General features: G+C 32.4%; 4 protein-coding genes across 5 annotated transcripts; 1 reads left to right on the top strand and 3 right to left on the bottom strand.

The window, feature by feature from the left end:
* The first annotated feature begins 20,366 nt into the window (after positions 1 to 20,366).
* Positions 20,367 to 24,351, top strand: LOC108329390 (uncharacterized). Its single transcript, XM_017563568.2, has 6 exons — positions 20,367 to 20,724; positions 21,281 to 21,520; positions 22,803 to 22,914; positions 23,030 to 23,204; positions 23,416 to 23,656; positions 23,822 to 24,351. Exons 1-6 carry the CDS (start codon positions 20,541 to 20,543, stop codon positions 24,097 to 24,099), a joined length of 1,230 nt encoding a protein of 409 aa, XP_017419057.1. The 5' UTR covers positions 20,367 to 20,540; the 3' UTR covers positions 24,100 to 24,351.
* Positions 24,352 to 35,934: 11,583 nt separating this feature from the next.
* On the bottom strand, positions 35,935 to 44,511 carry LOC108328360 (transcription factor HY5-like). 2 transcript variants are annotated; one of them, XM_052873869.1, is made up of 4 exons: positions 44,253 to 44,511; positions 43,304 to 43,499; positions 36,288 to 36,369; positions 35,935 to 36,201 (listed from the first exon to the last, which is right to left on the bottom strand). In XM_052873869.1, exons 1-4 carry the CDS (start codon positions 44,398 to 44,400, stop codon positions 36,154 to 36,156), a joined length of 474 nt encoding a protein of 157 aa, XP_052729829.1. In that variant the 5' UTR covers positions 44,401 to 44,511; the 3' UTR covers positions 35,935 to 36,153. The 2 variants fall into 2 exon arrangements, with proteins under 2 accessions (XP_052729829.1, XP_017417708.1); XM_017562219.2 differs by having other exon boundaries at positions 36,288 to 36,444; positions 44,253 to 44,508.
* Positions 44,512 to 50,260: 5,749 nt separating this feature from the next.
* LOC128195535 (transcription factor HY5-like) lies at positions 50,261 to 51,583 on the bottom strand. Its single transcript, XM_052873443.1, has 2 exons — positions 51,323 to 51,583; positions 50,261 to 50,569 (listed from the first exon to the last, which is right to left on the bottom strand). Exons 1-2 carry the CDS (start codon positions 51,468 to 51,470, stop codon positions 50,280 to 50,282), a joined length of 438 nt encoding a protein of 145 aa, XP_052729403.1. The 5' UTR covers positions 51,471 to 51,583; the 3' UTR covers positions 50,261 to 50,279.
* A 5,748-nt stretch (positions 51,584 to 57,331) lies between these two features.
* On the bottom strand, positions 57,332 to 58,653 carry LOC128195534 (transcription factor HY5-like). The gene is made up of 2 exons (XM_052873442.1): positions 58,393 to 58,653; positions 57,332 to 57,639 (listed from the first exon to the last, which is right to left on the bottom strand). The coding sequence occupies exons 1-2, from the start codon at positions 58,538 to 58,540 to the stop codon at positions 57,350 to 57,352; spliced, it is 438 nt and encodes a 145-aa protein (XP_052729402.1). The 5' UTR covers positions 58,541 to 58,653; the 3' UTR covers positions 57,332 to 57,349.
* Positions 58,654 to 60,785: the final 2,132 nt, after the last annotated feature.

The following is a 60,785-nucleotide window of genomic DNA, read 5'->3' as shown; positions in this document are numbered from 1 at the left end:
CCTTATTGCTTCGATTATTTAATGAATTGAGTTAGTAACGTTTAAGTAGGTTAAAAAAATATTACAAAGAGTGAACAATTTCGTCTTCTTTGTGAAACTGTTCAAAACTCTCTGCAAAGCTCTCTTTCGTCGCACCTTGCCTCTCGTTTTCTTTGCATTCCCACTGGTCATCCTTGATTTTTATTGTTGTCGTGGCCTTCGTGATCATTTTGGAAGTATTTGCACCGATCAAAATTAGTTTTGAAGCATTATTGTGTCGTCGTCATCATCGTGGTTTGTTCATTTTTTTTGCGTTTTTGGTTTGTCTAGATACGTTTTTTGATTATTTTGTTGCGTTTTTTATTATTTTGGATTATGAGACGTACGTTTTGTTGTATTTGTGTGTAGGTATTGTGATTTTGTTGCGTTGCAAAACGCAGGTAGTCGTTTCTTCTTCATTGTTGTCTCTTTTTTCACGCTCTCAGGTTCCTATTTTGTTTATTAATTTTTTTTTGTTAATTTTTAAGTTTTTGTATGTTGAATATATGTAATTATGTGTGATTGAATGTTTGAATTGATCATTTGAATGCTTATTAATTGTATGATTGTATGAATGAATTGATTGTATGATTGAATTGATTTAATGTTGAATATGTATAATTGTATGATTGTAATTTTGTAGAAATTTTTTGAATATTTAGGTACGGATCAAAATTGGATTAATTTACCACGCATTAGTGTTGAGTACGAGAGAGGGGTAGCTCTTTTACAATTTGCTTAATGTAATGAGGGTAAAAGTGATGGTGAAGTGAAACTTATATGTCCTTTTGTGAATTGTTGGAATTGGAGAAAGTTGAATGCAACCCAAATTAGGGAACATTTTATCTGTGATAGTTTCCTACAATGCTATACAACATGGATATGGCACGACGAAGAAATACATTTTCCGACTGTCTCCAAAACTGAAAATGTTATTGATTCCACCATGGAAGAAGATCGACTAGATGAAGATAAATTAGAGGACATGATCTACGATGTTAGCGTAGAAAATTTTGCCAAAGCTCATGTGTATGAGACGATGTCGACTGATGCGAAAACATCTTTGTATGTCGGTTCAACTAAGGTCATACAATTGTCACAGAATTGTTGACGTTGTTGAATGAAATGCTGTCAGATGAAAATACAGTACCCACTCGTAATTATGATGCGAAGAAAATTCTTTGTTCGATTGTTATAGAGTATAGAAGGATACATGCTTGTCCCAATGACTGCATTTTAGATAGGAAAGAGTTTGAATTTTTGAAAGTGTCCAAAATGTGGATTATCACGATACAAGTCAAAAAATAATAGTGAAGATAATCGTTAGATAGAAAAAAATGGATCTGCTTTGAAAGTAGTTTAGTACCTTCCAATTGTGCCCAGACTTAACCGTTTGTTTGCGAATCCAAAAGATGTTAAAAAACCTTAGATGGCTGTAGATGAAAGAAAAATTGGCGGGTTGCTTCGTCATCCAACTGATTCAAAGCAATGGAAAAATATTGATCATAAATTTCCCCAATTTGATCAAGAATGTAGAAATCTTAGGCTTGGTTTAGCCATTGATGGAATGAACCCATTTGGTAATTTAAGTACCAATCATAGTTGTTGGCCAGTTATTTTGATAATTTACAACTTATCTCCTGCATTATGCATGAAGAGGAAGTACATGATGTTGTCTATGATGATATCTGGTGCAAAACAGTCTGGAAATGACATAAATGTGTATCTAAGCCCACTAGTTAAAGACATGAAGTTGTTGTGGGTTGATGGGGTTGAAATATTTGATGCCTTCGCTTCTGAAACTTTTCTGATGCATGTAATGTTATTTTGCACCATTAATGACTTTCCAGCTTATGGTAATTTGTCAAGATACAGTGTCAAGGGTCATAAAGCATGTCCTATATGTGAAGAAAACACTGTAGCTCAGCAATTGAAACACGGAAGGAAGACAGTGTATCTGCATCATCAGAGATTTTAAAAATGTAATCATCCATATCGAAGGTTAAAAAAAGCATTCAATGGATATCAAGAAAGGGACGAAGCACCAAATCCACTTAATGGCCTTCAAATCCTTGAAAAAGTTAATAAAATACATCATGTATTTGGGTAAACTTCCAAGAAGCCATCTGTAACCACCCCTTGAAAGAAGAAATCAATATTCTTTGATCTTCCATACTGGTCAAAGATAGATGTAATGCTTGTAGAGAAGAATGTGTGTGATAGCTTGATTGGTACACTACTCAACATTCAGGGAAAGACAAAAGATGGAGTGAATGCTCATTTGGATTTAGTTGACATAAAGATCCGAGAAGATTTGGCACCCAGGGAGATTGGTAAACGTACTTATTTGCCCATTGCATGTTACACAATGTCCAAACAAGAGAAGATAAGTTTTTGCCTTTGTTTAAAGAATATCAAGGTACCACAAAGATACTCTTCAAATATGAAGAGTTTAGTGTCGATGCAGGACTTAAAGCTTGTTGGCATGAAGTCTCACGATTGTCACGTCTTAATACAACAATTGTTATCGGTGGCTATTCGTGGAATTTTGCTCAAAAATATTAGGCAGACCATAAACAGGTTGTGTTCATTTTTCTCGTTAATTTGTAGTAAAGCCATTAATCCTACAAAGTTAGATGAACTTCGAGTCGAAATTGTTATCATCTTGTGTCAACAAGAGATGGTTTTCCCTCCATATTTTTTTGACATCATGGTACATTTACTTGTTCATTTGGTTATAGAAATCAAGTTGTGCGGACTGGTATACTTAAGATTGATGTATCCTATTGAGCGTTATATGAAGATTTTGAAAGGGTATGTTAAAAATCTGTATCGTCCCGAAGGTTCAATGATTGAAAAGTATATTACTGAAGAAAGTATCGAGTTTTTTTTCAGATTACATGACTTCAACAAATCCAATAGGAGTTCCTCGCACATCATGGTTGAATAAATATTCTACAAGTAAAAGCATCTGAGGTGTGAATGTGGTGACGAAAAACTGCGAATAATTGTTGCAAGCACATCTTTATATATTGAACAACACATATGAGGTGATCCCTTTTTTGGAAGCACACAAAGCCATTATGAAGAATAAAAATCTAAGACAATCAAAGAAATGACAATTGATGGAGCATAATAGAACATTTCTGTCATGGTTCAAATCTGAAGTTGACAAAGAGCCACATTCTTCTCAGACTTTGTTGTGGCTTGCAAATGGTTTAAAGTTTGATGTCGTATGTTGTACAGGTTATGAAATCAATAATTTCACATTCTATACAAATACTTTGGATGATAAAAGCACAATACAAAATAGTGGAGCCAGTCTAGAAGCTAAGTCACTCCAATTTTCCACATCAAAAGATCAAAATCCTGTACTTGGATCAATGAGATATTATGGTGTAATAGAAGAGATATGGGAGGTTGATTACACTAAGTTTTTTGTTCCATTGTTCAAATGTAAGTGGTTTGACAATAAAAGTGGTGTGAAAATAGATAAATCGGGTATGACACTAGTTGATTTTCGAAAGGTGGATTATCGAGACAAACCGTTTATCATGGTACATCAAGCGTCTTAGGTTTTTTATGTCAAAGATCCTACGTCTGATCATTGGTATGTCGCTCTTTAAGGCAAAAAACAATTTGAAGTTAATGAAGACAATCTGATTAATATTCATATCGTTGAACACCAATCATTTAAAATAACGACAAATTTGGATGACCAGCCTCTAGTTCACAATGTACATGCAATTCGATCAGATCATAATGAGGGAATATACATATGACCAATCCATATCTTTATGTATGAATTTCAAATTTGTGTATAAGTTTTTTATTAATATTACATAAGTCTTTTATTAATATTTCATATGACCCCTATTACATGTTTTGTTAAATTATATGATATTACATAAGTCTTTTATTAATATTTCATGTTGTTATTTATTTTGACAGATATATGGCTGACCACCCACATTCATCAAGGGATGAGGCTCCCTCATCCAGACCTACTAGACGAGCCACTAAGTTGAGACAACTGATGGTCAGAAGAAATAGTGGTGAAAGGACACCTATGGATGTTAATGTGATCACTGGTGTGGCATCTGGTCCAAATGCAGATGTCTTCAGATCATACCTTGGAGTACTAGCGTATGATAGGATTAATATTCTTACTTCATCTTTTGACCATGTGTCCGAGGTTGATCGGAACATTTTATGGAACGATTTATTGGTAAGTTAATTAATATCATTTGAATTATAGTTTGTTTATATTGATAATTTTGTATTGATACAACTTTATTATGTTTATTGCAGACGACATTTGACATTCCAAATGTCGTAACACTTATGTTGAGTTTGTTGATAGGGTGAGCAAAGGTTTAGCTTAACCCACAATCTCAGTAATATCTGAGTTTTTGATGATGACAACACATAATTAATAACACATGTATATTGTTTGTTACATGTTCTATATTTACATGTTATATGCTTTTGATCACTATGTTAAATCTGTTTAAGCATATATGAGAGCATGTTTGTGTTGTTCATTGCATTTCACTGTGTTGCATATGTGTTTTTATGTGTGAATGCATGACATATGATGTTGAAAGGAAAACCACAAACACTTATGTTGAACTTTAAATATGTGGCAAAACAAAAGTTTTAAGTCGACTTCATTATGGGATGAATCGATTAAAACTCTTGTCTTTCCACAAACTATTTTCAAGTGTGCTGTGAGAGTTTTCAAAGAGAAAGTTTTTCAAAACTATGTGTTAAAATAGAATGGCTCAATTTCTCACACCAAGAGGGGGTGAATTGGTGAAACGTAAAAACAAAGTCTTTTAAAATCTTTTTCGCAAAAGGCGATGCCCTTAAAGCTTTCTTGAAACGCAAGGTGAAAGACTTTCTAATGGAGCGGAAACTTAATCGAATAAGTACAGAGTAAAGTCGATTAAAAGTAAAAGAGTAGGGATCAGAAAATTCAAACACTGCTTTTTATACTGGTTTGGCCAACCTGCCTACATCCAGTGTCCTTCCAACCACGGGAAGCAAATGTTCTATAATGATCAAGGTTTTTACAACAAGGCTTTTATAGATACCTCACGTAAAAAATATAAAACATATCTCTAACCCTCTAATCAAATATAGGCAGTACAATAACTATACCAGCAGCAAGAATCTCTTCTCCTGCTGTCTAAACCCATTGAGACACCTCTCAAAGTCAAGAAAGCTACACGCTCTTCTTCCTGTAGTCACAACAGGGAACCTCAATCCAATCTTCACAAGATTGTAGCCTCTAATCTCATAGTTACACCCAAATATGCATAATTGATCAGTCCTTTGAATACACAACAAACTTGCTCTTCAAGAAATCACACGGAGATGATCACCACAGTCACTTCTTGATTCTTGGAGCTCTTTTCCTCTTTCTGCAAGACAACACTTTCTGAAAAATATCGCAAAAACTGTTAGATTCAAAAGTTCTTAGAGAAATCAAATTCGCGTCAATTTATAGTATAACACATCTCTGACGCATTTTAATCGATTAAGCTACTAATGCAGTCGAATATAACAATTTTGTTATAGCAGTTAGCAGCAGTCAAAATAATTAATTAAATTCGCAATTAATGCAGTCCAATGACATTTAATGCTTGGTCAACATATTTAAAAATATGACCATGAGATTGTTATATCAAGCATTAACAGAATTTCAAAACAGTAACATACTTAGCCGAATGCAACACACATATAATCGACTATGTAACAGTGTAAATCATAGTTTTGAAAAACTTTCTTTTTGAAAAATCTCATAGCACACTTTGAAAAAGGTTTGTGCAAAGACACGAGTTTTAATCGACTCACCCCATAATGAAATCGACTTAAAACTGTTGTTTAGCCACACAATTAAAATTCAACATTAGTGCTTGTGGTTTTTCTCATCCAGAAACATATGTCATGCATTCATGTATAAAATCACATATATAACACAATGAAATGCAATGAACAACACAGCAACAACACAATCATGTTCTCATATACGCATATAACATGTAAGCATAGAACATGTAACACATAATACACATGTGTTATTAATTATGCGTTGTCATCATCAAAAACTCAGATATTACTGAGATTGTGGGTTTAGCTAAACCAGTGCTCCCCCTATCAACAATCTCAACACTATGCTTAACACTGTTGCATAATCGATTGCATGTGTGCTATTTTCGATTAAGTTAGTTATTGTTTTGAAATATTGTTAATGCTTGACATAACTGTCTAATGGTCATATTTTTGATTGTGTTGACCAAGCATTAAATGTTAGTCGACTGCATTAATTGCGCATTCAATTAATTATCGTGATTGTTGCTAACTGTTATAACATAATTGTTATATTCGAATGCATTAGTAGCTAAGTCGATTAAAATGCGTCTAAGATGAGTTATTCTATAAATTGACGCATATTTGATTTCTGTAAGAACTTTTGTTATTCTAACATTTTCATATCTTTTGCATAAAGTTGTGATCTTACAGAAAGTAAAGAAAAGCTCCAAGAAAAAGGAGTGACCGTAGTGATCATCTACTTGTGATTTCTTGAAGAGCAAGATTGTTGTGTTTTTCAAAGGTTGATCAACTTGCACATTTGGGTGTCATTGAGAGATCAGATTCTACAATCTTTTGAAGATTGGTTTGAAGTTCCCTGTTGTGATTACAGGAAGAAGAGCGTGTAGCGTTCTTCACTTTGAGTGTCTCAAAGGGTTTAGACACCAGAAGAGGGGATTCTTGTTGCTGGTCTTGTTGTGCATTGCCTATATTTTGATTAGAGGGTTAGAGAGGTGTTTTATATTTTTGACGTGTGGTCGCTATAAAAGCCTTGTTGTAAAAACCTTGATCATTATAGTGCATTGGCTTCCTGTGGTTGGAAGGACACTGGATGTAGGTTTGGCCGAACCAGTATAAAAACACAGTGTTTGAATTTTCTCATCCCTACTCTCTTTATTCAATCAATTACGTTCTGCACTTATTCGATTAAATTTCCACTACATTGAAAATATTTTACCTTGCGATTCAAGAAAAGTATTAAAGCATCATTTTTGTGAAAAGGATTTTAAAAGATTTTATCTTTTACATCTCACCAATTCACCCCCCTCTTGGTGTGAGAAATTGAGCCATTCTATTTTAACAACTTAGACATAAGTGTTTATCATCTATTGCTGAGAAATTCCGTGGTTTTAAGACTAAGTTGACCTCGAGATATGTATTTGGAGCCCAAAAAAAATGAGTCTCCATGTGCAAAGTATAAGACCATTGATGAGGAGACTTGGCACCTCTTTGTAGAGAGTCAGAAATTAGAGGAATGACAGGTTAATATAGTTGATATTATTCAGGGAGTGAGCTAATTGTTGTTCAAGAGAGGAAAAATTGAGCAGAGGGAGAAATGATGGGAGGATGAGTGTGTGTAGGGGTGGGCAAATCAAACTAAACTGCACTGCACTACTAAAAACTGTATTGAACTAAAAACTAGTTCAGAAAAACTGAACTGCACTAAAAAATAGTTCAAAAAAACTGAACTGAACTGTTTTTTGTTTTATTAAACTGTACTGAACTGAACTATACTAAATTGTACTAAACTACAATATAAACTGAACTAAACTACTAACTATACTATTTTTGAACTGAATTATACTAATTTTAACCAAGAACTACACTAACTATACAACACTAATAACTACAACACTAACTAGTAAAATTGCATTAATAAAACTGCACTTCATCTCGTAAATTAAACATGAGAAGAGCATCATTTTGTACAGAAATCGGGGAACTAATATCCTGAATAGCTTGTAAACGCAAAATTCCTAAAACAACCTTCCAAAGCACTTCATCCTGTGCAATCCCTTTAATTCCATATTTGCTTATGAATTTGTGAACATACAAAATCTCTTGGATGATAGCTAACCAATAATCACGATGTGCATGACCTTTAAGTTCTGGAAACTCTAATATAACAGGTTCTGATCTACAAGAGAAGTACTTTTGAAAGTTAATAACAAGATAAATTTTCAGCAGTTATAATTGTTAAATTACTTACAGGGAATCTTCTCTTCTCTAGAGAATCTTATAGCAGCCAAGAGAGACGACTCATAATTGCTCTTCATTTTTCTTATAGCTCTGTTAAAATAAACATAAAATTTAAATAATTTATCCAAAAAAAAAATAATTGTGGATACCACTAATCACATACTAAATAATGCAAGAAAACAACAGAGTGTTGCATCAGAGACTGATGCAGATAAATACAGAAGTTCCCTCTCTGAAATTAAAAAATATAAAATAAAAAATTAAATTGAAAATGTTATTGAATCATTTTGGCGTTTGATTAGAAGCAATGAACCTGGACTTCAGTCCACAAGCGGAGTCAAAATAACCATCACAATTATGTGCATATACTAGCCTAAATTTTCATTACAAACTTAATAAGGTGCTCATGTGCTAATAGGGGAGAAAGGCTTTCTCAAATAATAAGCATGACTGTCTTGAGTCTTTAAACAACACCATCACCTTTTCCCGATGTTAAAGGATACAATAAAATTGCACTAACCCTTTTCCAATTGTTAAGGAACCTAGAAGTGGCTTCTAAGTTTTCAGAGAAAGAAATATAAAGATGGAAAAACAAACTTTAGTAATCTTTATTGAATTATAAACAAAGAAGCCACGAAAAAATTCTCCTTCTAAGGATTTTCCCTTTCAACAATAGAGCTAAAGCCTAGTTCTCAAATGATGACCAAACAGAATGCCCATGCCTCTATCCCCTCCTTCTATTTATGCATTTAACCTAATTCCACTAAAGACAAAAGATACCAACCACTTGGTTTCATAAAAGGAGAAACATGGTATATATACTATACACAATTGTAGAACATCCAGATTAATGAACTATAAGCTTGGTAAAGAGGTCAAACATAAAGGAACAAAGTGGAGGCATATTTGGTAATACAACTGTTATGCATATTTGGTAATCCCAATCTTTAGAAAAGGCAGGGAACAAGAGGAGAAGCTGCTTTGAGGGAATTCTGTTATGAAAAATAACATCAAGCCAATCAGATACATACATACAATCTTTAGTTTAATTGTCTTCCCATCCTACTCAACAGTGCGAATTTTCTACACAAAGTAAAATGTAATTATCAATTGAGCAACAGTTTGAAATGACAAGTTAAAAAGGTGTTATATTGTCTCACAAAATCAACTCCGATGGTGCTTATGTAGCTTTCAATGTATGAATCATCCTGTAGCAAAGCATTGAAAAACAGTATTGAGCATTTGTGTATTATTTCCAAGAAAAAACAACATGAAAAACAAAGCATTAAGGTTATAGTCTTACGCACATGTACTTTAGATAACTAACAAATTGTGGCAAAACTTCAATCACCCAAATTAATAGCAATACTTGAAGGTCCCACTTCATCTTGAGAGGTTATCTCTACAAAAATAAAATAAAATATTTCATAATTTTTTAACACTTAAAATATAAATTAAAAAGTATATAAATTTGTCATATAATCTCACCTTGCTCAAATTTATCAAGTTCTTTAGGATCCTCATCAAAAAGTATAGAGAAAGGTGTTCCTTTTAACCAATCTTGTGTGCAAACAAGCACTTCCACTATTTTAGGCGTTAGGCAACTACGATAAGGACTAACCACTTTTCCTCCTATACTGAATGCACACTCTGATGCTATGGTAGAGATAGGAATGGCTAACACCTCTCGAGCCATGTTCGCAAGGATAGGAAATCTAGTCGAGTTGACTTTCCACCAATGTAAAATATCAAGCTCAACTGACTTCATATAAGGTTCAGGGATCCTCTCTCAAGTATTTATCAAGCTCTGATATATAATCAAATCTACGTCCTGTAGCTCTTAGGTAGAAACATTTTCAACTTTGTTTTTTCCTCTTCATAGAGTTCCCACATTTCACGCCTCAATGTAGTGCGGGATGGGACTTCAAACCGTGGTTTCAAGGACCATACAAAGTCACAGAAGTCCTCATTTTCCACAAATCGAAAAGGAAGCTTAGACTTCACAAACATCTTCACCAACTTCATTCGAGATGCATTTTGGTCAAATTTAGAAATAGTTGGTGAAGGGCTAACACTGACTTCTACAGTTGATGATGTAAGCTTTTGCCTTTTGAATGCTTCTCTATTAGGATTTTCTTTACATCTCGCCAAATGATTCCTTATCCCACTTGTTCCAGCCAAATATTTAATCAAATCACCACAATAATTGCATTTGGCCTTCTTCTCAAAATATGGTTTTTGTTTAGTAAAATGTCCCCACACATCTGATCAACCCTTACTATTCTGAATTGACGATGAATCGATACAAGCAGGTAAATGATCCATTCTAGAAGTATTTGGTGTGAGGGTTTCTACCGTTTCTGACATTCACGTCACTACATTAATTAAGAGTTCAATCAAACAAAAGGCAAATTTATCTAAATGATCGATGATGATATAGGGTCTGAAAACAAATTCAGAAATCACGTTATTACATTGATGAAAGTGTTGTGATAAACTCTAAAAAAAAATTCAAAAATCATGTCACACTACATTGATGAAAGGTAAGAGGTTACTTAAGAAAAAAGAGAACCTATTTTCACCTATGTCATCCACTTCAATTCAACTCCATTCAAACTTAACAAAAAACACAACCTATTATGCCTCTTCTTTCATGCAATTTCCATTACCAGCTAACAACTTCTTTTCTTTTCTCCTATTTTTTTTAATTTCCAAATCATTTCCAAAAAGAAATCAATGTTATGCTTTACATCAAAAGAGTACATATTCCACCCAGAGTGAAAATATTTTCCTGCTCTTCCTATTCTAGCAGAGCTCCTCTTCTTTGTCCTTTTCCTACCCATTTTTCTAATGCAAGAAATGAGCCATGACACTCAAGTGCCAATCTACACTTACGTCACCTCTATTCTTGCAACCATTTTATTTTTTACATCTTCGCTTCTTCTCTCCTCACTCATTATTACATACTTTATTATATCACTCTCTCTTATCTTATCATTATTTCATCAAAACACAAATCTTCCTCAACAGTTAACCACCCCATGCTTCATCAATTTCTAGTCGTTAACCACTTTAGTTCCAGATGTCCTTAGACAATCAAACACAACACACAAAAATATAAACCTTATTCATGCCATCCAATATAATCAAAATATTAATAAACCTTTTGCTAAAAAAAATGGATTCACTCTGTTTTATAAAATATAAATATGCTATCCATCTACTCACCACATTTCTCTCACCTCGCCTTATCCACTGCCTCCTTTCATATGGCCCTCCAGTACATATCCTGTACACATAATACACACACAAACACACACACACACACACACACACACACACACACACACACACACACATATATATATATATAAGAACCTGGAAATTTAATTTATAATTTTTTTTAATGTATGAACTAAATCAAATTTCAACTATTTAGAATAATTTTATTCAGGCTCTTAATATATTAAACTATAAAAATACTATATTTTGAAGCTAATTAAAATATTTACTAAAATGCAACTACGGTTATAAAAATGCACTACCCCATAAGTAAACTTTTCCAAGATTTATGCTTATTGGTTTTTTTGGACTACAGAGCATAAAGCCACTACCCCATTCACCCACCACACATCCCTTAATTCGAGAACCACTGAACCTAGCAGCAATGGTTAAAGACACAGAGCCTTTAGCCTATGCTGCAAATGGCACCCCAAAGATTTTGACCCGAGTGCTCCTCCACCATTCAAGATTGCTGAAATAACAACAGTCATACCAGAACATTGTTGGGTCAAGAACCCAAAGATATAAGCTGCTGAATTATGGTCTTTACTTTAGGAAATCCAAAGATATATTCCTTCTATAAAATACCACAATCATATACCTAGCAATCAAGCTAAATACAAGTAAGAAGATGTTTGTGAAGAATCCTGCATTCTTTGTAAAATGCAGTTATTTCGCAAATCATTTCAACACAAAAGGACTTTAGAAGTAAGTATCAATAATCAGATGGTAACAATCAACATAGAGAAAAAAATATTGGGAGAGCATGGATTCCATCTGTCAAAAGCTAAACAAGACACAAATATGCCAAGGTAAAAAAATGTTGAAAATCACATCAAACAATGCGACTAGGGTTCACACCAAAAGTCCACAGCAGCCTTGTAAACTCACCTTTGACGAGGGCGAGTCTTCGACAACAGTTCAATGACGGCAGAGTGCGGCAAAGCCTTCGACAGTGGCAAGTCTTCGACGACGGCGAGTCTTTGACTACAACGAGTCATCAACGGCAGCGAACCTTTGAGAACCTTCAATGGCGGCGAGCGAGCCTTTGGCGAACGAGAAGTAACGAGAGGTGCGGAGAAAACTGTGATGGAGAAAGGGAAAAGGAAACCTAATTTTGACTGAGAAATTGTGATTTTGGGAAAATTGAAACCACAGTTAACCACAATCAATTGTACTCAAAATAAAAACAGTTCAGTATTTTTAAACTGAACTACTAATAAGTATAATTAAATTTTAGTAAAATTAGTTTAAGTTTTTTAAGTTTAAAAAAATACAGATAAACTATAGTTTAAGTTTTTTTAGTTGACTGTGCTCAGCCCTGAGTGTGTGTACATGATGGGTATTAGTGGGGATGTCCAAGGGTTTCATAAAGCAGTGGTGAGTGGTGGGTGGTGGGTGGTGGGTGGTGGGGAAGATGGTAGTATGGAGTGATGGTTGTGGATGAGGGAAGTGGTCGTGGATGGTTGTGTGTGTAAGTGTTGTGAGAAAAGAGAAGTGAGGAGGTGAGGGCAGAGGTTGGTCTCGAGTTGGGGTAAGGAGTTTGGAGTGTGAAAGAAAAGAAAAAGAGTGGTATGGGTGGTAAAAAAGGGTGTTGTGAGTGAGGAAGGGTAGGAGTCTTGAACTAGGGAAAAGCATTGCAGGAGAAAGAGAAGAAGAGGGTGAGTATTGTTGGGAGTAACTTGTTGAATTGAGATGGAGAGGGAGTAGTGTAAGTGGGAAGAGAGTGTTAGGATAATATAAAGGTGTTACAGGTTGTTAAGCTGTGAGAGAATATGAGAATGTGTGTGCTAGATCTTTAAACCGAGGTTACGGGCTAATAGTGTTGCATAGATAAAGGTTGAAATTGGTCGTGCTTAGGGAAGTGGAGGGGAGAAGTGGTTATGAGTTGAAACCTTATTTGTATTAGGAGTTTTTGGGTCTAGGTGATAGCGAAGGGGAGGGAAGCGTAAGTCTGCATGAGGTTTACGTCCCTAACCTAGGGGCAAGAGAGAAGTAGGTGCTCTTGTAGGCTAGGATGTGTGGGTCCCATGACCTTTACCTCAAAGTTTTAGCTCTTGATTCAACGGGGAATGGCACACAAAGGCACTACTCTTTTTGGTTGGAAGTCTTCACTAGTACAAAATGTGCTTTTAAACTCGCACAATAGACCTCGGTTTACACCAAACCGCTGTCTATTCAGACACTGTGGCAGTTTTGTAATTAACGAGACCTTATAGGCCTCGGTTCAGACTAGACAGGTGCCAAAAAGGGCTACCACTTCGGTTGTGAAAGCAACCGGTGCCTAATTAGTGGTTTCTGACACGGTTTCTGATGCGATTAAGAGAAACCCGAGGTGAAAGAGGTATACTGCATCGATTGGTAGAAAGGACCGAGGCGTATAAGCCTCTACTACCTCAGGCCCAAGAAGGACCGAGGCATATAAGCCTCTTATTTCCCCAAATATTTTCCCCAAATTCAACGAAAACCTAGCCGCATCCCTCACTCTCGCCTCCCTCACTCTCGCCTCCCTCCCCTCACTCTCGCCTCCCTCGCTCTCGCCTCCCTCGGTCTCGCCTCCCTTGGTCTCGCCTCCCTCGCTCTCGCCTCCCTACCCTCGGTCTCGCCTCCCTCACTGTCGCCTCCCCTCGCTCTCGCCTCCCTACCCTCGGTCTCGCCTCCGTCACTCTCTCGCTCCGTCGCTCTCGCCTCCCTCCCCTCGGTCTCGATGGCTCGCTCCGTCGCTCTCTCGGTCTCCAAAATCTCCTGCGAGTGCGTCGCCTCTGGAGGGAAGAACAAGCAGTGGTGGTGCGTCAATGGTGGCGGCGGTGATAGTGGTGGTGATGGTGGTCAGATTAGGGTTTTTCTAATGTTGATGGTGGTGGTGCAAATCTGAGATTAGGGTCAGATTGGGGTCAAATTAGGGTCAGGGGTTTTTCGAATCTGTGTTAATTTGCCTGTTGTGTTAATTTGCCTGTGTTAATTTGCCTGTGTTAATTTGCCCGAGGCACCAAAATTAAATTCCTGTGTTAATTTGCCATCATTTTCAAAGTAGGCTAATGTTCTCAGATCTGCAACCAGTTCATAACGAAAATCATAACGAAAAAAAAAGACCCTACTGCCTCGGTTCAGCCTCCAACCGAGGCAGTAGAAGGAGAAGAACAATCTCGGTTCTGATAACCGAGGCCGAATCGTACCATTTTTTGTCTCGTTCCAAAACCGAGGCATAAAGTTTACCACTTTTTACCTCGTCTGAATATGCCTCGGTTCAGGAACCGGTGCCTATCAGCGAAAATAACCGGTGCCATTTCCTTTAATTGTACTAGTGCTTGTTTTAGAAGAATTGGTGTTTCTTAAGTTTAGAATGTGAATGGGTCCCACAATGAGGGATGAAGAGAAGAATTTTAATTCTTGGGAATGGTGGTACAATAATCCTATTTTGCATGGTAGAAGTCTCTCTTCAGTACTCTAGAGCATGGCGTAATTATCAGAGTCCAGGTGGTGCCCTCTTCTCGCGGAAGTTGGAGTCTACGTTTTAAAGAAATGGGCAGGGGTGTTAGGTGGTGACAGGGAATAACATGTTTAGAAAGAAATAATTCTAAGACAAGACAAAGAAACAATGGAATTAAAAAGATTTAAAATGGAAAAGAGAAAGGACAGGAAAACTTAGGATTTTAAAGACACACCACTTGAAATGATCCAAGATAAGTGTCAAGGTTAGATCGTCACTTGCTCTCACAAGTTAAGACCCAAAATACAACTAGAAGATAAAATTCTATCTCAAAGAAGATAAGCAAATCAATGCAAATCACTCTTGTTTCATTCAATCAAAGGTATCTTACAAAGAGACCATTAGGTTGCTTAGGCTTGCGTGAGGTGAGTAGTGATCGCTATTCTATGTTTCTTTTCACTAGAAAGTGAGGGTTACTCTCTCCACCACCACATGTTGCTTCATGCACCTCCTCATTCCCATTTTGCCATGCAGATCAATAGATATGGGAGATTTGTTTGGCCTTCAACGAATCTTAACATCCGTTGACGGAAATCAAGATCTGTTGCAGGCCCAACACATCTCCTATATCCATTTGGTCTTTCAACGATTTTTTATACAGAACAAATTTTAAACAAATTAAATAATTATAATTAAATTAATAAATAACCCAAAATCGCAAGTTATATACTACAAATAAAAATTTATACAAAAAAAATATAATTAATAAACTAAAACAAAAAAAAATAATAAAAGAAGCCAAACGCGAAGGCCTGAACGGATATGTGAGATCCGTTTGGCCTTCAACGGATCTTGACATCTGTTGACGGAAATCAAAATTCGTTGAAGGCCCAACGAATCTCCCATATCTGTTCAGGCCTTCGCGTTTGACTTCTTCTACGTTAAACAAACAGCAACGCGTAGATAATAACATTTCTAGGGATGAAATCAACCATGAACCACACTCTTCTTCACGAGCCAACCACCTCTAGAGCCAACTTAGTGACAATGGAAGCATAGGAAATGGAGGAGGAAACGAAAATCACAAATAAGAGAAGTAATAGGAGGAGAGGAAAGGAAGAAGAGAAGTTTCTATAGTGTGGAGGTGTGAGGTTGCGACAGTGAAAAGTGAAAGGAAGTAGGATCAGATTAGGGTTTTAGATTAAAATAGGTAAAAGGAAAAAATAAATATTTAAATAAGGTCAATTTTGGAAATAAGAAAAGTTGGGGAGATGTAGGGAACAACATGTGGTGGTGGAGGAGTAACTGTCCTAGAAAGTTATATATAAGATGGTTTATCTATGTGGCAATTTGTATGTTGGTTGAGTATTAGTGGGCCACATGGGGTCCACTTGAGTTTTCTTGCCTTCTTGATATTAAGTAATGGAGATGGATTTTGTGCTTGGTTGGTTGACACATGTAATGGGGCTATGTTTTGACTTGTGATGTAAATATGAAACTATGTTATTCCTTGTATTGATGTTGGTCGTGTGAGCTTTTCTTACCGTGCTTTGTTAAGGATGTTGGAGTCTCGTGTAGAGACATAGATTTCAGTGTCACCGTTCCTCTTGCGTGAGGACTCGAGAGAGTTAGATGTCTCGTCCAATGACTTCGGCTCGTGCTGAGTATAATGCATTGGTGCACGTAGTATAAGTGTTTTTACTTGTTAGTCCTTGAGAAGTCATGGAGATTGGTTTGAAATTATGATGGAAGACGACTCAAATCGACCTGTTATTGAGAACATGTTGTACCGACAAAATGCAAGGAAACGACGTTGGTTATGAACGGTTTGACTATGATGTTAAGGCTGTGATGGGATATGAGTATATAGTTTATCTTTTTTTGTATTTAAAATGAATATATATTATGTTATATGTTATGAAATTTCTGGTTGCTCACCCTTGCATGTTTATGATTATGGTTTTCACTTACGATGATCGTACTTGTTCGAAAATAGATGATGTTACAGATACGACCAGTTCAAAGTAGCTGACGAGAGTTGGGACATTTAAGTTCGAGGTTAATTATTTAATTTTCATAGTTTAAAAGTTTTCAGACTTAGTATTTTAATGTAAAAGTGATATTATGATTTTTTTTATTTTGTATAGACGATGTTTATAATTATGATTTCGCTCCCGCATTATAATTGAATAAAGTTTTGATTATTTGAATTTTTTTTTTTGAAAATATTTTGAGAAAAAATTTTATACTCGTCACATTCCTTTAAAAGTATTAGAATATATGTATATATAACCCGGTATATAAGAACTCTTAGGAACTATTAGGGTAAACATACATATTTAATATCTACAATATATAGTATATTAATAAATGATGATGATATTATAATTTGAATAAATTAATATATGAAATAAAATTAAATTTATCATTAACAAGTATAATATTTATTGAAAAAAATATTAAACTATATACTTATAATTATTCATCAATTAATTTTTTAATGGAAGACGAACTAACTAAATATATTTAAAATTATTTGAGTTTTTTTAATGAATACAAATATTTTTATTTTTTTTTTGTAAGGAAGAAACTAATGTTTGGGTAAATGATAATTGTGAGAAAATGAGATCAAATGAAAAAAATACTTAAATTTTAAAAAATAATCATTTAAAAATAAAATTGATAACATAATTATTTTAAATTATAAAAATTACTTATTAAAAATTTAAATTAAAAGATATATATACAAAAGAAAACATAAATTCCTTTTATATAATTATATAATTATATAAATTATTATTAAATAAGAAATATGAGGCTAAAAAAAATACACATAAGATGATTTAAATTAAATCAAATTTATACATTTTTACTATGGTAAGGAAAATAATAAAGGCAAAACAAATACAATCATTTTAAAACAGGAAAATCAGAATATTTATAAACCATAGATAAAACCTGCATGTTTTTTCAAGTCATTTTGGGTATGAAAATAGCGTTGTTTAATCTCATTAAAAACATGTAGAGTAACTAAACTATCGGATCCTGCATGATGACTTTTTCTAGCACTATTGTCCAAACCTAATGACTCACTAACTCTATCTAAACCGCCGTAAAGGTTTGGACAAAATCTGATGAGGTGTTTAACATCGTATACTTCTTTTCCAAAGAAGAATTTAACGAGTTGTAGAAAGTCACTCAAGTTAGGAGGTAGAAGAGGTTGCATGTGTAGAAAACGGTGGCTCAATACCTTTATCATGTAGGAAAAATCATAAGCACCATGAAAAGTAATCCAATGAGTATAATTGTTGCAAACAAGTCCTGAAAGCATCATGAGCTCAGTAAATCGCATAATGCTAACTCCAATAACTCGATTCTTGTGAAAATTCATGCCGTGACGTTGGAGGAAGGCAATGGAGTGGGGAGCATGGGGATGACACGTGACGTCGAACTCACAAAAGTTGAATTCCCAAATGAAGCGATTGGAGGTTCCAAAGGTTGGTAGGTTGCCATGACAGTCTGAAAGGGTTAGGCCGACTTGAAGGAGATGCATATTGTCCACATTAGCCTTCATCACAGTGTAATTATTTTGTGGTTGTCGAAGTATGGAATCCGACTGGAAGATGACACCAGGAAACTCGGTGTCCATAGAGATGAAAGAGAAGAATCTAATCATCTTATGAATCAACTCAAACTCCGTTTCAAGATTATACGACCACACTGATCGTGTCATCACAGGACTAGAAAGGATGACCATCTTAATATCTCTATTCTTATCTCTCTCCAAAAATAAAAATAATAATGCAAAGCTACAACTATATACTTTTATAGTGATGGATTATAAAAACAAAAATCATATTCTAATTAAAAAAAGATAAAAAGATAAGATAAAAATAATTTGTATAAATAAATTTATGATAAACTTGTTTTATCTTCTCTAAAAGATATTCTTTATATAATATAAAATATATTTAATATTTTTATTAAATACAATAAAAATGAGATTATATTTTATATTTTAGAGTTGGTGATATTTTAAAACAGATTAGACTTGTTCGGTTGAATTTTATATGATAAACTATAATTTTATTTGACATGTATTTACAAAAAAATTATCTTTTCAAAATATATATATATATATATATATATATATATATATATAATATTGTTATTTATTTTAAAGCATATTCGAGTTAAAAATGATATAATTATTTTTCTAGATAGATATATTTAAAATCTAAACACTTGTTTATATCGTTATGATTAAAAGTAGATAACTTATCTATTTTGTGATATTATTATATTTAAATTGCAGGTATTTTATCATCTACAATTAAGATCTAGATGAAGTTAAATTAACTTTTGATTGTTAAAATATATCATTTTTAACATAATGTAGGTAGGAAGTGTGTTTAATATTTTTATAGTTGAATACTTAAAAAACAGTTTTTGTTTTTTCCTTCATAACACATTAGTCAAATAGGAAATCTATTTAGGTGAAAATAACCTTTTTGCAAAATGTTCTAACGCGTGTTTGGTTTATCTATTTTTTTTTTCAATTTGATTATTTTTTCTAAAATTTAAATTTTTTAAAAGGTGAAATAAATATCTATTATTATCAACGTTTGTATAAATTGTCCTGGATGCAAAAATTCTCAAACTCTTATAATTTTTTATTCTCCCCTTAAAAAATAAAAGTAATAGATTGAAAAATTAAGTCATCAAAATATCCAAGTTTATTATAAGACAAAGATTATGTTCGATTGTATTCATTAATTTTTTAATAAATAAAATAATTTATTGTTATTATTATTCTATTTTTTGTTTTAAATAAATATAACTTTTATTTATATCTTCACAAAAAAGAAATAAAAAATTTATATACTATATTAATTTGTGACATAGTTCGACATCAAACTTATTTGCCTATATACTTCTAACGAAGTTATTGATTATTTTTGTTGATTAAAAATTTGAGAGGTGGATAATAATAAATATTTTGTCAATGGTTTGCATAAAGTCTTTTTTGATTTAATTACATCTTCAATCTTACATTTTTTAAATAAATATTTTCTTTAAAGTTGCAAATCGAATATTTTTTAAATAAATAATTTTTTGAAATTAAATACATAATGTATGTCTAATTATACTGGCCAAACCTAATAATAGGTTGAAGTCGTTTTTGATGGGGTCTTCTTTTTGGACTAGTTGCTCAATTAAATGAACTGTGAATTAAATTTAAAAATATATTGTAAGAAAAAAAAAGAAAAAAAGTAAAACTAAATGCTTATCATAAAGTGAAATACTCCTGTAAAAATCATGAAAAAATAACTAAAAATATAAAATTAAGATCAAAGAAGATAAAAAGTTATAAGAATATCACTAAATATATTTCTGTTAAACAGTCCTCTTCAAAAATAACATTTAAAATGTTAAAAATAATAATTATTTTAATATATTAAATAAAGAGATATATTGTTATCATGCCCCTAAAGATATATGATATGACACAACGCGTCATAAAAGGGGTGAAAAGGTCAAGTCACGCGTAATTACCAAATTTTCTTCATAGTTTTTTCTTTTTCTTTCTGTTCGTTCTCTTCACTCGTTTTCGTGTGCCCCCTAACCAAATTCGATTCCTAACACCTCTCACCAAAGCTCGTACTTGAACCAATTCTCGCTCGTGAAACCCTAATTCGATTTCCGAAGAAGAAGAAGAAGAGGATCGATATCGATGTGGGCAGCTTCTTGCCTTGCGTCATGCTGCGCGGCGTGCGCATGCGACGCGTGCAGGACCGTCGTTTCGGGAATCAGCCGTCGTTCCGCGCGGATCGCTTACTGCGGCCTCTTCGCCTTCTCCCTCATCGTGGCTTGGATCCTCCGCGAGGTCGCGGCTCCTCTCATGGAGTCTCTTCCATGTAACCATCCCTTCCCCCCTTTTATTTACCCTATAATCATTGATTTCATCTTCTTTCTCAGTCGTTAATTTTCTCTGCGATTTTTTAGTTTTCTGTATGCAATCCATGTCCCATTGTGTTTTTAACTATTTTGAGGTTCGAAACAAAATTAATTTGGTCTTGAAAGTAACAAGCTGTTGATTGAAAGGATGCCCCTGGGGTCTTATTTATCTAGCATATAGGCCTGGCTATTGTGTTTATTTTTTTTCAGTAAAAAATTGGTTTGTTACGTAATTCCGGATATCCTATGTAGTACAAGTGCATAATTTTCTTTTCTGAACTGAAGTGTTGTTGCATATTAAGCCATAATTAGGGCCTTGCAATCTAGTGGGGCCTCGAATTAGTTTTGAACCTAATTTTTGGTTGGGGGCTAAGTCACGCTGAATTATCATATTTTTTCTCCAAGGATGTGTATGTTAATTTTGGTTTTGATAATGAGAGTATATTGATGGATGACTGAAGTTTATGAGATGTGTAGGTGACATCGTTGTTATTAATGCTGTTTTTAATACCGCAGGGATTAATCACTTCAGCCACACTCCTAGCAGAGAATGGTTTGAAACGGATGCAGTTTTGCGGGTTAGCTTGGGGAATTTTCTGTTTTTCACTATTCTAGCGGTTTTGATGATTGGTGTAAAAACCCAGAGGGATCCTCGGGATAGTATGCACCATGGAGGTTGGATGATGAAAATTATCTGCTGGTTCATTCTGGTAATCTTTATGTTTTTCGTTCCAAACGAGATCATCAGCTTCTATGGTAAGAATTTCTTCTAATGTGAATTCCATTGATCCATGATAGTTGATTATGATACATGTTGAACTCTTTGTACTTGTACGTTGCTTTAGTCTTATATTTGGGCCTGCATAATATGATTACAATTTTACAATAAACAGTATCAGGATGACCTCAGGACATACAACTTGTTAATAGAAAATGTAGCTATACTTCTGGTTCATGCCTGATGTCTCTAGTCTTCAATAAGTCGTCTTCTTTGTGCTTCTAGACATAGGGTGTGCTTGAGACAACTGCAAAAACTAGATTATTTCAATAATTGATTATAATTAGAATCAGTTTTGTCTGGGTAAGTTGGCTCAAAATAATGTTAAAATATTTGTTTGGATACAACAATAAATTTAGTTTTACATAGTAAATTACAAAAGTGGTTATGTATGTGTCTATAGAAAGGGGAACAAAGCTATTTGGAAATTTGGGGGTAATTTGGAAATTTGGGGGTAATTTGGAGAAAGAAAAGCTGTTGGTAAATAATCATAAGCTTCAAATTTTCAAAATATGAAAAGAACTTGTATTTGAGACAAGAAAAGGAATTTTACAAATTTCATTTATTGTCCGCAACACACTGTTAGAAGACTTGAATCATGGGTGTAGTTTGACTGCCTTAGACTAACATTTCATAAGTATGAGTTTACTCATAATTTGATAATGGGTTGGAAGTGAAAGGTGTATTTGGTTAACAACCCAATATTGATAATCTTTTTTCATCATTTGAAATATGTTAGTGCTTTTTTAAGAAGAAACTACCTGAGTAGCTCCATGTTTTTGAGCATTAAGTTTGAATGTTTACAGATCATACTAAAATAAAAAAATATTTATGTAACTGTCTACATGAAATGCTCACTACATGGACTTTTGGAGCGCCCAATATCATTGGATGATGGAAGTTCAGCTGGAATGAAAAGATTTTTCTAATATTCTTGAAATAATATATCATTGTGCCTTATTTATTTGAGCTATTGCTTTGAATTTGGAATTACTTCTCATGATCAAAATATTGTTTTAAATATCATTTTATCACTTTATTGTTTTCTATATATGCCCAGTGTAGTCAATTTGTTTGAAATCATAAAGAAAACAGCGTCCGGTCTTAATAAAAGCCGTAAATTTTAAAGACACCAAAGATTACCGTGCTTAAATTTATTGAATTGAAAGAGGATATGTATAGTTCGCATACACTTCATATGCACTTGATGTGTAAATTATTTCGTTGTTTGTGATAATGATGAGGTATGACAATATGCAGAAACAATATCGAAGTTTGGCTCAGGCATGTTTCTTCTTGTTCAAGTCATGCTCTTGTTAGATTTTGTTCATGGATGGAATGACAAATGGGTTGGATTTGATGAACAATTCTGGTTAGTTTTGGGGTTTGATTTTTATATCATTCCTGTAATGTCATTTTCTTTATTTGATAAGTTGTCATTATATTTTTGAATGATTTTTTCAGTATTTACCTGTGTATTTATACAGGTACGTTGCTCTATTTGTTGTTTCACTAGTTTGTTATGTGGCAACATTTGCATTTTCGGGTGTTCTCTATCACCTCTTCACACCATCTGGACAAGACTGTGGCCTCAACGTCTTTTTCATTACCATGACCCTGATTCTCGCATTTGTTTTTGCCATAGTGGCTTTGCATCCTGCAGTAAGTTTATTTTTTTCTTTTTTATTTCATTGTAGTTAACTACTAATTTATTTCCCTGGTTTTTCATATGCGTATGTTAATTTTCCTAGTTTTTGGCTTGAAGCATAAACTACTGAAGTTTTATTGTTTAGATGGGAATAGGTTTTACCTATCTGTAGATCATTCATTACTTTAGTTGGATTTGAGGTTTCTGAACTATATTCATATTCAGGTAAACGGAAGTGTTTTGCCTGCTTCAGTAATATCGTTGTACTGCACTTATCTTTGCTATAGTGCACTGGCTAGTGAGCCAAGAGATTACGAGTGCAATGGTCTTCACAAACACTCCAAAGCTGTTTCCACTGGCACCCTTACATTGGGTTTACTCACAACTGTTCTATCTGTTGTTTATTCTGCTGTGCGTGCTGGATCTTCTGCTGCAGTACTTTCCCCCCCTAGCTCCCCTCGAGCTGGTAATATTATTTAAATCCAATGTTTCGAATAATGGTTTTATTGATCTCGAAGCTGAATTTGGTGCCATGAAGAAAAATAATGTCTTATTTTATTTGATTGGCATTAAATTACAAAAAATTGCAGATGCAAATATCGACAATCTTTCATTTCTGGTGTTTCTGCAGGAAAGCCTCTGCTTCCACTAGATGCAAGGGAGGAAGAAGAGGAGAAAGCAAAGCCAGTTTCATATTCATATGCCTTCTTCCACTTGATCTTCTCTCTTGCAAGCATGTATTCTGCAATGCTTCTGACAGGTTGGTCAACATCTGTGGGAGAGAGTGGGAAGTTGGTTGACGTGGGATGGCCTTCTGTGTGGGTTCGGATTGTCACTTCCTGGGCAACTGCTCTGCTGTACATATGGTCTCTCTTAGCTCGTATCATGTTCCCAGAGAGGGAGTTCTGAGCATCATGTTCCTCAGTTTCAAGATTGAGGAAAAATTTGTCCCCTAATTAAGTAACTTCTCTACGGTCGACTGCTGTTGCCTTATTCAGGAAATACGGTGTGCATCTATATCAACAGACATTGGAATAAAGTGTTATCAATACTCCTGTGCTTTTAACTGTATAGGGAAAGATTTGTGCCTTGTACAAATCTTTATTTGTCCATATGGTATGACTCTCTGCATCTAAAATTATGCAATTTCGTTGCCTTTTACGTGTGTTGTGACTGATCTTTAAAATTGAAAGAATGAATAAGATCATTCTTGATTATGAAAATGATAATAGTTGAAACAATGGGGTATTTTAGTGCGTTTACAAGGAAAGTAATTACTTTATGCATGTTTACTTTATGGTTATAACTACAAAACCAAAAGTCCAATCAAGTTTATTGTGTTTCAAAAGAACTTCCTCACGACATTGACTAAAATAGAAAGTTATTTTTTTAAAAGCGAAGGTTTGAAAAATATGAATTATAGAGTGCGATGTATAGATCCTTGAGGGAGATGCAAAATTATAGTGTTAATCAACGATAAGCAAATGTTAAATGTTAAAAAGAATAATTGGTACATAGTAATCACTGTTTACCATATTGCATTTACTTCAACGTCTATATTTATCGTCATATCCGCACTCTAAAGTTCACCATTGCATCATTCTTCTTCTCTTGACGTTGTCTGTATGCTTCATCATTGTTCTTGTTTTGTTGTTCTCGTACTTATAGTATTCATTGCTATGGGTAGACTCATCAATTAGGTCTCTCTGTTTTGGTCCTGATCCATGTGGTTTAGGGTAAGAAAAATCTACATGATCAAAAAATCTTCCATAAAAAAAGTCTACAGGATCAAAAGATTTACAAAAATCCTGTGGACTAGAGCCAATTCATGGGTCTTTTTTTAGTAGTGATAACTTGTTAAATAAATAATAACCACTAGTTTAATTTTCTTTTATTAATATACACTTTTAAATCTTGTTAACAAAGTTCAATTTCATTATTTTTTTTTCAAATGCAATTATTTTTTATAAACCAAAATTGTTAAGCAAAACATTTTCTAAAAGTTTAAATAGTTGACTGTTAAAAACCATTACGCTTATTATTAATTTTAAAACAATAATAAAATTTCAATTGAAAAAAAAAAAACTTAATTACAGGTAATGTAATATTCCTATTTATACAAATTTAATTTTAAATATTGCATGCTGAAGTTGATGGGAAATATGAAGGGATTATTGCTATTGTTTAAGTTGATGGAAAATACTGGTAAAGTTTTCTTATTGTTTTAGTATGAGATATCTAGGCCGTTTTGTCCTGATCTTTCTTGATCTGTGGTAAGGATAGACTTGCGAGTTAATTTATATATATTTTTTTAAATTTTTTAGAATTATTTATATATATTAAAAACATATTTAACTATATAAATATTTTTTAAGATTTTAATTGAATAATTAAAAATTTTATTGGGATAAATTAAAATAATTATTATATTTACATGCTAAGTTATTATATTATAATTAAAAATTAAAATTTAATTTGCTAGTGTTTATTATTTAAATTATAATATTAATGTATATTTATATATTTAAAAATATAATATAAAAAAATTACTTTTTTAAATTATTTTTATTTTAACTTTTAAATTAAAAAAGAAAAAGACTAATAGGTTAAGATGGACTCACGTGTCTTTAACTTAAACGAATAAGATCAAAATGGATTGATAAATTAAATTTTTTAACTCAATATCCTTAATGGACTGTATAATAGACGTTTGGACCTCTAAATATATCTATAAAGATCTTTTTAATTATATTTATTGTTGATTCTAGAGTGAAATAAGATATACATATTATATTTCTTCATGTATTATCTTAAAAACACAAAAACACATTTATCTTTAAGATGTTCTTTGCTTAGTCTTAGATACAAGTCAATTAAAAATACATACATTCAAATAAGGTAGTGGTTTGACATTATTTAAAACTTTATTCTAATTTAGATACTATTACAACTAATTTAGATATATTATTTTTTAATAAAGACTATATTTTGTTAGATTTTTTATTTTTATTTTTATAAAAGTTAATAATTAATAAAATCAGTAAATATTTGACTGACAATATATAAGAAATATATATGAAATGTTATTTCATAAAAGTTGTTATATATAAGTATAATATAAAAATATAAAATTATATATTTTATTTAATATATGAAAACTCAAAAATTATAAAATGTTATTATATATTTTATTTAATAAGATAATAATAAATATGATATAAAAGTAATGATTTAAATATAATAAAATTACAACATATTAAACTATCTAATAAAATATATAATTTTATATGTATATAAATGATATTGTTTCTAAAAATTAATTAAAGTTTTGTAGTATGGTTAAACTCACCTTAATCTTAACCTACTTGAGAAGATGCTTTGAGGGTTGGAGCTTTCTTTTGACTCCCATTTGAAGAAATTCTTAAAAAGGAAATTTTCAAGAATGTGTTAAGGTTGGTCTATAAACATGAGTCAAGTTGACAATTCTATATGTGGTGGTAAGTTTTGTTTTGTTTTTTATTATTATTATTATTATTGAAGTTCATCTTATTGTTCATTTCATTTCATCCAAGTTTAAGCTTCTAGTTTGAATTTTTTTTTTCATTTGATATAGTTATATTTAACATGCATCGGATTTCGAATCTGTATGAACACAACTCGGATTTGAAAATCAAGTTTAAAAAATTATTAAATTTTAAAATTTAGTTTAGTAAATCAATAAATTTTTAAGTTCGGTTAAGAAATTTATCGAATTTTAAAACTGGACGGATTTCAAAATCAGTGTTGAAATCTAGTTTGTAACGTCACCAATTTTGAAATCTAACTTAAAAAGGGACTGAATTTCAAAATTAAATTTATATCATCATCAAATCTCAAAATTTAGTTAAAGTATTCATTAAAATTCGAAATTTGGTTAAGATATCATTGAAATTCAAAATTCAATTAAGTAACTGATATGGAAATTGAGTTAAAAACTTATTCGAATTTTGAAATCTTGTGTCAAAATTCAAAAGAAGTGCAGCGTCAAGTTAATTATATAGGAAAGAGAAAAAAGTGATTGTTTTTTACCCTGTCAGAAGGGTAATTTGGTCATTAACTGAAAATTTGACGGTGCAGGATGAGGGTTTGATTGAGTCGTTGTTCCATAATAGAATTGGATGGGTAGATATTCCGTCGTTCGGTTTCTTCTTATCTCATATTTCTAAAACAAACGTTATAAAGGAAATCTTCTGTCATTTGAAGGGTAGTTTCCAACATAATATGGTTAGCTTTTTGTTTGAGTTTATTATTTCAATCCAATCAAGTGTTTAAATCTTTACTTAAATTATATATTAATATTGTGTTTAAGTGAAAAAATATGACACTTTACCTTTTATTACATCATTTGACCAAGAGTACTAAATATTTTAAGAGTAATTTATGAAACAAGGTTAATTTACTTAAATAAGTTGATTTTTTTATTTTACTTTATGAAATAGGGTGAAATCGTATAAGGGCCAACAACTTTAAAAGGTATAGTCGTCTTAATTAATACTACTTCTGCTGAGTTAGGATGAAGTTCTATGATGCATGATGACTTATTTTTTTCTTTTTATTTTTTAAATTGAAGTTTTCATATCTACGAAGACTTTAATTTAAAACTTTTTTTTTCTTTTTGTTATAATTGAAGTTGTATGAAGTTTGAAGACTTATATTTTTTCCTTTAAAATTGAAATCACCATACCTGTGAAGATTTCAGTTTAAAAAATATATATTTTATTTCAAATTGGCTTTTAATTTTATTTAAAGCATTTTTTTCTAATTTTTATTCATAATAAATTTATTTATTTATTTAATATGATGTCTGAAATTAATGTAATTAATTAAATATATAACCTAATTAAAAGTAAGAAAAAGTTGCAGTGACATTAGTAAGAACATGAGCAAAATTAAAAATAATTATAAAAAAATAACCAAAATGAAAGCACATAAATATTATGTGTGAATAAGTGCCACAAGTGACCTTCTTAGTTGTATTTTAGGTCTTTTTTTCCTCCATGTTTAGTAGATGGTTGAGATGATGGTATAATTGGCACGATAAATTGTTGCTCAATTTTTTCATTATTTTGACCATCGCCATCTTCATCATCCTCACTCTCATTATCATATCGATGTGAAGATATTATATGTCGATAACAATCCATAGGTGGAGTTGGATTGTAAGTAGATAATGATATGGTTGTAGAGGTTCCAAATATATTGTGAGATGGACTTAAAAAGAAGTTAGGTTGAGATGAAAAGATAATGTATGTGGAAGGAACACGATGTACAAATGAATATGGAGCAACCATGTTGGGAATATTGCCCATGAACATTTGAGGTGATTGAACATGGCAAATTGAGCACCATACTACGGTTGAAATGATTAGAATACCCAAAAGAAGATATAATATGATCATATTGTGGAGGAAGTTGTGGATTTTGAGGCTCCCATGTGTCATATTGTTGGAAATATAATTGTTAATTTAATTTGAAAATTAGATATGAGCATTTAAAATGTATTAGAAAATGAACTTAAATTGTTGTTTGACAATAATGTTTGTTGCAATGTTATGTACAAAATGATATGTTGTATGTACAATTGCATATATTCAGTAATATCACACAAATGACCATTCTTGTGGAATTCCTCTCCTTCAATTAGACAATTGTATCGATCATTCCACATTCTTATTATTTTTTATAATATTGGGGTTAATTTCTTTTTGCTCTTCCTCTCATATCTATAGTATGAATGTTATCCAAGTTTAATGGCTAAAGAGGAATAAATTAGCGAAGTCTAAATTGGTGGATTACTCAATCTACCTCATGGAACTCCATTATAGAAAAAACAAATTAGAGGAACAATTGCACGACTCATCGTGGAGACTTCAACGGTTATCAAAGGCCTTATGTTATTTTTGTTGTAGAAAAGCTGCAACATCATAAAAAAAATTTCCTGAGGCGTGTAGATCACTGTCCTTAAGGACTTATCCGCGGTGTATTACGCAAGTAAAATTTTTTTGTCACAATAATGAATAATAAAAACCTAATCGTTGGCACTTAAGAACTTTAATGAGAGAAAAAAAACTATGCACTTATGAATGTTAATGAGAAAATAAAAACTATTGGCCAACGTTTAAAACTAACGTTTCTTTTTCAATTATTATTATTATATAACAATCCTCCACATATTGCAAAAGAAAGATAAAAACTGTTGTTATCTTGGGTTTCATAGGTTGTAATGCATTAGAGCTGGTATAACAAGTTATATGAACCAATCTTAGATCAAGTAACTTAACACATAGTGATATAAGAAGCTATGTGTTAGTATAAAACTGAAGAGCAGAAGTTTTGATGATATCTCAAAGTCAAGTCTCAAGTGATCTTATTGCAAGAAGATCCTCATGAAGACTTGTTTTTATATTAAAGCTTTTGTAATTTAGTAGATTGATTATAGGGTGTGGTTTATATTTGATTATGTGTATTGTTTGCCTCAGGTAGCGTTTAAATTAGTGCCGTCAAAATGGGTTGAAACCCGTGAGCCAACCCGGCTCACCACGAGTTTAAGCCGGGTTGGGTTGGAAAAAAATGTGAAAATTTTGATGCGAGCTAATTTTGACTCGGCTTGCTAAGAACCCGGCTCACCTGGGTTGAACCCGTGGTGAGCCGGTTTGGCTCACTAACCCACCTTTTTTTTTTATTGAAATCAAATTAATTATTCAAATCCTATTTTTTTTATTGAAATCAAATTAATTAAATTAATTATTCAAAACACACAAAATTTACTTCGCAGTAGAGCTTTTCGTGTTGTGTTGTGCTGTTGTCTATCCAAAAGTTTCCCTACTATATATTTTTGTTAATGACTATATGTAGTTTCTTGGTCAAACGATTGTGTATGTCTCATTAAGCTAAATTGACAAAATTTTATGCTTGATAGCTTAGAATATATAACAATAGAGTTCTTTTGTTTCATTTTCTTTTATATTAATTGGTCCAATTATTGTTGTTTCAATTTGATCGATCAAAGTAACATGTTATAAGAATCTCAGAAGAAGAGGGTGAAAAAAAGTTAATCGAGTCAATGAGTCAACCCGTTTAACCCACCAACCCGTGGTGGGTCGGGTCGGGTTCAAATTTTTTCGGCTCGCTAATAAATGAACCGGGTTGGGTTGACTCATTAAGTGGCCAACCCGTGGTGGGTCGGGTTGGGTTACCCGTTTTGAAAGCTCTAGTTTAAATGCGTTTTTAATTAGAAAATCTCATTTTATACTCAAGATAACCGATTACCACTTATGATAATCGATTATCAACAATTGATTATGACTTGCCATAATTGATTATCACGAGAAATTATGAGATTTTTCAAGCAAATTTTTTACTGTTGTGCATTCATTGATGTATAATCGATTACCATAACTGATAATCGATTATTACATGCTAAATAGATGACAACGAATTTTTGGAGGTATCCTTGAGTTGAATCTCTATAAATTAGATTGAGACTCTCATTATAATATACAACATACAAAATAAGTGTATTTCGAAATTCTTATCTGCTGCGTGCGGTGATAAGTGTTCTAGGGTTTGTGTAACCCTTGTGCTGTGACTTTGAGAACTTGACGAGTTGGCATAGAGCGAGAACTTTCACTGGAAGCATGATTGAGTGTTGTTGATATCGCTGAGTTGAAAGCCTGCCATCCTTTGTGAAGATTCAAAGGAGGTGTTCATCCTATGTGATCAAAGGAGGTGGTCATCCTTCGTGAAGCATTTGGAGGAAGTGTTCATCCCTTGTGGGTTGTAGGGGAAATGAGTTTCATCTCTTGGGGTAGCAAGAGAGGTGTTCTAACATTCAACTTGTTTATTTTCTTTGTGATTGTAATAGTTTGTTGGTTTGTGCTAGTGAAACATTAATTCTCGGTTGAGATTAACAATTAGATGTAGGATTTGTGTGATCCGAACCAGTATAAAATTACCTGTGCAAATTTCTCTCTTCCTTACTCTTTTAATTTGTTTAAATTGTTTTAAGGAATTTATATTTATGTGAGAAAATTATTAAAAGAACGATTTGCGATAAGAAACCAATTCACCTCCCTCTTGGTTTATTGAACGCGTTAACAATTTCGTTGCACCGCTCTTATAATTGGTATTAGAGCTTGCTTTGATAGTAATTCAAAATGATGGGGCAACATCAAACCTTTGCTGAGGGTGCCTCTATCAATAGACCTCCATTGTTTACTAGAGAAAACTATGCTTTTTGGAAAGTAAGAATGCAAATTTTCATGGAATCTATTGATAGTGAGATTTGGGAAACTGTCACAAATGGTCCTTTTGTTCCTACTGTATTTATTAACAATTTGTAGGAACCCAAACCACGAGAACAATGGAACGCTGAAGATAGAAGAAGATCCCAAGATGATGTAAAGGCCCGTACCATTATATCATCTACGCTAACTATTGATGAGTTTTACAGAATCTCAACATGTAAAAATGCTCAAGGTGGGAGATGTTGAGAGTCACCCATGAAGGAACTCAGTGTGGTTTTTCATTTTAATCGGTGCCTTCCAGTTGTTTGAGTCATTTTCTTTTTGAATCAAATTTCTAATGTAGTTTTAGTTTGTCTTTAATTTCCGAGTTTAAATATGTTTCTGGTGTTAATTCTTGGTTTAATATTGAAGAATGGTGTGGTGTAAGTTTTGTCTACTCTAAAAGAAGCTAGCTTTGGAGATAGATTACCCACACACGTTCTATTGAGATCGTTGTTGTTCTTTTTAATTTTTTGATGCATTTTGAATCTTTTAAATTGGTTAAAGTGTTGTTTTTATGCATCTATACTTGTCCAAGTCTAAGCACACCATATGAGTAGTGAATTTCCTAGCAAAGCTTGGGTGTTTATGACAAACAGGAACAAAATTATGTTTAATGCAATTTCACTGAGACTGATGTGACAAGAGAGTCCAATTTGGAGTGCCATACATACTTAGACTTAGACCATTTAGTTCTCCTTTGTTTAATCATTCTAGAGTCAGTTGCATTGTTGTGTTATCATTCTAATCAAGCAAACACAAAATGAGTGGTCTAGTTGAGTGAATTTTATGCACATTTTGCTAATTATGCATGATATTTCAGTTTCCATGTTAATTGTTGTTTTTGTGCATTCTTTTAGTCCAAACAAAAGTTTATTGGTCATAATAAATGTGCTGGAATGGTCATAAGTGATCAATTGTAGCTAAAATGAAATCTCACCTTCTAAAACCACTAAGTTGTGACTGATTTTGTGCAAAGTTGAACCAATGTGTTATTAATGCGTTTTTTGTGAAGTTATGGTGTATGTTGAATTGTAGCAAGAGCTTAAGGTCTAAAAATATTATCAAAACAAGTTGTTAAAGAAATTATATCAATTTAAAAGGCAAATTAGGATCTCTGCAGTTCAACATAGAAACTGTGATTCCAAATTTGAAATTATGCAGTTTTGCCTAGTTCATTGAGGCATTTCGTCGAACACTTTAGTTTTTTAGTTTTAGAATCTTTAATTGAGTAATCTGGTTCAACTTAACATATTTTATTTCTTTATTTGTCTATTCTAGAGCTATTATTAGGTTTTTTTTAGTGCCTCCTTTCTTAATCAATCTTAATTGCTTGCTTCTCCTTATTGGAAGTTGTGTCAAAATACAAAGTTGTTTCAACCTTGTGCACTATTCATTTGGTCATTTTTTTTACTTGAATTTGTGATGTTATCAAACTATTTGTGGTGCAAAATTTCTACTTGAACGTATGCTCATGCTAAAATTAAACAATTATAAATGTATTATTTAAAAAAAATTAAATAATTAAAAATAATAAATTAAATTCAAAACGACAGAATAAGATTTCGAAAACTGATTCTGCCTTCATCGGACTTCGAAATTCGATGAAAGCATAATCGATTTTTGAATTCCGTTTTTGACAATATAGAATTCCAAATCAACTATTGATGGAGGTTGCTTTGAGGATGCTTCTTCAACAAGAGATACTCTCCAAGGTGCGTTGATGAAGCTCTTCAAAGGATGGACTCCATGTGAGATGATGAATGTTGCGGAAGCTTTTCAAGATGAAGAGATGTGGTTGATGGTGTTGGATGGTCTAGGTAGAAGTTCTTCTAGGAGGTGAGGCCAACCTTGAAGTAGAAGGTAAGAAGAAGTCTAGAGAAAGACATTTCTTAGAGTGAGAACTAAAGTGAAGGACTTGCAAATTTGGCAAAGAAACTCTAACATTCAAAATAGTTCTAAAAAATTATACAAGGTTGCCTCTCCTTTTATAGGTGAAGGAGTAGGCTAGCATTTAATGCACTAGAAAGGAACTAGAAGCTTCCTATGGCAAGGGGGATGAATGAGAGTCTTCCCCCCTAACTACCATCCAAGTTCAATGTCTAGGAGCCTTCCCCCTAACTACCGCCCAAGTTCAATGTATAGGAGCCTTCCTTGATGTTGACATGTTCCAAAGGCTTCCAAAGGCTTCCTATGACCCATTTTAAGCACATATTCACCTACATCAAGGTTTATGATGCGCTACTTTACTCTAAAAGCTAATAAGCTTCTAAAACAAAGCTAAACAAAATTTTTACATATTTACAAAGATAAAAGAAGAAGACTAGTAAGTGATTCTGGACAAGAGTAAAATCCTTCAAGCTCCACCTTCTTCTTCCATCTTCTTTTATCATTGCTCTTTATGAGAGGTTCACTGTCTCCTAGCCTTAGCTTAAGTTGATGCTCCCTTCATAGATTTCCATTTGGTTCCCAAAACGGATTCCATCAACTATTCTCTTCGGCCACACTCTTTTCTAACCCATTCCCTCACACATTTGCTTCAACATACAACAATACATTCAAAGACATTTAAACAAATTCAATCAAACTAGAAAGGAAACAAAGAGCAATAAGGACCATTCGACATACAATAATACATTCAATCATTGAATAAAACGAGAAAGGAAATGAGGACCAACCTTTCAAATGAAAGAAGAACACAAGTTGAACCTTGCAGTGGAGGATGTAGATGGAGAGGAAGAGGAAATACAAATGGTGGGGAAAAAAAGAACGAAAAAGACGAAGGGGGAAGGAGGTGGGAGATGCAGCTTTGGAAAGAGTAAGTGAATGAGAGTGAGTGAGTGCAGAGAGAGTGGGTTAGGGTTTTTTTTCAAGAGTCAAAGAGAATCTGGGTCACCGTGGGCTATAGACATATTTTAGCTTTCTGAAGAAAATTGGAGGTGTATAAAGAAAGTTTTGGAGGTGTAGGGGGAAACTCCCGCAAGGCTATGGTCCAAATTGAAAATTGGGCCATTTGAACCTCACTTGAACCAAATTAAGGAATTGGAGAAAATTCTTGGAGAGTTTCTCCCTCCACCACCCTAAGAGCTCCCTGCACCTCCCCAATATTTTTTTTATTCCAAAATTATCATTTCTTACATTTACTATTTACCTTTTTAACTTTTCATGTTAAAACCCTAATCACCTCCCTACCTTTCATTTTCACTTTCACTCGGCACAACAATACTCTCACTTTCTTTCTCTTTTTCTCTGCAACCTCACCCCTACTCTCCCTTTCTTTATCTATTTCTTTGCAACCCCAGCCCCCACTCTCCCTTTCTTTGTTTCTCTCACTTTTTCTCTTTCTCTGCAACCCCACCCCTACTCTCCCTTTCTTTCTTTCTCTCCCTTATGTTATTTCTCTGCAGCCCCACCCCTCACTCTCCATTTCTCTCATTCTCGTTTCATAATTTCTTTTCACTTTGTTCGTTATTTCTTCTTCATTTTTGGTACGTTGGTGGTGCCTTGGTGGTGCGGGCTTCGTGCTGGTCGTGCTCTGTGATCTTTGCTCTTTTGCTCCTCTATGTTATACCTGCGTTATTATGTGTACATGAAGAAGAAAATGAAACGCGAAGACCTCAACGGATATGGAAGGTCCGTTGGGCCTTCAACGGATGTTGATATCCGTCGACAGATTTTCACATCCATTAAAGGGTTACCATCTTCCTTTCGCACCTGAGACAAACCTCCTCTACTACTGACACCACCACAACCTTCAAGCACCACCACCAAGACCGAGCTTTGCCACCATTGGATCAGTTCCTTGCACCATCACTAAGCTTTGCAACCTCCTACCAAGCACACCACATTTACAGAGACACACTCACAATTAGAGGGGAAGAAGAAAATGAGAGCTGATTTCTGTGTGGAAGTGGTGGAGGTGTCGGGGTGCATTCATATAGGGGACCCATATTAATATTTCATTAATGAAGTTGGTGAAAATTAACCTCAATAATTAAATATTACTGAAGGACAAAAGAGGAATGATGGTGTACAGAGCAACTCTCAAATTCTTGTGTATGTGAAACCATAACACGCTTATGCAAACTATAGATATTCAGTTAGATTTTCAGTAATATATCAAAATATTTTTATATATATTTGTAATATATTTTAAAAATACAAAGGAATAATAAAAAATCTAATAAAGAACCCAAATTCGAATATGCATACGAGTGTTCTACTCTGCCTTTGTTGCGCTCAAAGGAGAATCAACCTACAACATGTTCTAGAAAATACATAATCCAAAACAACACTCATGAAGTTTTACAATTAGCTTTTAAAACTTTTTCATATATAATGTTTTCAATTACTTGTTTCTTATAACTAAAGTGATTAATAAACAATTTAATATGTTTGAAGAAATACATAATGCTTAGGGTTTTAAAGGAAAGAAACATTAAGATTTTACAAAACTTTTGGAAGATTTTAAGGATACAAGGATTCCACCACTAGACAAAGTACTAGGTTTAAATATTTTATAGATTCAGACACACCTTTTTTGTTGTGTTATCACCAACAAAAAGGAATTGATAAAAGAAGAAACTATAAACACAACTGAGTCTTCTAGAAGCCTTATTCATTTAACTAAACAAATTATCTACGCTTCATTGTTGTGGTCAACTTTGGCCCTGGTGTTCATGAGAACCTGCCAAGTAAATGATTCCAGATATTTCAATTTAACTTGAACTGTTTGGTTTATGTATAAATATAATGTAGTGAGTGTGAAATTACCTTTCGCAGCATGGTGTTTTCATTGATCAACGTTGAAATTTGCCCTTCTAAATTGGTATTCTTCTCTTCCAACTCCAGAGCTCTTGATTCCAAGTCATTTACGTAAACCTTTTTCCTTTCACGAGCTTGTTGAGCAGAAACCCTGTTCCTTAACAACCTGGTTGTAACGTCAGACGTCATACACTAGTTTCTAATACATGTATCTTTTATATTTGAAAAACGACAATAAAATATTAGTAGTCTATGAACTATATATATGACATTCTTAATCTATAAATGTTATGTTGTTAAGGCATAGATGAGATATTTGACATGAATAAGTGAGAGTCTAATTACAAAAATTATGTTATCAACGATTTATGATTTTTATAATCATAAATAATAATAAAATTTGATTAATATAATCAAGCTAATTAGTGTAAAACAAGTAAGACGATCATAGAACTACTTAAAAGCGCAACACAGTTTTTGTTTTTTTTGCAAATACTTGATGCTACTCAAGTAGAAGACGATGTGAACAACACTAAAACTAAACTACATGTAGATGCCGTATAATCTAAGGATGAAACTTGAAATGTGAGATACTCCACATTTTCATGAATGTTTACTTGCGCATTCTAAGTTGATTCTAACACAACGAACCAATTCCTTGCGTTTGAATGCAGAAATACTGAGGGATTTGCAAAGTTAAAGTTTTCCAACAGCTAACATGTTGAGTTTTGTAGAGAAAGTTGTCAGCACAAGGACACCATGTTATCAAAACTCTAACTTAGGAACAATTGAGCAAGCACACAAGTTTGGAAAGTCTTTTTCTTTTTTTCGACAATGTATAAATATATATAAATATTAGAGTATTTGAATTGTTACAATTTTTATACAAAAAAATATGCATTCAATTTGTATAACATAAATGTACATAAGGAGGCTATGTATATATAATCTAAATTTCCTGTTGTATACCTTTTCATTCATAAATAAATTTGACAGATATAACAAGTATTTCAAATTATTGAATATTATAACACGTATAATATATAATCATTAACAATTAATGTTAAACCAAGTTGTGATTTCTTCATAATTTTTAACCATTATTAGTTGGATGTTTATAAATAGAAGTTATTTCATGTAGAAAATATTAATACCCTACATGTGATTCTAGTAAACTGAATATGTTGCATGCAAACATAGGGCAAAAAATAGAAGACTGTCTACTATATGACCTTAACAAAATTAATATTAGTTGTAAACTTTTTCTCTTGTAAAAAGAATGTTTAAAAAATTTCTCTCTTCTTTGTAAAAGTCTCCTTGTAACCTTTTAAGCAACCTTTGTTGTATTGACAAAAGTGACATTCTCAACTCAAAATTCAAAAGGATAGGAATAACATAATGTGACCATGCTTCAAAGTAAGAGGAGTTAAATGATAACTAAAAATGACTTTGTATACTCAAGTATAAGCTAAAACAAATGTAAGAATATAGTTGTAATCACTTTAATTAGCAAAAATATTTATAATTTTTAAAGAACAATTTGACATAGCAAAGTTGGAATGAACCTGTTGAATATAATAAAAATTATGTATAGTATTAATCTCCCTTGTATTGAATATACACACCGGGTATTCTATTTATAATAGAAAAAATATGGGTTAAGTCCAAAATACAACTAAGAAATAATAACAAACAAATTAAAGATAAAATATATAAGATATCTAACAATCTAATATATCTAGCATTCTCCCTCAAGTTGGTGTATACAAATCGTATCTATCAAGTTTGTTATAAATATAATCAATTCTCGACTTCCATAAAGGCTTCCTGAAAATATATGTTAACTAATCACTTTAATTGATGAATTTAGTCTTGATGTCTCTAGATACAATCTTCTCTCAAATGAAATGATAGTCAATATGAATGTGTTTGGTCCTCTCATGAAAGACAAAATTATAACTAATGTGAAGAATTGCTTGATTGTCACATATATAATTCATTTGAGTGACATCTTCAAATTGTAACTCTCTAAGTAATTGCTTAAGCCAAACAAGCTCAAAAGTGGTTAAGGTTATGAACTAGATCTTGCAACAACACTTTGTTTCTTCCTTTTTCAAGAGATCAAGTTACCACCAATGGAGACACAATATCCTAATGTAGACTTTCTATTAGAATGAGATCCTACCCAATCAACATCTGAATAACAAACCGCTCTTATATAATTATTAGAACCATATAACAACTCTTTTCCAAGGGATCTTTTAATGTACTTTAATATATGGATAAATGGATTTCAATGAACTTCACACGAGGAAATAAGGAATTTACTTACCACACTAACTACAAAGCAAATGTTAGGATGAGTAATTGTAAGATAATTCAATTTTTTAACTAGTCTTCTATATTTCTCAGGATCTGACATAGGCTCTCCTTGTTTTTGTAGAAGTTTAGTATTAGGATCCATGACTGTGTCAACAAATTTTGAAAGTTTCCTTCAAAATATGCATACCGCCTTTGAGATATAACAATACCATCATTGGATTGTGTCACCTCAATACCCAAGAAATATCTAAGTTTTCCAAGATCTTTAGTTTGAAAATGGTTGCAAATATGTTTCATCTGAGAGATGTCATGATTGTCATTGTTTGTAAGAACATCAACATATACTATCAAGTAGACACATCCAACACTCGAATGACGATAAAAAATTTAATGATCTACCTCACACTTAGTCATACTAAATTATTGAACCATGTTACTAAATTTTACAAACCAGACCCTAGGAGACTGTTTTAGGCCATATAAAGATTTACGAAGACAACATACCAACCCAAAAGACTCCTCTTGAGCAATAAATCCTAGAGGTTGCTCCATACAAATCTCTTCTTGCAAATCTCCGTTGAGGAATGTATTTTTCACATCCAATTGATAAAGAGGTCATTGTTGAAGAGCCGCCATAGATATGAATAAATGAACAAATGTCATATTTTCCACGAAATAAAAAGTATCACCATAATCCAACCCAAAAATTTATGTGTAACATTTTCTACAAGACGGGCTTTGATTATGTGGAACATATAACATACTTTCCTGACAGTAATGGGATAAGCTCCCAAACTCCACTCTTCGAAACAACACTTAGTTTATCTAGCATGGCCTGACTCCAACCAGGATGGGCTAAGACATTAGTAACATATTTTGGGATGGTCATAAAAGAAATAAATGAAAGGTGGGTATAAAGAGGTGAAGACAATCTATCGTAGCTTAAAGCAATATAATATGGAGAGGGATTATGAGTAAAACATATACTTTTTCGGAGGGCAATTGGAAAGGTAGACTCAATTGTTGGAGTCAGAGGAGACAGAGTAGTTGGCACTAGAATTAAGTCACTTGGTGATTGTTGAGATACATCTAGAGGACTAGGCACAATTAGAGGAGCATGAATAATAGAAATATTGACTCTATTATAAGAGGACATATCAGAAAAAGAATGATCGTTAAAATAAAAGGAAGATTCATGCAAGGTGACATCTACAACACAGGAGTAGAGGCAGGAGGCAATAATTCATTAAATTCATGAAAAAGAGCATGAATTTTACCCATATAATAAGCCATAGAGTCCTGATGTTGAGGAGTAACAACATTTAAAAGATCATGACAAACACCATAAAGACGTTGAGTATCATTGGTGTATAATAATTTGACGTGTTCTTAGATTTCAAAATATGTTTCATAGGAACGAAAAATTTGTTTTAAAGAAGAGTGAAGGGTACCCTTGAGAACAATGTATAACTCAGCATCAACTTTCAACCAATGGGTAACCATAGCAGAATCAATAGTTGTCACATATGATCAACAAACCCCTGACTATTAAGTCAAAATTTAATGTATGATGCCCAAGTCACATAATTAGTGTCATCTAACTAATAAATAGATAAATGAGAATTGACATAGTTAGTATATATGGATGGGTCAGATGTACTGGTGATAGAAGATAGGTCAAAAGGGAAAGAATCCATGAACAAGCAAGAGAGAGTAGAAACCTAAAACCCGAAAGAGGCATAATCAACACAACAAGGCTAGATCTAGAGAGAGGAGGTCACAACGAGTCCAACGAAGGTGGTCGACAATAGAGACGATGACACAAGCGTTTTGACGAGAGGCTAGAGAGTATGGCAGAAGCGAACTTTAATCGGTGGTGAGAGCTCGTATGAACTCTAATGGCAGCGATCTTGATGGCGTTGTGGTTGCTTGGCCGAGACGAGCAAAACCATGTGGTTGCCAATTGAAACTAATGCTCCGATAACAGTGACAACAATGGCTCTGACGATAACAATGATGGTTGTATTGGGCAGGGGCGGCGAACATTTTTCCAAAGAATCTTAGGTTCTAAATACTTGTTGAATATAGTGAAAACTATCTATGAGATTAATCTCTCTTGTGTTGGATATACACATAGGCTACTCTGTTAATAATAAAAGAAATATGAATTAAACCTAAATTACAAATAAGGAACAATAACAAACTAATTAAAGATAAAAGATAAAGATAAGATATATAAGATACCTAATAATCTAATATATCTAACATAATCAATATAAAAAAAAAATTATTTGTGTACAATCTATTGGTTATTCTTATATATGCTTGTGGAATTGTTTTTAATCAAGCTCTATTCAAACCCCTTATAGAACTAGCATTTTATTTTAGTTATATGAAAGATAACTTTTTCGGGTAAGTTCTTTGTAGAATGAAAAGAATGGATCCAAAACACTATAATGGAGATCGAGGGACAAGTTGTAAACAAACAATCTTTAATTAGTGGTGAAAAGTTTGACTATTAGAAGTAGAAGATGATTATTTTCTTCAAATTGTGTCATATTAATATAGTGAACATAGTGGAGGATGACTAATTATACTAATGTGGACAAATCAAACAAACTCTTTGTTACAAGTGGGATCGATTGTCAATCAGAAAAGTCAAGTCAAAATCAAATCATGATACTTAAACTACTACTTAAAATAGAAATAGTTTCACCCTAACTATGTTATAGCTTTTAACCTAGTGTTAAGACTTAGTCCAATAACTAATATTGAGTCAAGATCACAAATTTTATTTCCAATGGAACAATTGTTGAAGGGGGTGATTAATGTGTTTGAAATAAATTGTGTTGTGGGGAAGACTATTTGAGTTTGGTAATCATGATGCTTAGATTGCTACACTTTAGATTAGAAAGAGTCACATTCTATTATTAAATATAATTTTTCCTACAAGTAAACATTTGATCCAACACATTTACCTATAACTCTTTTTGGTGAGAAAAAAATAGAGATACTACTTATTTCCAAACTCTTAACTCATTTGATTGTGCTTTACTGAAAGAAGAGTACTCCAAGGTTCACGCATTCAAGAAAGATGGAATTTGTTTCAATATAAAGAAAGATTCTAAATATAGAGGGAGAAGGAAAGTTTTAAATGACTCCACCTCAAGAAAAGATAACCCAGGTTTTTTGCTTTGAATGCAATAAGTGCAAAAAACAAACAAACAAGAAGACAATAATATTATGCAAAAAGAAAATCAAGAGAGTGTTTATGTCGACATGGAAGGACTTAAAGAACTTTGAGAAATGGAGAGAGAGAGTATTCAACTTGTATCTTATGAGAGATACATCAGCAAACCACTTACTAAACAAGTCTATTTTTGGTACACAATTTCTTAGCTATTCTGATATATGTATTGAAAAAATATAGGAAGACATTTTCAAATAATTAGGCGAACTTCTTTTAGCATATCTAACAAGCGACTCATTGCAAATTTTTCTTTTATAAAAAAAGTATATTAAAAGCTTTATTCAACTTTTCTTAAAACACTACAAAAAAAAATTATTAACTAACAACTAAATTTAGAGATAAAAAATAATTAATCATTATATTAACTAGTTAAACACCATTTTAGAAATTAAAAATTATTAATATCTAAAATATTATATATTATTAATAAAAAGTTATAATTAATTTGTGAATTCTAGTCTAAATTGATCTTTAACATTGGTAACTCGTTATTTTTATTGATTCTAAAATCTTATAACTAATATTAAAAGACCAATTTAGATTCTAATTCACAAATGAAATAAAAAAAATTTATATATCATTTTAAATACAAATATTTTTAATTTATAAACTAGTGTTTAAATTAATAAATATAATGAATAATTATTTTTTGTCTATTATTTTTGTCTTTAATTACTATTTAATGATTTTTCTTGAAATCAACCTTTTATTTTAATTATTTGTGTTTAAATGTATAAGATGTCACAAGAGTAATGTTATTTTATATGCTAGAAATAATAATGTAAACAAATCCTTCGAAATGAATGTTTTTCGTCGTAATATGCATTATATATTACTAATAGAGAAGGTAGCATATATAATATTAAAACATTAAACAAGAAAATTATATAAAATTAAGTGACATTTTATACAAATATATATAAATAAAATATTTTTTACTTTATACCTTTACAATTTCAAACAGTCATTTTTAGGTAGTTGTGTTTATTAAATTATAAATCAAAGAAAAATTTCTCCAAAGGTACAATTTAGTTTATACTTTAATGAGAAAATGGTATATATACTGCATTTCCTGAAAATCATTTGATACTATAATTAAGTTCCTTTTACACATTTTTTTCTTTTACTTTTATTTTTAAATTTAATCATATAAATTAAAAGTGACTAACTAAATTGACTAAATATTAATCGAACATGTTCATATAAAAATTACTCTTTTAAGTTTAGGTTTGATTATTTTTTAGTTATATTATCCATTTTTTTAATTGAATTGGATTAAATATTTTATTAAAAAAGTCTAAATTGAACAAAATAAATAAATACATTAATAATATAATGACAAATAATGAAGTCTGAAGTTCAAAATTTAACCTTTATTTTGCTGCTAAAATATGAAGTAGCTAGGTTTTGCATTTTGTTTTGCAGTTGCAGATAAATGTATTTGCGTACATACCGTTTGTGGCGTCTATGCTCTTTGTCGACAGGGTTTCTTCCCTGACGCCGTTTTCCAGGGAAACCACAATAATGTATCTGTGGATCTGTCGAGTTACTTTCATTAACATTACTGCTACATGGATTTCTTCCTGCACAATCTACACTTGCTGCAGTTTCCACATCTGGAACAGTGAACACGTCTTCATCGCTATCTTCTGCATCAGATAACAAAACAATTTCTCTTTATTCCTAACCAAATTTATATATACTCTATAATTATAATCCCATCATGTTCATTTTATCTCTAATTTATCAAAAACTTTCGATCCAACTTATACTTTGATTTTATGCCTCTAACTTCGTACTTTTCGTATTGTTCTTAGAGTTGAAGATTCACGTACATCATTCTAGTAAAATTCTAACACAACAAAATACCAAGAGAACAACTGTACTAAAAAAATTATATATCCTTTTAATAATAATGTGTTAATAGAAATGTTAGAAAGATATATTTTTTTTAAGATGTTTTGTTATTGACTCAAATTTACTAAAATAATAGTAAGTTTATTTAGAATTCGCTTCTCTTGTGTCAACAACTACATTTTGAATCTGAGAGCATGTATTTTTTACATGGTTTTATGTAGAGACACATGTTAATTAAAAGGATAAATAAATTAATAATAATTCAATTATAATAATTACTATTTGATGAGTCTAATAGATCAGGATCACGCCCTAATAAATAAATATGTTTGTTTTTCTATTATAATCTTATCAAGTAAAAGAGATCGTATAATAACGAGTTAAAGAGAGTGAAACCTTTATGTTTTGACAGAGCAGATATTATTAGAAAACATTCTGATATTATATAAAAAAAAGAACTTTAAATTTAATTAAATTTGATAAAATTAATGATATATGTATGGAATTAGTATACATAAAGTAATGAAAAGAAAAAAAGGTGTGACCTGTGTTATGTGTTATGGGAGGGAAAGAGTTGCGTGAAGAAGAAGGAGCTCCTGAAGAAGAGGGTGTTCCTCCATCTTTGATCTTGAGTTTAGGGAAAGTAGTGTTGGTGGTGTTTTCCTTAGTATCTACGAGTGTTGGAAGAGACATATATGGTCTGTTTTGGTGTTACGTGTCTGAGATGTTTATTAGTTTGAGAAGGGAATTTCAACGCAGCAATGAGAGTACTTGAATGTGTTTGCAGGGATGGCGTCGCTCTATGATAGAAGGTATAAATGATGCAAAAATGGGACCAGAAAGTTTTGGTTCATAAATGAACACGTTGACGTCAATACAACCAACACTTTCCTACTCTTTCTCTGTGTTTTCGTACGTAAGCTTTACTGTTCACGTACTGCATCGGTTTTTCAGATGTTTAAGCTTTTTCGATGTTAGTTTCATATAGGTAAACATAAATTTATGATATTCAACTTACATAAATTCATAAGTAGATATTTTTCATAAGGATTAAGTTCATTTCTTAAAATATTAGTAGAATTATCTATCCAAAGATCTGTATGAAATTTATCAGTTTTTGGATGTAAAAAATAATACTTTACTATATCTTACTCGAAAAACACTTTTTACTTTTTACTGGCTAATCATTTAACCACAACAAGTGATACTCTTCACGAGAAAAAATGTACACTATATGTGTCAGAAAAAAAAAGTTACTGGGCATATATAAAATAATGCCAAATAGAAAATAGCAAAAAGTATATGAATTTATAAACATAAAAGTGTTTTAGTATATATAAGGAAAATGATACTCGAACAACCAAATTTGACAACATTTGGACACAGCACACGTGTCAGCGTTTGAGCGGCCCACGTTTTGGTTGGAAAAAGCTGCTGCAATCTGAGAATTTCTGATGAAACCTGCTTCAACGCTGACGTGGCGAGGACGGGCACGGGCACGGGCAGTTTGGAGTGTGCGTTTCAAAAATTAAAATGAAAATGAAATATGACTTGGAAAGGGAGTGGTCAGGGGTTTTTGTTTGGCGTTTGAAATTTGAATTTCATTTTTGAACAATTTTAGAGAGAAGTGAAGGTTGAGAGAGAGAGTCTAACCTAGAGAGAGCCCGAGAGAGTTGGAGAAAGGGAGTTCGAGAGAGAGAGAGGTCCGACGGATTGCTTGCCGGAGTGCCGCCGGACAACGTTGAAGGCCGTCGGAGGTCCTCAACTCCTCCAGCCGGTTCCGATTCACGGTCGCCGCAGCTCCGACGTTGGCGAACGAACCGAAGACGGCGTCGTCTTCCCTCCGGCCCAGCGAACTAGGTGCGCGTTCTGAGTCTCGCTTCGTCCCACCTGCTTCCCTCCCTGTGCCGGACCTTTGCATTCACCGCCGGAGTGCCGTCGGAGTGGCGACTGTACGGTGGACGAAAAAGAGGGGTTTTCCGGGTTGTCAGTCCCACCCACACCGTAGGCAATCGTCTCTGTTCCAACCGCCACACCTCGTGTTCACTCAAGGTTAGTTTTTTTTTTATTTCAGTGGAATGAATGTTGAATACGTGCATGATGTTGTTTGTGGATGATTTTGGTTATGTATGATATGTTGTTTGTAAGCTGTAAAAATATGACTTGTTCGATGATGGTGGAATGTTGTTTATGTATGATGGAGGTGGTTTGTTAATAGTATTTATTGGATGAATTAAATGTGTGGTGATTGATACTATGGACATGACACATGGGTTATCACATGGAATCATTAAAAGTGTAGAACTGTAGCACACTAATTCACATTTTATTCCAATTGTTGGAGAAACAAAAGTGCATTCTTTCCAGTCAGTCTGCTACAGATGAAAATAATACAGTTAGTCAATCTTCATCGGACGCCATAAATTCTGGCACTGAGGGTAGGTAAGTTGGCCTCCAAAGTCTTTGTTACTGATTTTTATTTGATTAGTATTTACTTAACATTGTTCTACTTTTCTTTCAGGTGGAGCATTGCAAAATGATTATGTGTACAGCACATTCCTTTATCATCTTTTCGTGTGGTTTGTCAATTTTTATCCTGAAATCTTTTAGCCTTTGTTTACAATAAGTGGTGCCAAACATAGATGTGGATTTGGATGTGTGTTTAGTTGTTTGTTAAAATTTAATTTTGATTTGTGATATTTTTTGTTGGAAACTATATCAAGAGATGTGATATGTGTACGTCAATTTATAGATCTTTGGTGGCATAAAAACATGCAGGGTGATTAGTTGTATAATTAACACCTTTGGCTGAGAGGAGTGATAGGTGTAAATTTTACTTGTTTTTGTTGCTTAAATTGTTGTGCTTTTGAGTAAGTTTTAGTGTTAATTCTCATGAAAAGTATATAATTGTTGATATAATATGGAGAGGGATTATGAGTAAAACATATACTTTTTCGGAGGGCAATTGGAAAGGTAGACTCAATTGTTGGAGTCAGAGGAGACAGAGTAGTTGGCACTAGAATTAAGTCACTTGGTGATTGTTGAGATACATCTAGAGGACTAGGCACAATTAGAGGAGCATGAATAATAGAAATATTGACTCTATTATAAGAGGACATATCAGAAAAAGAATGATCGTTAAAATAAAAGGAAGATTCATGCAAGGTGACATCTACAACACAGGAGTAGAGGCAGGAGGCAATAATTCATTAAATTCATGAAAAAGAGCATGAATTTTACCCATATAATAAGCCATAGAGTCCTGATGTTGAGGAGTAACAACATTTAAAAGATCATGACAAACACCATAAAGACGTTGAGTATCATTGGTGTATAATAATTTGACGTGTTCTTAGATTTCAAAATATGTTTCATAGGAACGAAAAATTTGTTTTAAAGAAGAGTGAAGGGTACCCTTGAGAACAATGTATAACTCAGCATCAACTTTCAACCAATGGGTAACCATAGCAGAATCAATAGTTGTCACATATGATCAACAAACCCCTGACTATTAAGTCAAAATTTAATGTATGATGCCCAAGTCACATAATTAGTGTCATCTAACTAATAAATAGATAAATGAGCATTGACATAGTTAGTATATATGGATGGGTCAGATGTACTGGTGATAGAAGATAGGTCAAAAGGGAAAGAATCCATGAACAAGCAAGAGAGAGTAGAAACCTAAAACCCGAAAGAGGCATAATCAACACAACAAGGCTAGATCTAGAGAGAGGAGGTCACAACGAGTCCAACGAAGGTGGTCGACAATAGAGACGATGACACAAGCGTTTTGACGAGAGGCTAGAGAGTATGGCAGAAGCGAACTTTAATCGGTGGTGAGAGCTCGTATGAACTCTAATGGCAGCGATCTTGATGGCGTTGTGGTTGCTTGGCCGAGACGAGCAAAACCATGTGGTTGCCAATTGAAACTAATGCTCCGATAACAGTGACAACAATGGCTCTGACGATAACAATGATGGTTGTATTGGGCAGGGGCGGCGAACATTTTTCCAAAGAATCTTAGGTTCTAAATACTTGTTGAATATAGTGAAAACTATCTATGAGATTAATCTCTCTTGTGTTGGATATACACATAGGCTACTCTGTTAATAATAAAAGAAATATGAATTAAACCTAAATTACAAATAAGGAACAATAACAAACTAATTAAAGATAAAAGATAAAGATAAGATATATAAGATACCTAATAATCTAATATATCTAACATAATCAATATAAAAAAAAAATTATTTGTGTACAATCTATTGGTTATTCTTATATATGCTTGTGGAATTGTTTTTAATCAAGCTCTATTCAAACCCCTTATAGAACTAGCATTTTATTTTAGTTATATGAAAGATAACTTTTTCGGGTAAGTTCTTTGTAGAATGAAAAGAATGGATCCAAAACACTATAATGGAGATCGAGGGACAAGTTGTAAACAAACAATCTTTAATTAGTGGTGAAAAGTTTGACTATTAGAAGTAGAAGATGATTATTTTCTTCAAATTGTGTCATATTAATATAGTGAACATAGTGGAGGATGACTAATTATACTAATGTGGACAAATCAAACAAACTCTTTGTTACAAGTGGGATCGATTGTCAATCAGAAAAGTCAAGTCAAAATCAAATCATGATACTTAAACTACTACTTAAAATAGAAATAGTTTCACCCTAACTATGTTATAGCTTTTAACCTAGTGTTAAGACTTAGTCCAATAACTAATATTGAGTCAAGATCACAAATTTTATTTCCAATGGAACAATTGTTGAAGGGGGTGATTAATGTGTTTGAAATAAATTGTGTTGTGGGGAAGACTATTTGAGTTTGGTAATCATGATGCTTAGATTGCTACACTTTAGATTAGAAAGAGTCACATTCTATTATTAAATATAATTTTTCCTACAAGTAAACATTTGATCCAACACATTTACCTATAACTCTTTTTGGTGAGAAAAAAATAGAGATACTACTTATTTCCAAACTCTTAACTCATTTGATTGTGCTTTACTGAAAGAAGAGTACTCCAAGGTTCACGCATTCAAGAAAGATGGAATTTGTTTCAATATAAAGAAAGATTCTAAATATAGAGGGAGAAGGAAAGTTTTAAATGACTCCACCTCAAGAAAAGATAACCCAGGTTTTTTGCTTTGAATGCAATAAGTGCAAAAAACAAACAAACAAGAAGACAATAATATTATGCAAAAAGAAAATCAAGAGAGTGTTTATGTCGACATGGAAGGACTTAAAGAACTTTGAGAAATGGAGAGAGAGAGTATTCAACTTGTATCTTATGAGAGATACATCAGCAAACCACTTACTAAACAAGTCTATTTTTGGTACACAATTTCTTAGCTATTCTGATATATGTATTGAAAAAATATAGGAAGACATTTTCAAATAATTAGGCGAACTTCTTTTAGCATATCTAACAAGCGACTCATTGCAAATTTTTCTTTTATAAAAAAAGTATATTAAAAGCTTTATTCAACTTTTCTTAAAACACTACAAAAAAAAATTATTAACTAACAACTAAATTTAGAGATAAAAAATAATTAATCATTATATTAACTAGTTAAACACCATTTTAGAAATTAAAAATTATTAATATCTAAAATATTATATATTATTAATAAAAAGTTATAATTAATTTGTGAATTCTAGTCTAAATTGATCTTTAACATTGGTAACTCGTTATTTTTATTGATTCTAAAATCTTATAACTAATATTAAAAGACCAATTTAGATTCTAATTCACAAATGAAATAAAAAAAATTTATATATCATTTTAAATACAAATATTTTTAATTTATAAACTAGTGTTTAAATTAATAAATATAATGAATAATTATTTTTTGTCTATTATTTTTGTCTTTAATTACTATTTAATGATTTTTCTTGAAATCAACCTTTTATTTTAATTATTTGTGTTTAAATGTATAAGATGTCACAAGAGTAATGTTATTTTATATGCTAGAAATAATAATGTAAACAAATCCTTCGAAATGAATGTTTTTCGTCGTAATATGCATTATATATTACTAATAGAGAAGGTAGCATATATAATATTAAAACATTAAACAAGAAAATTATATAAAATTAAGTGACATTTTATACAAATATATATAAATAAAATATTTTTTACTTTATACCTTTACAATTTCAAACAGTCATTTTTAGGTAGTTGTGTTTATTAAATTATAAATCAAAGAAAAATTTCTCCAAAGGTACAATTTAGTTTATACTTTAATGAGAAAATGGTATATATACTGCATTTCCTGAAAATCATTTGATACTATAATTAAGTTCCTTTTACACATTTTTTTCTTTTACTTTTATTTTTAAATTTAATCATATAAATTAAAAGTGACTAACTAAATTGACTAAATATTAATCGAACATGTTCATATAAAAATTACTCTTTTAAGTTTAGGTTTGATTATTTTTTAGTTATATTATCCATTTTTTTAATTGAATTGGATTAAATATTTTATTAAAAAAGTCTAAATTGAACAAAATAAATAAATACATTAATAATATAATGACAAATAATGAAGTCTGAAGTTCAAAATTTAACCTTTATTTTGCTGCTAAAATATGAAGTAGCTAGGTTTTGCATTTTGTTTTGCAGTTGCAGATAAATGTATTTGCGTACATACCGTTTGTGGCGTCTATGCTCTTTGTCGACAGGGTTTCTTCCCTGACGCCGTTTTCCAGGGAAACCACAATAATGTATCTGTGGATCTGTCGAGTTACTTTCATTAACATTACTGCTACATGGATTTCTTCCTGCACAATCTACACTTGCTGCAGTTTCCACATCTGGAACAGTGAACACGTCTTCATCGCTATCTTCTGCATCAGATAACAAAACAATTTCTCTTTATTCCTAACCAAATTTATATATACTCTATAATTATAATCCCATCATGTTCATTTTATCTCTAATTTATCAAAAACTTTCGATCCAACTTATACTTTGATTTTATGCCTCTAACTTCGTACTTTTCGTATTGTTCTTAGAGTTGAAGATTCACGTACATCATTCTAGTAAAATTCTAACACAACAAAATACCAAGAGAACAACTGTACTAAAAAAATTATATATCCTTTTAATAATAATGTGTTAATAGAAATGTTAGAAAGATATATTTTTTTTAAGATGTTTTGTTATTGACTCAAATTTACTAAAATAATAGTAAGTTTATTTAGAATTCGCTTCTCTTGTGTCAACAACTACATTTTGAATCTGAGAGCATGTATTTTTTACATGGTTTTATGTAGAGACACATGTTAATTAAAAGGATAAATAAATTAATAATAATTCAATTATAATAATTACTATTTGATGAGTCTAATAGATCAGGATCACGCCCTAATAAATAAATATGTTTGTTTTTCTATTATAATCTTATCAAGTAAAAGAGATCGTATAATAACGAGTTAAAGAGAGTGAAACCTTTATGTTTTGACAGAGCAGATATTATTAGAAAACATTCTGATATTATATAAAAAAAAGAACTTTAAATTTAATTAAATTTGATAAAATTAATGATATATGTATGGAATTAGTATACATAAAGTAATGAAAAGAAAAAAAGGTGTGACCTGTGTTATGTGTTATGGGAGGGAAAGAGTTGCGTGAAGAAGAAGGAGCTCCTGAAGAAGAGGGTGTTCCTCCATCTTTGATCTTGAGTTTAGGGAAAGTAGTGTTGGTGGTGTTTTCCTTAGTATCTACGAGTGTTGGAAGAGACATATATGGTCTGTTTTGGTGTTACGTGTCTGAGATGTTTATTAGTTTGAGAAGGGAATTTCAACGCAGCAATGAGAGTACTTGAATGTGTTTGCAGGGATGGCGTCGCTCTATGATAGAAGGTATAAATGATGCAAAAATGGGACCAGAAAGTTTTGGTTCATAAATGAACACGTTGACGTCAATACAACCAACACTTTCCTACTCTTTCTCTGTGTTTTCGTACGTAAGCTTTACTGTTCACGTACTGCATCGGTTTTTCAGATGTTTAAGCTTTTTCGATGTTAGTTTCATATAGGTAAACATAAATTTATGATATTCAACTTACATAAATTCATAAGTAGATATTTTTCATAAGGATTAAGTTCATTTCTTAAAATATTAGTAGAATTATCTATCCAAAGATCTGTATGAAATTTATCAGTTTTTGGATGTAAAAAATAATACTTTACTATATCTTACTCGAAAAACACTTTTTACTTTTTACTGGCTAATCATTTAACCACAACAAGTGATACTCTTCACGAGAAAAAATGTACACTATATGTGTCAGAAAAAAAAAGTTACTGGGCATATATAAAATAATGCCAAATAGAAAATAGCAAAAAGTATATGAATTTATAAACATAAAAGTGTTTTAGTATATATAAGGAAAATGATACTCGAACAACCAAATTTGACAACATTTGGACACAGCACACGTGTCAGCGTTTGAGCGGCCCACGTTTTGGTTGGAAAAAGCTGCTGCAATCTGAGAATTTCTGATGAAACCTGCTTCAACGCTGACGTGGCGAGGACGGGCACGGGCACGGGCAGTTTGGAGTGTGCGTTTCAAAAATTAAAATGAAAATGAAATATGACTTGGAAAGGGAGTGGTCAGGGGTTTTTGTTTGGCGTTTGAAATTTGAATTTCATTTTTGAACAATTTTAGAGAGAAGTGAAGGTTGAGAGAGAGAGTCTAACCTAGAGAGAGCCCGAGAGAGTTGGAGAAAGGGAGTTCGAGAGAGAGAGAGGTCCGACGGATTGCTTGCCGGAGTGCCGCCGGACAACGTTGAAGGCCGTCGGAGGTCCTCAACTCCTCCAGCCGGTTCCGATTCACGGTCGCCGCAGCTCCGACGTTGGCGAACGAACCGAAGACGGCGTCGTCTTCCCTCCGGCCCAGCGAACTAGGTGCGCGTTCTGAGTCTCGCTTCGTCCCACCTGCTTCCCTCCCTGTGCCGGACCTTTGCATTCACCGCCGGAGTGCCGTCGGAGTGGCGACTGTACGGTGGACGAAAAAGAGGGGTTTTCCGGGTTGTCAATCCCACCCACACCGTAGGCAATCGTCTCTGTTCCAACCGCCACACCTCGTGTTCACTCAAGGTTAGTTTTTTTTTTATTTCAGTGGAATGAATGTTGAATACGTGCATGATGTTGTTTGTGGATGATTTTGGTTATGTATGATATGTTGTTTGTAAGCTGTAAAAATATGACTTGTTCGATGATGGTGGAATGTTGTTTATGTATGATGGAGGTGGTTTGTTAATAGTATTTATTGGATGAATTAAATGTGTGGTGATTGATACTATGGACATGACACATGGGTTATCACATGGAATCATTAAAAGTGTAGAACTGTAGCACACTAATTCACATTTTATTCCAATTGTTGGAGAAACAAAAGTGCATTCTTTCCAGTCAGTCTGCTACAGATGAAAATAATACAGTTAGTCAATCTTCATCGGACGCCATAAATTCTGGCACTGAGGGTAGGTAAGTTGGCCTCCAAAGTCTTTGTTACTGATTTTTATTTGATTAGTATTTACTTAACATTGTTCTACTTTTCTTTCAGGTGGAGCATTGCAAAATGATTATGTGTACAGCACATTCCTTTATCATCTTTTCGTGTGGTTTGTCAATTTTTATCCTGAAATCTTTTAGCCTTTGTTTACAGTAAGTGGTGCCAAACATAGATGTGGATTTGGATGTGTGTTTAGTTGTTTGTTAAAATTTAATTTTGATTTGTGATATTTTTTGTTGGAAACTATATCAAGAGATGTGATATGTGTACGTCAATTTATAGATCTTTGGTGGCATAAAAACATGCAGGGTGATTAGTTGTATAATTAACACCTTTGGCTGAGAGGAGTGATAGGTGTAAATTTTACTTGTTTTTGTTGCTTAAATTGTTGTGCTTTTGAGTAAGTTTTAGTGTTAATTCTCATGAAAAGTATATAATTGTTGATATAATATGGAGAGGGATTATGAGTAAAACATATACTTTTTCGGAGGGCAATTGGAAAGGTAGACTCAATTGTTGGAGTCAGAGGAGACAGAGTAGTTGGCACTAGAATTAAGTCACTTGGTGATTGTTGAGATACATCTAGAGGACTAGGCACAATTAGAGGAGCATGAATAATAGAAATATTGACTCTATTATAAGAGGACATATCAGAAAAAGAATGATCGTTAAAATAAAAGGAAGATTCATGCAAGGTGACATCTACAACACAGGAGTAGAGGCAGGAGGCAATAATTCATTAAATTCATGAAAAAGAGCATGAATTTTACCCATATAATAAGCCATAGAGTCCTGATGTTGAGGAGTAACAACATTTAAAAGATCATGACAAACACCATAAAGACGTTGAGTATCATTGGTGTATAATAATTTGACGTGTTCTTAGATTTCAAAATATGTTTCATAGGAACGAAAAATTTGTTTTAAAGAAGAGTGAAGGGTACCCTTGAGAACAATGTATAACTCAGCATCAACTTTCAACCAATGGGTAACCATAGCAGAATCAATAGTTGTCACATATGATCAACAAACCCCTGACTATTAAGTCAAAATTTAATGTATGATGCCCAAGTCACATAATTAGTGTCATCTAACTAATAAATAGATAAATGAGCATTGACATAGTTAGTATATATGGATGGGTCAGATGTACTGGTGATAGAAGATAGGTCAAAAGGGAAAGAATCCATGAACAAGCAAGAGAGAGTAGAAACCTAAAACCCGAAAGAGGCATAATCAACACAACAAGGCTAGATCTAGAGAGAGGAGGTCACAACGAGTCCAACGAAGGTGGTCGACAATAGAGACGATGACACAAGCGTTTTGACGAGAGGCTAGAGAGTATGGCAGAAGCGAACTTTAATCGGTGGTGAGAGCTCGTATGAACTCTAATGGCAGCGATCTTGATGGCGTTGTGGTTGCTTGGCCGAGACGAGCAAAACCATGTGGTTGCCAATTGAAACTAATGCTCCGATAACAGTGACAACAATGGCTCTGACGATAACAATGATGGTTGTATTGGGCAGGGGCGGCGAACATTTTTCCAAAGAATCTTAGGTTCTAAATACTTGTTGAATATAGTGAAAACTATCTATGAGATTAATCTCTCTTGTGTTGGATATACACATAGGCTACTCTGTTAATAATAAAAGAAATATGAATTAAACCTAAATTACAAATAAGGAACAATAACAAACTAATTAAAGATAAAAGATAAAGATAAGATATATAAGATACCTAATAATCTAATATATCTAACATAATCAATATAAAAAAAAAATTATTTGTGTACAATCTATTGGTTATTCTTATATATGCTTGTGGAATTGTTTTTAATCAAGCTCTATTCAAACCCCTTATAGAACTAGCATTTTATTTTAGTTATATGAAAGATAACTTTTTCGGGTAAGTTCTTTGTAGAATGAAAAGAATGGATCCAAAACACTATAATGGAGATCGAGGGACAAGTTGTAAACAAACAATCTTTAATTAGTGGTGAAAAGTTTGACTATTAGAAGTAGAAGATGATTATTTTCTTCAAATTGTGTCATATTAATATAGTGAACATAGTGGAGGATGACTAATTATACTAATGTGGACAAATCAAACAAACTCTTTGTTACAAGTGGGATCGATTGTCAATCAGAAAAGTCAAGTCAAAATCAAATCATGATACTTAAACTACTACTTAAAATAGAAATAGTTTCACCCTAACTATGTTATAGCTTTTAACCTAGTGTTAAGACTTAGTCCAATAACTAATATTGAGTCAAGATCACAAATTTTATTTCCAATGGAACAATTGTTGAAGGGGGTGATTAATGTGTTTGAAATAAATTGTGTTGTGGGGAAGACTATTTGAGTTTGGTAATCATGATGCTTAGATTGCTACACTTTAGATTAGAAAGAGTCACATTCTATTATTAAATATAATTTTTCCTACAAGTAAACATTTGATCCAACACATTTACCTATAACTCTTTTTGGTGAGAAAAAAATAGAGATACTACTTATTTCCAAACTCTTAACTCATTTGATTGTGCTTTACTGAAAGAAGAGTACTCCAAGGTTCACGCATTCAAGAAAGATGGAATTTGTTTCAATATAAAGAAAGATTCTAAATATAGAGGGAGAAGGAAAGTTTTAAATGACTCCACCTCAAGAAAAGATAACCCAGGTTTTTTGCTTTGAATGCAATAAGTGCAAAAAACAAACAAACAAGAAGACAATAATATTATGCAAAAAGAAAATCAAGAGAGTGTTTATGTCGACATGGAAGGACTTAAAGAACTTTGAGAAATGGAGAGAGAGAGTATTCAACTTGTATCTTATGAGAGATACATCAGCAAACCACTTACTAAACAAGTCTATTTTTGGTACACAATTTCTTAGCTATTCTGATATATGTATTGAAAAAATATAGGAAGACATTTTCAAATAATTAGGCGAACTTCTTTTAGCATATCTAACAAGCGACTCATTGCAAATTTTTCTTTTATAAAAAAAGTATATTAAAAGCTTTATTCAACTTTTCTTAAAACACTACAAAAAAAAATTATTAACTAACAACTAAATTTAGAGATAAAAAATAATTAATCATTATATTAACTAGTTAAACACCATTTTAGAAATTAAAAATTATTAATATCTAAAATATTATATATTATTAATAAAAAGTTATAATTAATTTGTGAATTCTAGTCTAAATTGATCTTTAACATTGGTAACTCGTTATTTTTATTGATTCTAAAATCTTATAACTAATATTAAAAGACCAATTTAGATTCTAATTCACAAATGAAATAAAAAAAATTTATATATCATTTTAAATACAAATATTTTTAATTTATAAACTAGTGTTTAAATTAATAAATATAATGAATAATTATTTTTTGTCTATTATTTTTGTCTTTAATTACTATTTAATGATTTTTCTTGAAATCAACCTTTTATTTTAATTATTTGTGTTTAAATGTATAAGATGTCACAAGAGTAATGTTATTTTATATGCTAGAAATAATAATGTAAACAAATCCTTCGAAATGAATGTTTTTCGTCGTAATATGCATTATATATTACTAATAGAGAAGGTAGCATATATAATATTAAAACATTAAACAAGAAAATTATATAAAATTAAGTGACATTTTATACAAATATATATAAATAAAATATTTTTTACTTTATACCTTTACAATTTCAAACAGTCATTTTTAGGTAGTTGTGTTTATTAAATTATAAATCAAAGAAAAATTTCTCCAAAGGTACAATTTAGTTTATACTTTAATGAGAAAATGGTATATATACTGCATTTCCTGAAAATCATTTGATACTATAATTAAGTTCCTTTTACACATTTTTTTCTTTTACTTTTATTTTTAAATTTAATCATATAAATTAAAAGTGACTAACTAAATTGACTAAATATTAATCGAACATGTTCATATAAAAATTACTCTTTTAAGTTTAGGTTTGATTATTTTTTAGTTATATTATCCATTTTTTTAATTGAATTGGATTAAATATTTTATTAAAAAAGTCTAAATTGAACAAAATAAATAAATACATTAATAATATAATGACAAATAATGAAGTCTGAAGTTCAAAATTTAACCTTTATTTTGCTGCTAAAATATGAAGTAGCTAGGTTTTGCATTTTGTTTTGCAGTTGCAGATAAATGTATTTGCGTACATACCGTTTGTGGCGTCTATGCTCTTTGTCGACAGGGTTTCTTCCCTGACGCCGTTTTCCAGGGAAACCACAATAATGTATCTGTGGATCTGTCGAGTTACTTTCATTAACATTACTGCTACATGGATTTCTTCCTGCACAATCTACACTTGCTGCAGTTTCCACATCTGGAACAGTGAACACGTCTTCATCGCTATCTTCTGCATCAGATAACAAAACAATTTCTCTTTATTCCTAACCAAATTTATATATACTCTATAATTATAATCCCATCATGTTCATTTTATCTCTAATTTATCAAAAACTTTCGATCCAACTTATACTTTGATTTTATGCCTCTAACTTCGTACTTTTCGTATTGTTCTTAGAGTTGAAGATTCACGTACATCATTCTAGTAAAATTCTAACACAACAAAATACCAAGAGAACAACTGTACTAAAAAAATTATATATCCTTTTAATAATAATGTGTTAATAGAAATGTTAGAAAGATATATTTTTTTTAAGATGTTTTGTTATTGACTCAAATTTACTAAAATAATAGTAAGTTTATTTAGAATTCGCTTCTCTTGTGTCAACAACTACATTTTGAATCTGAGAGCATGTATTTTTTACATGGTTTTATGTAGAGACACATGTTAATTAAAAGGATAAATAAATTAATAATAATTCAATTATAATAATTACTATTTGATGAGTCTAATAGATCAGGATCACGCCCTAATAAATAAATATGTTTGTTTTTCTATTATAATCTTATCAAGTAAAAGAGATCGTATAATAACGAGTTAAAGAGAGTGAAACCTTTATGTTTTGACAGAGCAGATATTATTAGAAAACATTCTGATATTATATAAAAAAAAGAACTTTAAATTTAATTAAATTTGATAAAATTAATGATATATGTATGGAATTAGTATACATAAAGTAATGAAAAGAAAAAAAGGTGTGACCTGTGTTATGTGTTATGGGAGGGAAAGAGTTGCGTGAAGAAGAAGGAGCTCCTGAAGAAGAGGGTGTTCCTCCATCTTTGATCTTGAGTTTAGGGAAAGTAGTGTTGGTGGTGTTTTCCTTAGTATCTACGAGTGTTGGAAGAGACATATATGGTCTGTTTTGGTGTTACGTGTCTGAGATGTTTATTAGTTTGAGAAGGGAATTTCAACGCAGCAATGAGAGTACTTGAATGTGTTTGCAGGGATGGCGTCGCTCTATGATAGAAGGTATAAATGATGCAAAAATGGGACCAGAAAGTTTTGGTTCATAAATGAACACGTTGACGTCAATACAACCAACACTTTCCTACTCTTTCTCTGTGTTTTCGTACGTAAGCTTTACTGTTCACGTACTGCATCGGTTTTTCAGATGTTTAAGCTTTTTCGATGTTAGTTTCATATAGGTAAACATAAATTTATGATATTCAACTTACATAAATTCATAAGTAGATATTTTTCATAAGGATTAAGTTCATTTCTTAAAATATTAGTAGAATTATCTATCCAAAGATCTGTATGAAATTTATCAGTTTTTGGATGTAAAAAATAATACTTTACTATATCTTACTCGAAAAACACTTTTTACTTTTTACTGGCTAATCATTTAACCACAACAAGTGATACTCTTCACGAGAAAAAATGTACACTATATGTGTCAGAAAAAAAAAGTTACTGGGCATATATAAAATAATGCCAAATAGAAAATAGCAAAAAGTATATGAATTTATAAACATAAAAGTGTTTTAGTATATATAAGGAAAATGATACTCGAACAACCAAATTTGACAACATTTGGACACAGCACACGTGTCAGCGTTTGAGCGGCCCACGTTTTGGTTGGAAAAAGCTGCTGCAATCTGAGAATTTCTGATGAAACCTGCTTCAACGCTGACGTGGCGAGGACGGGCACGGGCACGGGCAGTTTGGAGTGTGCGTTTCAAAAATTAAAATGAAAATGAAATATGACTTGGAAAGGGAGTGGTCAGGGGTTTTTGTTTGGCGTTTGAAATTTGAATTTCATTTTTGAACAATTTTAGAGAGAAGTGAAGGTTGAGAGAGAGAGTCTAACCTAGAGAGAGCCCGAGAGAGTTGGAGAAAGGGAGTTCGAGAGAGAGAGAGGTCCGACGGATTGCTTGCCGGAGTGCCGCCGGACAACGTTGAAGGCCGTCGGAGGTCCTCAACTCCTCCAGCCGGTTCCGATTCACGGTCGCCGCAGCTCCGACGTTGGCGAACGAACCGAAGACGGCGTCGTCTTCCCTCCGGCCCAGCGAACTAGGTGCGCGTTCTGAGTCTCGCTTCGTCCCACCTGCTTCCCTCCCTGTGCCGGACCTTTGCATTCACCGCCGGAGTGCCGTCGGAGTGGCGACTGTACGGTGGACGAAAAAGAGGGGTTTTCCGGGTTGTCAATCCCACCCACACCGTAGGCAATCGTCTCTGTTCCAACCGCCACACCTCGTGTTCACTCAAGGTTAGTTTTTTTTTTATTTCAGTGGAATGAATGTTGAATACGTGCATGATGTTGTTTGTGGATGATTTTGGTTATGTATGATATGTTGTTTGTAAGCTGTAAAAATATGACTTGTTCGATGATGGTGGAATGTTGTTTATGTATGATGGAGGTGGTTTGTTAATAGTATTTATTGGATGAATTAAATGTGTGGTGATTGATACTATGGACATGACACATGGGTTATCACATGGAATCATTAAAAGTGTAGAACTGTAGCACACTAATTCACATTTTATTCCAATTGTTGGAGAAACAAAAGTGCATTCTTTCCAGTCAGTCTGCTACAGATGAAAATAATACAGTTAGTCAATCTTCATCGGACGCCATAAATTCTGGCACTGAGGGTAGGTAAGTTGGCCTCCAAAGTCTTTGTTACTGATTTTTATTTGATTAGTATTTACTTAACATTGTTCTACTTTTCTTTCAGGTGGAGCATTGCAAAATGATTATGTGTACAGCACATTCCTTTATCATCTTTTCGTGTGGTTTGTCAATTTTTATCCTGAAATCTTTTAGCCTTTGTTTACAGTAAGTGGTGCCAAACATAGATGTGGATTTGGATGTGTGTTTAGTTGTTTGTTAAAATTTAATTTTGATTTGTGATATTTTTTGTTGGAAACTATATCAAGAGATGTGATATGTGTACGTCAATTTATAGATCTTTGGTGGCATAAAAACATGCAGGGTGATTAGTTGTATAATTAACACCTTTGGCTGAGAGGAGTGATAGGTGTAAATTTTACTTGTTTTTGTTGCTTAAATTGTTGTGCTTTTGAGTAAGTTTTAGTGTTAATTCTCATGAAAAGTATATAATTGTTGATATAAGTATAATTTTGACTGTTTA

Source organism: Vigna angularis, chromosome 2 (assembly GCF_016808095.1).
Source record: "Vigna angularis cultivar LongXiaoDou No.4 chromosome 2, ASM1680809v1, whole genome shotgun sequence".
In the NCBI taxonomy this organism is placed as follows: Eukaryota; Viridiplantae; Streptophyta; class Magnoliopsida; order Fabales; family Fabaceae; genus Vigna; species Vigna angularis.
Note: the sequence above shows the minus strand (reverse complement) of the source record. Positions and strands in the feature narration are given on the sequence as shown.

Excerpts from the sequence above, each read along its gene's own strand:
- LOC108329390 (XM_017563568.2), top strand. The coding sequence starts at position 20,541 with ATGTGGGCAGCTTCTTGCCTTGCGTCATGCTGCGCGGCGTGCGCATGC. Across the intron at positions 22,915-23,029 it reads GGATTTGATGAACAATTCTG|GTACGTTGCTCTATTTGTTG; the intron begins GTTAGTTTTGGG and ends GTATTTATACAG. Across the intron at positions 23,657-23,821 it reads CCCTAGCTCCCCTCGAGCTG|GAAAGCCTCTGCTTCCACTA; the intron begins GTAATATTATTT and ends GTGTTTCTGCAG.
- LOC108328360 (XM_017562219.2), bottom strand. The coding sequence starts at position 44,400 with ATGTCTCTTCCAACACTCGTAGATACTAAGGAAAACACCACCAACACT. Across the intron at positions 43,500-44,252 it reads TCCCATAACACATAACACAG|AAGATAGCGATGAAGACGTG; the intron begins GTCACACCTTTT and ends TATCTGATGCAG. Across the intron at positions 36,202-36,287 it reads AAAACACCATGCTGCGAAAG|GTTCTCATGAACACCAGGGC; the intron begins GTAATTTCACAC and ends TTTACTTGGCAG.
- LOC128195535 (XM_052873443.1), bottom strand. The coding sequence starts at position 51,470 with ATGTCTCTTCCAACACTCGTAGATACTAAGGAAAACACCACCAACACT. Across the intron at positions 50,570-51,322 it reads TCCCATAACACATAACACAG|AAGATAGCGATGAAGACGTG; the intron begins GTCACACCTTTT and ends TATCTGATGCAG.
- LOC128195534 (XM_052873442.1), bottom strand. The coding sequence starts at position 58,540 with ATGTCTCTTCCAACACTCGTAGATACTAAGGAAAACACCACCAACACT. Across the intron at positions 57,640-58,392 it reads TCCCATAACACATAACACAG|AAGATAGCGATGAAGACGTG; the intron begins GTCACACCTTTT and ends TATCTGATGCAG.